We start from the raw sequence: 72089 nt of genomic DNA on the forward strand, positions 1-72089 counted from the left end.
CAGTAAAAAAAAATAATAATAATAAAATAAATAAAAAATAATAATAATAATAATAATAATTTACAGTTAGAAAGGTAAACTGGACAAAAAAAGGATAGTAATCCACAACCTAAAATTTAATAGTTTGCATTCTCCTGTTAAATAAAATGCACAACAGTACAACTTGTGAAGAAATACAGCACCCCTCTGTTATATAGACTTCTATCGATGTTCATTATGATTATAAAATCAAACTTCAGGTGCTAACATCTCTCCAGTTTTCAGCTCTTCCAGGAGTCGAGACACCCCTCTATGGTACAAAACTGCAGCACAGCTTCGTGCAGTTTCCTGAGATACTGCACCTGCAATATATTCATTCTAATTGCTCCAGTCTCACGCATGCAGATGATGAAGGAAGCTGAATGGCAGTTTGCCTTTTTATGCAAAGGAAATATAATTGTTTTATAATATACTGTAACTTTTAAACTTTCAAGTTAAGTATTCATTTAATTATTTAGGGAGAGTCTGCAGTTATACGTTCCTGCTGTAATAGATGTAGTCTGTCACTGAGCCATTCCGAGAAGCATGAGGGAAGATCTCTGACTTGGGAGTTCTTCATTTCTTCACATCTCTCCCTTTCTCTTATTACAAATGCAATATTGTATATAGTCTCCCCTCATTCACTTTACACACAGATATTTTTAGAAATGAATTATTTGATCCAAATATGTTGCAGAGAAAATGCAGGAAGAGGAAGGGAAGTAACGATTCCTGTGTTTCCTCCACAGGCAATTGAATTCCACACAACTATTACAAGCCTTGTAAATCATGTCTTTTTCTAGTTAGGAGATTTTATTTCAGATCCTATTAGCAGAATGGCAGGAAAAAAAATGATTCTGCAGTAAGATCAAAGGTATTCTGAGCTTCTGATGAGAGAGCTACCTACCTCTGCAACAAATGGGTCCAGTAAGACGATGCATCAGTAAAAGCTACCAAAATCTTCCTTGGCTGAAAGCATTGAAACTTGTGTGTTATAAAACTGAAGAAATAATTAGAATTCTTAGCTCTGGAGGTGTGTGCGTACTTGAAGCAGCAGTTGTAATTTGTTATATATTACACAGATTCATTAAATTAGTCTGAAGTAACTACATTGGAAGTCATGAACTATGCCTAAAATTTTCAAAAGACATTAAGTATTTCAAGGTTTCAATTTCATTTTTCACTTCCTAGATCATAATTATGCTTCACAGAATGAAGTAATGTAACGTCTCTCATAGTCTTAGTCTTAGTCCTCCTTTGTATAGTCCTTGCACAAGTTTTCTATAGAATGACACCAAGGCGAAGAGTCAACAGAAGCTGCTAAGCTCAAACTAGCATAAAGTATATTTCAGCAAAACTGAACAGTGCTTATGTGTGTCCAGGGAGGCACAGCCATTAAGCACCTTAATAGCATGAGTGATACAGATCCCTTTTAAAAGAGCAATAGCGGTAGACCAGAAGTGAGAGCCTTGGACTTATTACATCCCTGATAGCATGGGAGGTGGGGTTAAATTGCTGTTTCTGACTGACACATATCTGGAGCCTGAGCCCAACTCCCAGTTCGCTGTGGGGTGGGAATCTCCCCTTTGTAGAAATAATATGATATGCAGAGGTCTGGAGCCAGAGAGACTGGTTTTAGTCATAGCTATTAGGAAACGTATCTAAGATGGGAGTTTATGTGCATATCTGATAGGTTTCACTGCTCCAGAGTATGGATCTGAACCTATGCTTTTCTAATTCTCTCTCCCAATTATCATGCATTTTATGTTTTGACCATGCCAGTAACGTTAGATCCATTGCAAGGAGGGTCTCATTTTGAATCCTTCAAGGCTTTAGAAACAGGCCACAGCAGTCCTTGAGGTAGATATTGATATTTTGGTGAGACTGAACTGCAAAATCTTGAGCATATGCATAAGTTAGCATGCTAAACTAATAGTCAGGGGGTAAATGACAGCTGAGGAGTAATTATGCCAATGGTACCTGAATTCTGGGACAAGGTGATATCTACATTGTGCAGCGGATTATGGAAAAAAAGCTCCAAGCTGACTTTCAGAGTACATCCACAGAGTTCAGCACAGCACCATGCAGAGACACTCGCATGGGTCTCAAAGGCAGTCTAGCTTTTTTGGTATGGCAGAACATGCATTATTAAATTCAATCCCTGTTTCTCAGCAGAGCTAATTAGTTCAGGTGCAGCTCGACACTGCTATAATTATACTCCATCTGCTTCCAGAGCTAGCTAGTTTGGGTGCTGAGAGCTTGGAAATTTCTCTACAGTACCCCCTCTTGGGGAGAGCATGATACTATTATGTCTTTAGGCGTGAAGAGACGGATTGACGCTTCGGTCCCTTTGATGCTGTGAGCCTTTGCAGTCTAAATCCTGCTGAGTTAAATCCTCTCAAGGGACAGATATTTAAAGACATTTAAATAGCTCAAGCCACAGGTATGGTCCCAGTGTGATTTCTTTTTGAAGAATGCCTCGTAAGCAGTAAATGTTTTTTGGGAGGTAAACTGCTCTATGAGGCAACACTGTAGTTAGCACTCTTTGTTGGACACCCAGCTAGGGTGGTCTGTGGCAGACAGCAGACAACAGTCCCAGCTCCTGCTGAAGCTTTGATGTGCTCAAGTTGGCTTTGCTGGCCCGCAATCCAGCGTGCAAGTTCTGTGATTCATTTGGCTGCACACAAAGAGTCAACTCTGTCTTTTTCTCAAAAAACAAATAGTGAAGATGCAGATGAGCATTAATTTACCACACTGCATTTGCTCCCTTTCAAAAGAAGCTTTGATCTGAAGACTATCACAGTTGCAGTGAGTGGAGTACCTTTCCTTTGTGTCAGTTCATATTGAGTCAGGCCCAGAATCTGTGGCATGGAGCAATTAGTATGAAATAGATTAGGCAACAACTTCCTTTATTCAATCATACAAGTTATTTCAAGATGAACTGATTACCCACATTTGTTTTGTACAGGCAGCTGAACCATCAATACCAGCAACACTGGCATTAATCAGCACTGAATGATTTCCTTGCTCTCAAAGGTATTTTGCTTCATATCACTTTAAAAAGGCTGTCATGGACTGTCTGCAGCTCAGAATCACCTCCAGTCCAATACAGCCTTTTCACAGCACATTTTTCCAGACACCAGAGTCATCCATATGCATTTGCCCTACAAGCTTTCCAGCAGCATTCTGAAATGAGAGCATTTTCAGTGACCACACAAAACCCGTGGCATATTCTCATCCTGTCTGCTGTGTGTAACTGCACATCACTTCAGCAGCACATAATATGCATCCATGCCTATAGAGATAGCATACGTGAAAGCCCAAATATCCACCCTGTTTCCCCACCAGGCTGCAGCAGTCTGTCCAGCCACAGTGGGTTTCTATATACAGCTTATGGGGGTGAAAGGGATACAGTGCAATAGCCAAAGCTTATTTCAGTACTCTTAGAGACAAGGTACTCTGTTTTGCACAAGTGGGAATCACACCTGCACACAACAGATTTGGTGCATTATGACAGATGATAACCAGATAATACCTAGAGTGTCTGCTAAGCCCAGACTGAGCCCAGTTTGTGCCCCAGCTCACCAGCAGTCCCTGCTGTTACTCTCCTACCCTATCTGCACTGCCTTGCAGCCCTAGCTTGCATGTCCCAGGGAGCCCGCACTTTGCTATGTATGCAGCACAAGCGGCAGCAGCCTGCTGTGAGAAAAATCAGACAGAGAGGCAGTAATTAACGATTGAGAGGTGGTGAAGAGCAGGTATAAGTGAGCATTTTTTGTCCATTTCAGTGAAGGCTAGCAGTTTAACTCAAAGCATCTCCTGCAGTGGTTTAGGCTGTTAGTGCCTGACTTTGTACTGAAAAGAAGAGGGAGGACTCACAGGCAGTCACAGCAGAGAGGCATTTTGAGAAGCTATCTCCACTCAGTTACCTGATCTAGGCTGAGAAGTATGCGCGAGTGACTCAAGGCTGTGCACTGTACATTCGAGCAGGTAAGTTAAAACCACTGGCAATTAAAAATAACCTCCCTGGGTTTGCAGTAGGATGGCAGAGGAGACATCACACAATTACTGAGGCTGAGCTGAGAGGCAGCAGTTACCAGCTGAAAGGCAGGCCATTGACAGTGGGTTAATCTGGAGACAATAACAGGGGGTCAGGGAGCTCTTAGGGCTGAAGCCCAAAGTTCAGCTATGGGATAAAAAAAGGTTTTTAGACATGAACATAGCCCATTCAGGAAGCCATGCTGTGTGTCAGAGACTGTGGGTCCCAAGAGTGACTGAAGGGCCCAAGGCAAATATATCTGATAAAAAATAAATTTTCCAGAACTCACCTTCTTTTCTTTTCTCTGCCTTTTTCTCTCCGTTCTTCTTCTTTTATTTTTTTTTTTTAATTATCATTTTGTAACCTCTTGTCTGTGCAAAGACACAGATTGAATATCCAGTGTTTTTTATAGCTCTAAATTTCAATTTTTCCTTTAATTCTTCTTCTCCAGTTCTCATTAATATATTACAGATGACATTTTTAATATTAATTGTCATCTGTTTTACTTCCTAGTTTATTTTTTCTGGAAAACAAATACTTTCCTGACCTACTCCAGTCTTGTTTTAATGCTTAGCCAAATATCTTCAGGCAAAGAGGAAAAACAAACAGCTGAACATCTGCTGAAAAGGTTGCAAGGTTGAATAAGCTCTAATAGCTTCTAATGAGCATCTAGATATATATTGCATAAGGAGCAATGAGTGGATCCTGATCCTTAAGTCTTATTCATAAGAATATCCTGAACATTCACTTAATTTAATTATAGGTAAGGACTAAATTCACATACAGGTTATATTTTCAGCTACTTCTCAATTACATCCTACAGTAGCATGTTTCTCTCTTCAGACAAGCCGAGTTAACTGAGCTTAAGACACAGACTGCGTTTATGCACTGTTGGTGCAATCCATATTAAGTATAGAAGACTGGAACTAGTTCCTGACCATAGCTGTAGTTTTCCACCTTTTTGGTACACCACTCAGCTACCACAGAGATCCAAAGGAGCAAACTGAGAAGGCATGCTAACAAAGCCTTCTAGAGGTCTTGTTCTGCATTTTTCCTGTGACTGCTAAAAGGGCAGACTCAGAGGTGACTCAAGGGGAATATCTGATACAGGCAGAGGCGCAGGAACAAGCATCACTACCGTTCTTTAGCCCATTGGCCAAAACAGTAGCACAGAAATTGCTGCAGAATAGCCCTTTCTCTTTGCTTGGACTCTAATTTCTCTTATTTAAGTTGCCCCCAGCTCAACTGCATACATCTACCTGCCATTCTCAGTGCTTCTGTAAGTAAATGCAACACCAGAAAAGTCAATAGAGTTCCATTCACTTGCAATAGAAGTAAATTCAGCCATAAATCAATAATGAAAAACGAAATGTTCCCTACATGCCTGTTCTCATAGCTGTCCTTCATCTGAAGAGTTCAACCCCACTTAGAGAATCAATGCATCAATAGAAGTAAACTATTTTCAATACAAGTGAAAATGTGAGCATGGTATGATTATTAATTTCTGAAGTTAGCCACCATCTTTGAACAGTTTCCATCACATCTCTGAAGGAAACTGAAAAACCAGGATAATGTCATATTAAAACACTTTCCTTCATCCCTCTACCTGTGCAGAAGTATCTTGGCATGTTCATAGGGCAAGAAAAGATATGCTGTTGACTGAAAGTGATGATGCTTCACTGCTTCTTACTTCTCAGATAGTTCTAAGCTCATTCTGCCACCTTGTGTGATCAACATATATTACAGCACAATCTCATCTTCAGGTGCTTATTTCCTGTTCCATTCCAACGTATCTCACCTCTTACATGGTGCTGTTCAGCGCCTGGAGTCCATTAAACTGTGTGGGCACAACAACTCATTTCTTGTATTTTAATACGGACTGTCAAAATAAACAAAATTTATCATTTCATTCATACTTTCCCTCCCAAAAAGCCACTTAGTTTTAATAATTAGACCAGTAAAGAAATCTTACCTATTAAATGAATGCACATTTCTATTAGCTTAACTGTTATACTGTGATTTTCTTGAATGTATAACTTATTTGAAATGATTTGCTAAATAAACCTGGGAATAATTTTAGCTTGAATTATCCATTTATACAATCTGTTGAAAAAAAGCAGTTTTTCTAAATGTGAGCTGGGTAACTAGCCTTCTTTGCCTGTTTCCCCTTTATAGAAAAAGCATCCTTATGCTTTCTCTGACTGGAAAGCTGAGATTGTTACAAAATATATGGGATTTAATGTAAAACTCCTGCAGAAAGGAAATGCAAAGGAAGATTTTTAGGAAGTTTCTCCACAGTTTTCTCAGTGATACTCATTTCTGCTGCTGTGTTCAGTCATGGCAATATAAAGTGAAAATAAATAAAAATCCTTTAACAAAAACCCTGGTAAAATCCTCTTGGATAAAAATGCTTGATGTTTCCATTAGCTGAGTGAACTGGACTATGTTGTTCTGGAAACAGGATAAGCACTCCTGAAGTTCATTTACTAAAATCTTCAGAAGCTTTAGGTCAGACTATCATCAGAGGCTCAGCAAGGGATTCATATATCCAGAAATGAGTGCTGGTACAATGCAAAAATCAATAACGCGACATGAAGTTGTTACCTCTGAATGTCATGTCCATTCGGAGTACCAGCAAATGCCCCCACACCCTGTAGGTACTCAAAACACATAAATGAGACACCAGCTGTGTGCAGAAAGACTCCCAATATAGAGGCACATCTCACCCTGCTCACAGAGAGGAGCTCAGCACAGCCTTTAAATGCCTGTAAGCTTGTGTGCACTGATCCGCTGGTAAGTGAAGGTGACAGAATGTAGGATGCAGAGAAAACAATTATCAAAAGCTTCTTCTAAATCTTGCAGATGCAGACGCTGACATCCATTACTGCTTTATGTTCTACAGATACGCAGCTACATTTCTTATCTAAAAAGTGAACAATGTCTCAGACTTAATTAACCAGAACTGTAGTGCCCATAAGATCTATGCTAAAAACACAACACACACAGTCAGAGCAAAACTGATTTCTGTATCCTTGTTTTAATGCCTTTCACACAGGGAAATAATTATAACTAAAAGCTCATGTTTTCTCTTTATCTTCATGGGACACAACTCATCTTACACTATCTCATCATCACCTTCAATTGTGGTTGTGGTCAGAAAATTGTTTATGTTAACGCTACATCATTTGACTCAACGTATGCTCTGCAAGTAATCAAACCACAGGGCTGATCCCCAGTCCTTCCGTGAGAAGAAATACTTGAGGCAGAAAGATTCACACTGACTTTAAGTAGAACCAGGCAGAACATTCTACTACATACAAATTGAAAAAAAAACAAAAATGCAGTTGGTGAATCTGAGAATAGGTTACTAAATGTGAAATGTGGTAAATAATTCCATCACTCTTTTCTTTCCTGACTGACTCTATAAAAATACTCTGCCATTTCTTACAGAAGTTCATCTATATTAAAAAAAAATAAAAAAATAAAAAATCTTTAAAAGCAAAACTGAAATGTTTGCCTCTATGTTTCATGTTGACTCAGAAAGAAAAAAAAAAATCATATTAAAGTATTTCTTCCAATAACCTTCTGATTGAAAAAAAAAAAAAAACCTTCGAAACACTATACACAGAGTTCTAATTTCAAAGGACCTGGGTTCAAGTTGCCAAAGCACAAAGCAGACCTAAAGTGTGCATAATTATCCTGATGTAACAATGCAAAATGCAAAGGGACACAGAAAGTTTGAATCCCTCTACAGGCTCTTGCAAAGCCTTTGGCAAATCATTTCATTTCCTTATATCTCAATTTCCCTATCTATTAAGTCAGGGTAATAATACCTACCTTCCCTGAAGAGGTGACAGTAATTAAGTCAATGTTTTGCATAGCACTTTCAAGATGCAAATCTCTACATTAAAGTTCTAAGTACTATTATTATTATCATCATTATCACTGATTATCATTAAGCTAAAGCTACTGTTTAATTCTGTGTGTTCTTTTCTCATTCTGAGAAATATATTCAAATGCCATTGTAAGCTAATTATACCATCTACTCTTAAGTATAGGAGCACAAAAGCATACCTTCTGCTGTCTTTGCAGTCTGTTCCCTCTTTCAAATACTCTTTGTGTAAAGGAAACTATATTCTTAACTAATGCCTTAAGGAAGTTCACACAGTATTGCCAAATTAGCTCACTGCAATTAGTATCTCAAGTTTCTCTGCAATCCCAGGAAATCAGCAGTAGCCGTGAACACAGCTAATAATGATGACTTTGTAAAACAAAACTGCAGGCTAATATCGAAAGGGTCGTCAAAGAGCAAAAGGCTGCTTTCCAAATGACCTTTAAATCCTCTGCGACTCCTGTGTAGGATAAGAGGTAACATGAGTGACAAAAAGGCTCTCCCAGAACACCACATTTTGCCAGGTCAAAGAAACATTTGTAATGAATAAATAAATAGATAATTCATCCCACAGCTGCTTCGGCATCTTTTCTGATATGAACACAGGTATGAAGGCGATCTGTGAAACTGGATAGATTTCAGGGGCCTGTAAAACAGAAGTGAGCTCTGAGAGCCAGAGCTGCTCATTATGCAGAGCAGAAAGGATCAGAAACTTGCCCACGGGGCTTCAGAAGCAATGTGTATCCATGAACCATAAGGCATTAAATTGATGATGTCAAAACCAGTGTTTCCTGAAATCAGTCTGACTCGGTTTCTTCTGGTTTTGCTCGCAAGAATGCGCATCCGTGTGATACAGCTCTGCCATCCTGTCTGCCTGCTGATGCAGTCAGCTGCAAAGCTTGATGTGTGTGAGCTTCCAGCTGTCTGGGCACAAAATGGCCAACACTATGTACTTCAAAGCCTACCTGCAACAAAAATAGACACACTAACATGGAAACATAAGGGAGAGTTGGTACATCTCATCTCAGAATGAAGCCACTGGGAAAACCAGCATTTTGATTGAGATTGTTTGTTAGTTATGGCAATGAGTTAGCCTAACTATATGATTTTTTAATGAATGTTGAAATTTGATAGCTGTCAGCCTTGAAAAAAACACTTCAAGATTAAACATTTTGTAACATACCATTTTGCATTCATATAATCCTTCAGTCTAATTGTACCAATGTGAGATTATTTCTAAGGTTAAATAATTAAAAGTGCATGGATATCCTGAAAGTCAACTCAAATGTTATTTTTTATAGGGAAGGAAGCTGAAATCCAAGGGCTAAATCTGCATCGGATCTTATGCAGTGGGGTGGGACACATAATGGCAAATGGTTTTAGTTCTGACACAGTACTGGTTGAGCAACGATTTGAAGAGCTCTGAGCCACCAACACTGCTTTGCGATGGATAATTACTGTACTGCAGACAAGGCTTTTTGCTGTAGTTCTGCTCCGACCCATACCAAATGGTAATTAGATGCTGCTGCGAGGCTCATCAGGATCCATGAAGCCAGGTAACCCAAGCTGGTAATCTAGACACAACCTAAGTGACTGCTGCCCACAACACAGGGAATGTAGGAAAGGTTTTTCCATCCCCAAAACACCTTTCTTTCAATTAATGTGGCCCTCTATTTTTCCCAGTGGGAGGATATTCAGTTGCTCAGTCATCATGAGCAAAAGAGGTTAACAGCATTTTTACCAAGAAGGAGCAGGGATAAATTACTTCCCTAGTGTAAAGAAGTGGCTGAGAAATGAATGAGAAGGACTAAATGACATTAATACTTGATATAATTGAAGAAAAAGTATAAAATATATGCTCATGTACTCATTTATCCTTTTTTTTTTCTTTTTTTTTTTTTCATTCCGTAGGTCTTTTAGGAAAAGCTACCCTGAGGTAGAGTGAATCTGCTTTGCTGGCACAGATGACTTGATGTAATAGAAAGAAAAAGGAAAAAAAAAAAAAAAAAAAAAAAAAAAAAAGCCAGAAAAAGAAAATAATGGACTGCAAGAAGGGAATTCTTCATATAAATAGCACCTGCATGGACATCCACTGCTATTAGTCACTATACCTCAAGCGGACAAGGTTTATTTTAAGTCAGTGTGGTTCTGTATTGAATTTCTACGTAAGGCATTTATTCTTCTTACTATATCATAGCTTTCCCAGATTGGCCTATTTCTCTCTATGTAAGAAATCCAAAGAATTACTTAGAAATGTAATTTTTGTCAGATGTTTTTAAGCTGCCTCTGTCACTATGCCCAGTATTTTAAAATTATGTTTAAGCATTACAACACAATATAAAAGATAACAAAAGGGGGTTGGATTAGAGTGTGCAATAACATCTCAGGTAGTATCATTTCTTAAAACTGAGAAGGCTGAATTTTGCCACCTGGAAATTTGTGCATTTGTGGACAGTAATTCAGTGAATCTACTGACAACCTACAACATAAAACTTACTTTAGGTTATCACATGCCTTATTATATAACAATATAAAACTATTTATCAGTGCCCTTAAAAAGAATGCAGGTACAATTTCAGCTTTCAGACAAAACAGAACTGTAATTTCTTACTTTATTCCTTCACTGTTTTTCTTTTAAGTAACATATGAATAGGCTCAAAAATGGCCAGAATACCAAGTCTAACTTCTGCCAAATCAGCAAAACCCCCGGACATTTATATCTCCTTCATTCTGCTCCTCACAGCTTCAGACTGATAGTTCTGGAAATTAAATTGACTCATTTATTCATCATTGTAGTAAGGCTTAAACCTCAGCAGCATGATTGCCATCATGTCAGTGCTGCCACTGACCTAAGTCTTCAATTTCATAGATTGCCCAAGCAACACTCGATAATAAGTGGCAAAACATCATTGCTTCCTTTGGTACTCATTATAAAAACACTAATTGGGGTGAAAGGTAAACCACTTCATATGCTAAGTCATGGCTCTTCTCTGAGGGTGGACAAGGATTATTGCAAGAATAAGTGTGTCATGGTGATTTGTTGCCACAAAATTTCCTGAAAGTTTGAATAGGGGATGGCCAAACAAGGGAAAGCATTGACTTGATTTAAATTATCCAGGTTTGGTCTAGAAGGTGACCACCACAATGAGAACATAACACAGCAGAGAAAAGAGAAGTGCTTTGAAAGAATGACAGTATAATCCAGGCAAACCAACTATTCCCACTGTTCTGATTTGAATAGTTTTAATTTATTTGTTTTAGGGAATCCATGCACTGCACACCAAATCTAGTCAAAGCTCAATTCTTTTCTATTTCTAGCATTCCTATCTTGCAAGCAGACTTTTCATAACAAAAAAGGAAAAAAAAAAAATAAAAAAAATCCAATTTTCTGTTTGACTCCAGTGGTAGGCAAGCATTAAACTCACAGCCAGACAGCTGTTTTACTCTGCCGCAAGTGTAGTCACACAGTCTCTTTAAGCTCTGTTTCATCAGTTGTGTAGAAGATTTTTTATCCATTTCAAAGAACATATTAAACTCTCATTAGCAGTAAAGAGAATTAGGCATGCACAGTAAGGAGAGAAATAAAAAGAGATCCCGCACTATCTAAACAGAGAAACAGAATTCCCCTGACAAACATGTATTCACAAAGAAATATCACCACAGGTAACAAAAAAGCTCCCTTCACTAAGTCAGATATAATTTCCCAAGTTACCCTCAAAGTGGGCACCAAATTGGAGACATTTGAGAAAGAAAGGAGTATTCTGCTTAGGCAGGATTTATCTTGAAATTTTGGGCTTTCATGTTTATGGAACAATAGTGTCTGAAAAACAAAAATTTAAATTAAATACCAAGCCTCATAAGGAGGTATCCTGGGGGCCAGTTACTGGCAGGGCTGGAGAGAGTTCTGCTGCCAAATGGAAAATGTGAGCTGGCAAGTGGACCTGAAATCTTAGATTTTGAACTTGGCAGATCTGAAAAGTCTTGGCATTTGGTTACGGAATTTGGAATGCAAAGCTTGCAAACAAGTTTTTTTCCCTGAAGACTATAAAAAAGCACCTTTAATATGTATAAAGTAAACTTTCGTCTGCTCTTCTTCTAAACAGGACTGGTGTGTAGTGCACAGTATGAAGTAGCCTTTAGAAATGTGTTGAATTTGCTAAGAAACCCTATCTTCATTTGTCTTGCTTTATGTGGGCCCCTTGTGACTTTCTGACCCTCCAGTAAATTATAGCATCATTCAAGAAGGTCAAACAGTCAGGGAAATGAAAAATGGATTAAAAAAAGAGCTGGGGCAGAGGGAGAATTATCATTGTAAGCTTTAATAGCTATTTCACATGCAGCACACTTTAATGGCAGCAAACTTGTAAAAGTTCAGCCTCTGCTTTTACTGGTATAAGGGGATACTGTTAATTCTCCATCTGATCTTTAATGGTAGTAATCAGAACAGTAACTGAAGTTTTTCTGCAAAGTTTTATGAACTAATTCAATTATTTTAAATTACTTATATTTTTAAAATATTATAAAAACACCTCCATAGTTTATCCTTACACTCCTAACAGCATGTAAGATGTGTGATGTTGCTTCCGTCTCCCTTCTCAGCTTAGTAAAAATCCTCTCTGCATATTTTGGTTCTCTTTTGCTTTTCTGTTTGTTTGTTTGTTTGTTTGGGGATAAAGTATTGGCAAAACAAAGTTTTTAAAGTACACATAGGAGTGGGTGTTTAATAACAATATACTCTCCTAGTTAATACATTCTCATCTCTACCTGCCTTTATATGTCACAACTCTCCTGTAATTTGCTAACAGACAGAAAGCATCTAATCTTGTTCAGTTATGGAGAAGTGAGAGTCAGAAAACACCGAAAAGAACCCCAATACATAAGGTACAAAGGAATGTGAAAAATTTTTCTGCACTTAAGCCAGTCTCCCTTGGACTCTACATGTGAGCTGCAGGCTGACCACCTTGTGCAGAAAGTCTCTCACCCATGAGTTACAGTGTTCCACCACTCAAGCTTTAGAGAATCACATGCCAAACACTGAGACAGCTTAGTTGGTATTAATTATCTTTTAGGATGAATTAGTCTGTCTCAGTTTAGGTATTTGACATTCTCCCTGTTTGTTTTTTTCATTCTTTTATTGCATGAATTAACACAGAACTGGGATGTATTCAAAATCATAAGAGATCCGTTTCCATTAGTTTGGACAGTTATTTCACCTAAGCATTTATTCATACCTTTGCATAGATTTGTTTTCTCTGTATTTTTTTTCCCCTAGAAATTATATAAGTAACACAGTGTTTCAGCCTCTCTTTTTATTCTTCATCTATGTAAGGCATTTAACATTCATTCTTCTACTCAACTAATTTAGCTACGTTTTTTAAAACTAATTTGGATTTCCTAGATAAAATATGTGAGTCTTCCAGTCCATACATTTTGTGGTTGGTGCCAATTAAAAGTGAAAACCTGATACATGCATATATTTTCTGTAAGACAAAAATGAAATCTTATGTCACAGTATGTCACAGTCCAGATTTGGCAAATCAGAGATATTTTGTTCTGATTCCTGGTCAAAGAGTGCTGCCAAAATCAAACTTGAGAGTGGTGGATCAGATGACTCCTGTGAGGCTGCCTCTGCAGTGCAGAGGATGAGCACATCAAATTTTCTCCTGGGGTGTCCCAAGGATTCACATCCACTTCACCCTTTCTCTTGAGGATTTTTCTTTCAGGAGAGATGTCTCCTGCTAGTGCAGAACTAGTGTACCAGAACTCAGCCTGCTCACCTTCAGCACCTGGGCATCTCTGAGATGATAAAAAGATGTCTCCAAGGAGGTTCCTTCACTCACTGGCTCATAGGCACTAATTTTAATATGTGACTGGCTGCAGTTTGATTTGTCAGCAAAGACTATCAAGAAAATAGTAGTTTCCTAAAAAAAAGAACATATTTCTGAAAATTTTTGTATAGAAACCTGCTCCAGAGTCCCAATGGATCTGGCAGACATTCAGCCAGTGTTTCAATAATCATAGGATCATAGAATCATAGAATGGCCTGGGTTGAAAAGGGCCATAATGATCATGCAGTTTCAGCCCCCCTGCTACTCCACCAGAATCATTAGTCCTTTTGGTCTGTTAAAGTTCAGAGTGTATTTCCTCAAGAAATAAAATACAATAAAAAAATAAAAACACTCCTTAATTTCCATTTATTTATCAAGTGATAATTTGCCATCACAAAAGAAGTATCATTTCCAGACTCATGAAGAACAAGAATGCCTGGATTCTCTGTTTAAATACCAGTTTCCATTGACTGTTAATTAACCATGCCCACTAAAGATCTACACCCTCATGAGCTACCCTGAAAGACAATGTCATGAAAAGGGAGAATGCAAAGCAAGAAAGATCAGTGTTAACTTGCCCAGTTAGCTGGACAGGTAGGAGTTACACTAACTCATTGGAAAAAAAAGCCTTGTTACTAAACAACAATGTGGGGAAAAAAAAAAAAAAAAAAAAAAAAAAAAGAAAAGAAAGAAAGAAAAAAAAAAAGAAAAAAAAAGAAAAAGTTATCACGAGATGATAATCAGGTATTATCACATTTTACTCTTCAAAGTATCTAGTGTTAAATACACCCTCAAGCCAGTATTTAGAAATGGAAGATCTCAATAAAAAATGTAGCGTCTCTCTGCTTCACAATGTACAGAGTGTACAACATGATAGTCGATGGCAGCAGAACTTTGATGCTGTGTGTGCTCTGCAGAGCAAACATGTTTGTACTCAAAGGCAGTTGTACACAACCAACATTCACTCCAAACTTGCATGCACAAGTTCAGACACAGAAGCCATGAAAAACTGTAAATCACACTTTACAGATTCACACGGCAGAAACAGTTTAGTGGATCTGGCTATTGTTTAAGGCTCTCTGAAAACAGATGGAAACATGATGTCTTCTCACAAGTTACATTCTCACATTACTGCCACAGATGGTGCACTCACCTCTTTGAAGAACAGATCTTTTTTCTTACAAAAGTAATAGCAGAATACAAAATATTTCACATTATCACTGACATAACTGATGTCAATTACCACTAAGACATTCCAAAACTTACAGTTTTTTGCAGTCCATTCCAAGAATATACTTTGCTTCTTCAGTTAAGCGTCCTCCATTCAAAACCAGCAACAGCCCACAGGGACCAAGGCATAGGCAAATTAATTTTGTGCCCTAAGTGCACAAAACACTTTGAAATATCAAATCAGCAATTTACCTAAATTTTCTTTCTTGTAAATTCCATATACCCATTATACAGTGGCATTTTTAGAATCATTCCATAATATAGCTCACTTAAAAGGAAGGCAAAAACTTTTTATTTCAGATGGTTTGGTAACATACTGCACTGTTACATGTGGAAATGTTTTGTAGTGTTTTTCTTTTTTCTCCACTAAGTAACTAAAGGATTATATTTCAGCCTATTGAGTGCTCATTTCCCAAATGGATGTAATTAATAAATCAAGGACCAGTGGGAGAAAACTTGCTTCTCAAAACAGGATTCTGCATTACAGTATTCACACTGCCATATATTGTTTGTGCTGTTATTTTTGTATCTCTTCACCTTTTAAGCAATGACTTTGCTGTTATTTTCAGCTCATAAATATCAGAAGAAAAATCATCTCCATTCACACACAAAAAAATCTGAAAACAATCAAGAAGAAGACAACCTTTTTACTTATCATTTACACTCACTATCTACTATATTGCTAGGGAAATACATGCTAATACTAGTTCCAAAAGAAAATTAACTGCCTTATATTTATAATAAATAAAAAAAAATAAATGAAAGTCAATGCAATCAGTTAGTTGTACTGGTTGAAGCAGAAGTCCAGTGCTGGTAAAGACTCTTGGGCCCCAGGTGAAATGCAGGCTACTTGTTATTGTCCACGTTTTCCATACCCCATTGCTTGTAAAGCAGGAGTTTGACTACAGTTTTAGAAGGTAGAACTTTGCTTTGATCTCCTTGGGCCCTCCAAAAACTCCAGGTAGTGCTTGAATGGCACTCATATCTGAGTACTACCACAAAGAGGAATAATTGGTTTACCTCAGATAGTAAGCTGGGTGCAAGTTCCAACAGTCAGGAAACCTGGGCAATTACATTATTTTTCAGTTTTATGGAAGCTTAGGAATTATATGATAAATAAATTTTGAAGGATTCTACTTATTCTGGCCTTGAAGCTTATTAAATGTTCATTATTGATAACAGTTGTGTCATAATCCACAAGAAAGAAAAGCACTTTTTGCTTTGAATTACATGGGTGTTTCACCTTTGTTACATTCTATTGTAGAGAGAATAAATTAAAGAGTTAATCTTGAATTCTACAAACTCTTACTGTCTGTTAGATGTGTTAGATATTTAATTACATAATTTTTAGCTAATTCCAAGAAAGACTTTTTATGGTGCCTTTTCTGACTATTGAAGGGGGTTATTTTGATTGGATTTCCCTGTAGAAATGGTCCTTTGTTGATTTTTGTAGCCAATGCCAACCTTCATCAGGCCTTTGTCAAACTCCCACTGAAGTTGAAGACTGAGTAACATCAGTAGGATTGAGAGCATGTAAGTGTAAAGGATGAAATTTAACTTTTGACTGAAAAAATGTAACTCCAATGTGCACATGCCTGTGAAGACAGAAGTTCCTCCAAACTGAGAACCAAAGATGTTTGTCAGATACTAGAATAATATAATTAAAATGACACAGTAAGCAAACATGTATTTCTTAAATAATAATAATAGTAATAATAATAATAATAATAATAATAATAATAATAATAATAATAATAATAATAATAATAATAAAGGTTGTACTGTTGCTAGATAAATAATTCAATAGATACTTTGAATTCCTATGGCTTAAAGGATGTTTTGTACTTCAGATCAAAGATCAATGGAAAAAGTCTTATTGTATTGTAGTCAAGATTAAAAGCATATGCACTTCTACAGGTCCTCCTATCCCTCACTCCCATTTGCACAGAAATTTTAATGGGCTTTGCATAGAAAATTTGGCTGGAAAGTCTGAAAACTTCCTAAATTCCTACCTGTTCTGGTGTGCAGGTCTAAGATGACAGAAGGAATAGATAAATCTTTTGGGGCAGAAAGATATTAGGACTGACTAAATGGCAGTCCTGATAAATACTCATTACAGAATGATGCACTTTAAACCAACAGAGTTTAGGGATGCATACAAGAAGCTGAAAAAGAAAGGGTTTCTATTAGCATTTTTCTCCATGTTTTAACTGATCATAAGAAAGAAGGACTTGTCTAGATCTTAAAAATTTTATCACATGGAATTAGAGAAAACATTCCTCATTCTTAGAGCTTCAGAAATCTGATGCTGACTAGTTTTTAAAAGTATAATTGCCATTCTGGATGAAAAAAAAAAAAAAAAAGACAGATTTGGGGATATTGGGTAAGATAGCAAGCCGTTTACATTGTTCATTTTCAATATACCTTGATATGGATAGAAAATTTATCCCTTACATTTTCAGAATAGGTCGCTTTGTAAAATATAGAACATTGTGAAAATAATAATAATAATAATGAAATTTTACCAAGCCAGGAGAAAAACCATATCCATGGACCTATTTTATGACAAGGCATCTAATCAAAGAATCCCAGAGGTATATTTCAGTACATCCCAAGTGAGGGCTCTTTACTTATTCCACTGCCAAAGGAGACCATAATTTGAGCAGTACCAAGAGGACATGACAAGGCTTTGCAGTATGTGAAAACAGTGTTTTATAACACTCCTTTCATACTCCTCACATACATTCCCAGCTACTCATTATGTTAACAAATGCAGTCAATCATGATACAGGAGTTAATGTAGAATAAGATGGAGTACTTTTCTTCAAATGTATCACCATCCTCATAGAGGAATACTGAGAAGTGCTGCTTAAATGAAGGTGGTATCCAAAACTTCACACTGCTTGTCAGAAGAGTTTTATCAGAGCATACATCAACATACAAGCACTGATGTGTTCAGGCAAAAGTGTTCTGCTGAAGAGAAACCTTCTAGTTTATCTTACCTGAGAAGAGTTTACCACTTGAAAAAAAAAACAAAAAAACAAAAAAACAAAAAACCACATTTCTGTAATTTTTAGTATCATTATTATGGTGCAGGACCGTATCACATAGTCACTGACAGCTGATTCCAAATCTTCCAGTGAAGTAAAATTTACTTAGAACATGCCATATGTCTGGCTTCTTTTAAACATTTCAGGCTCAAAACACATTTTGACAAACTCAAGGCAGAGGTTCAACTCATTCTGGTACAGTGGTGGGCTGAATTTGCAGAAGACAGAAATAACCTAGACACATTCCAGGGACTCCAGAGGCCTCAGTGCTTGAGATAAACAGCTCAGTTTGGGGGAATAAACAGAGGACAGAGGGATGGGAGGAAAAGAGAAAACAAGACAGCAAGAAAGATGGAGAAAGAAAACTCACAGGAAAAAGGGATGGAGAGAGAAAGCTAGAAGCTGAGAAGACTAGTGAGAAATGAGCTGGGGAGGGGGAGGGGGGGAGGGAAGGAGGGAAAGTAAGCAAGATAGAAAGAAAGGAAATGAGAAAGTAAGGGAGAAAGAAAGCAAGCAAGCAAGCATGCAAGCAAGCAAGCAAACAAGAAAATCCTCATGGGTGAACTTTACAACTTTCTACACACTTCTAGGAAGAGATATTTGCTGTATTAAATATGTTACGGTCATTTATCACATTTTTCTGCATGTCATCCTACAGTGCCTGAAGTATGAAAGTTCGTTTATCCATATTTTATAAGCCAAAAAGGAAGTACAAGAAATAAGTGACCTCAAGTTACACTGATAATTTGGACAAAGTCTAAGAACTGACTCTCTCCAGTCCCAGTTGGATGCTTTAGCCACAAGATGCTATTTCTGCTGCTGGTAGCAAGACTATCAACTACATCTAACACCCATTGACTAAATCTACATTAGCAAATAAAATGAGAGATAGACTGCTCTTTGGCCTCAAGGCTGGCTGACACAGCATGTTTCCAACCTGCACAGCCAAATTCTCTTACCCAAAACAGGGATTTCATGTTCAAGCTGTTTGCTGAGAGCGTTAACTCCCAATCTACATACACTCCAGCTCTGCTTGGGAGTGTATTACTTAGCACCAGCCAAAATTCTGACAAAACCTGTGCTAACAATGTAACAGCATGCATGATTGCAAACCAGAGTCCAAAGTTATTCCCCGATCCTCTCAGCTCCACCAGTACAGATGTAGTTTTGTTTTTCAAATATCTGTTGTTTGAAAGCTTTGTCTTCTGAGAACATAGCATCTGAAAGCACCTTGCCAAAAATGCTGAGATTGCAAGCATTTCTTCTGTTCTCCAAATATTCATATACCTGTGGCTTTTCAGTATTATCTTGATACACACCAAAGCTTTATCCATCAGCAAAAATGGGAAAGGAGGATGCATTTTAAAGTTTCATGTTTAAGTGCAACTTTAGGAATAAGATAGTATGCTACAGCTCAGTTCTCTTCTATCTGCAGCTGAAACATTTGGAGAAACAAAAATCAATGTCCTGTTGTTTGGTGATTTCTTTTTGCATGTTTCTGTTGTTGTTGTTGTTTTGCTGGAGGGAGAATATTCATTTGCTCTCTTGTTTGAAATGCATTATTTAGTTATTATTCACTTACTAGCCCAAGACAATGATGCTGTATGGCATTAGTGTTCTGAATTGTTATCGACAACCAATACAAAATGAAAATATATAATTGATGAAAACATCAGAGTCCTATGGGGACTTACAGTCTGAGAGGTTAAAAAGGAAATGTTGATCTCTTGAAGCAAATTGATCTACATGCAGCCAAGCTGAGCTGAGTCTCTAAGCAAGCTGGGAGAGACAAGACAGAACAGCTTGTTTGTTTTTCATCTGCGGTAAAAAATACAACTGCTGTAATTTGAAAAGAGCAAGTGTCACATTTGTGTAAAGTCTTCTGTTTGTTCTTCAGTTCATTGCTAGCAATACAGTGCTCTGTTTTGCAAATAAACTGTCTCATCTCCGTTCCTCACTCTCAGGACTACTGGGGCTACAGCAAGCCTGAAAGCTGTATTCTGGTCCTGCTGGGAGGAAAGTGCTGTGTTTTGCTGCTGGGTATGCCCTATTACCACGTGGTAAGCAGTGTTAATAAACCTCACAGAGAGAGCTGCACGCCTTTCAGTTCACCTAGAAGAATGCCTTGCTACAAATAGGGTTTCTTCAGGGAAGATTCTGGGGGAAAAATTGGAAGATATCTTCTCTTTCAAGGAGATTGACAGCTGGTACCAGGTACTGCCCATTTCCTTGGGGAGATCCACATTCAGAATGTGACCAACCTTTCCACCAAAAGTCTACAGATTGGCTCAGGAGGAAAACACTCAGAACACTCAAAGCTAGACTGAGCCATCCATCCTTTTTCTACTGTCCCCAGAAGGAATAACTTCCCCCTTAAGTTTGCTGAGACTGTGATACTAGCTGACTTAGGAAGGACAAAGAGGATGTTCTGCTTACTTCTTACCCACAGCAGAGAACCACACATGAATCTTAGAATCATTAAGGTTGGAAAAGACCTATAAGATATCCTAGTCAAACCACAAGACCATCACCACTATGCACAATAGCCATGAACATCAACACTGCATCTACATGTTTCTCAAACATCTCCAGGGATGCTGACTCCACCACCCCCCTGGGCAGCATGTTGCAATACATTACCATGCTTTCTGAGAAGATTTTTTTCCTAATATTCAACCTGAACCTCTCTGGTACAATTTAAGGCCATTACCTCTCATTCTGTCGCTAGTAACTTTGAGGAAGACACCAATCCTGACCTTTTTAGAATGTTCTTTCAGGTTGTTGTATAGATATACTCCTTTTCTCCAGACTAAACAATCCCTACTCTCAGCTGCTCCCTATATGACGTGCACCAGACCCAATACCAACTTTATTACCCTTCTTTGGATATGCTCCTAGGTTTCTATATCTTTCTTGTAGTATGAGAACCAAACAGAATACTAGAGGTGTGCCCCCCCCCCAGTGCTGAGTACAGGGGGAAAGTCACCTCCTTAATCCTGCTGACTGCACTATTTGATACGAACCAGGATGCCACTCTTCTTGGCAACCTGAGTACACTGCTGGCTCATGTTCAGTCAGTTGTTAACTAAAATTCCCAGGCTTTTTTCTTCCACAGAGCTCTCCAGCTACTCTGCTCCAAGCCTGCAATTTTGCATGGAGTTGCAGTGCTCAAAGTGCAGGACACTGCAATTGATCATACTGAAGCTCATACAATTGTACTCAGCTTACCAATCCTGTCTATCCAGATTTCTCTGTAGGGCCTTCCTACCGTCAGCCAGATCAGCACTTCCTCCCAGCTTGGTGTCATCTGAAAACTTACTGAGGGTATACTCAATCCCCTCATCCAAATCAAGGAAGATATAAAACAAATTTGGCCCCAGTACTGACCTCTGGGGAACACCATTTATAACCAACCACCATCTGGATTTAGCTCCATTCATCATCACTCACTAGGCCTGACCATCTAGTCAGTTTACCCAGTAAAGACTACGCCTGTCCAAGCTACAGGATGCCAGCTTCCCTAGAAGAATGCTGTGGGACACGGTGTCAAAGCTGAAGTCCAGGTAGACTACATCAATAGCCTTTCCCTCATCTACCAGGTGGATTACCCAGTCATAGGAGGACATCAGGACAGTCAAGCACGACCTGCCTTTCATGATTTCAATATGGGTAGGCCCACTGGTTGTCCCACACTTACTACATAATTGCACTCAAGGTGATCTGTTCCACAAATTCCCTGGCACCAAGTTTGGTCTGACAGGCTTGTAGTTCCCTGGATCTTCCTTTATATTCTTCTTGTAGATGGACATCACAATGGCAAGTCTCCAGTTACCTGGTGCTCAGTTGACCAGGACTGCCAATAAATGATGAAAAGTGGCTTGGCAAGCATTTCTGTCAGCTCCCTCAGTACTCTCAGGTAGATATTCCCTGGTCCCAAGGACTTGTGAAGGTCTAGGTGGTATAGCAGGTCTCTTGCTTTCCTCCTGAATTATGGGAATTTATTCTGCTCCCCATCTCTGCCTTCCTGCTTAGGGTACCAAGTACCCCAAGGATAACTGGCCTGATTATTAAAAACAGATGTAAAGAAGGCACTGAGAAGCTCAGGCTTTTCCTCTTCCTAAGTGATAATGTCCCCTGCTGCATCCAATAAAGGTAAGAGATTCTCCTTGGCCCTCCTCTTGCTGTTAGTATATTTGTAGAAATATTTTTTATTATTTTAACCTTTATCTTCAGTGGTGGTCAGATTAAGTTTTTGGTGGACTTTTTCTTTCTAACTTTCTCCTTGCATATCCTAGCAACATCCTTGTACTCTTCTCAAGTTGCCTGTCCCTTCTCCCAAATATTATAAACTCTCTTTCTCCCAGAGTTTCAGCAAAACTTCCCTGTTCAACCACACCAGTCTTATTCCCCAAGTGTTCATCTCATGGCACAGGGCAATAGTCTGTTCCTGCACCATTAAGATTTCCTCTTGAGGAAAATCCAGAATTCCCCAGAATGTCAGCTCTGTTGGCTATCCTTCTGATCCTTACCCATAAGGACATGAAATTATCATTCCCAGTGATAAGCTCTGCAACAACATTGAAATGCTAACATGGAAAGCCACCCCACAATCCCTTCTTTCTTACATATTCATTCTAAAGAGCTCATAGCCCTTCATGTGGCACTTCATTCATGAGAGTGAACATGTTCTGCTTTTTCTTATCAACCAGAAGTAACTGGACACAGGAAAAGGAAGGATGAAAAGTATCATGTGAAAGGAATAGTTTATGCAGCATTCAAGGCAAGGAATCAGCACGTGTCAGAAGGCTGTCACAGCTAATTCTCTGGACCGTAGTGATGGTTTTCCCTGTGTTTGACCTTCACTAATGCCAGAGTCAGAAGGTACAGTCTGGACACATCCAGACACTGAAGGAGAACAAGCTCCTCAAATGGTGATTCCTCGTCTCTCTTTCTAGGAAGAAAGTAGATAAAACATAAATGCAAAAATATAATTTCAATATTTTTCTCTGTGCCTTTTTAGCACAGAGGCCACAATTACCATCTGTCACAGAATTTACAAAACAAAGTATTTTTGCACAGATAAATGTGCTTTTTTGTTTTTTTTCCCTTTAATGTAAGAAAGGCTGTGGCAGCTAAGGCAAAATATCCTAAAATGTTCTCTGATATGACCATTAAAAACATGTATACAATATATGAGAATAAACAGGAGGCAGTGATTTCCCATAGCCTCTGCAGTCTGAGCCAGCAGAATTTCTTGAACTCAAGGTCATTTCTTTGTGTTCCATAATCCAGAATGGATTTTTCATCCAGAAATTTATCTACTACATAATTTAAATCCTTCTAACATCCTCAGTCCCCTTGGAAAAGAGTCCTGCAGTTTAATTGTATGTTTGGAAAAAAAAGTAATTCCTGTGCTAGACTTAAGTCCACTATCAATAATTTGAGATGATGGTCTTCAGCACTTACATGGTGCTAAACCATCAGTAATTGTTACCTATTCACAACTGTATTGACTGCTTTCACATCCCTCTTCAGTCATCTCTCATTCAGACTGAAGAATGCCAGCCTGTCTAACCTCTCAGTGTACAGAAACATATCTTTGATCATTTCCATTGCCCGTCCTTGGTTTTGCTATAGGTTTCTTGAGATGGCTTGATCTGAACTGAATACAATATCAGAAAGGCACTCAATGTGAATTTTTGCAGAAGCATAATCATGAGATACACTGATGCTTCATACAGATGGACTACCAGCATCCCAAGATCTCTGTAATCAATTTGTGCTACCAGAACAACTGTCAGCTAACAGAGCAACATCATCTCCATTTGGCCAAGCAAAAATGAAAGCCTGGGAATGAAATGCACCAGTCAATAATCTACCTTAAATTTCACCAGCCACATATTTGCTTAAACAGAAGTAGTTACATGTCTAAGCATATTTGTAAACTTACCCTTGAGGGAAAAATTTGCCCCAGGTCACAGAGGTAGCCTGTGGCAGATGAGGGAATTGAAAGCATGTCTTCCAAATCTCACATTAGCTCCATAATCTCTTTCTCTCACCCTGTGTCTCACTATTGCTGTTTAACATGCTTCATGCACTACAGTTATCCATCAGTTATAGAAATGTTCCTGGGTGGAATATAACAATATTTTCACTTTTTTTTTTTTTTTTTTTTTTTTTTTTTAAATGAAAGGTTATGTAATGAAGAGTTCTTCAACATTCCTAAACTGAGATTTGGTTTTTGGTAATATATAAGCTACAAGTTGCCTGCATTGTCTGCATATTAATTTCAGTGCATTCCTCACTCCCATGGAAAAAGGAGAAAAAAAGACATCATGTATATTAACTTTAACAGTGGCTACTCTTGCCAACTGAAAGCACTTATATTTCCCTTTCTTATGACTGCCACTGCTGCAGAATTTTAAAACAAAACTGAAATACAATTAAAGAGCATAGAGCATAAAGGCTACAGAGTTACTGCTTTAAAGTTTAGCAGTGTATTTAAAAGCTGTAAGGTTTGAAAATGGGGTATTAAATTATACCACAGGCATCTATCTGAGCAGAGTTCAGCTTACACAAAGTCTCCTTTCCATTGACAACAACGATCCAGAGTCAGGTTTTTTCAATCAGGTTAGGAATTCACTGTTCAATTTATCAGGTTTGCTTTTGGCCTGAAAGAGGGCATATAAATTAAAAGCATACCCCAATAAGATACCAGCTTTGATGTCTAATAGGGGTTCTGCGAATTCATTATTTTAATATTCTAGATTTATAATCAGAAGGCTAGCAACTTTGCTCCAGTCTACATATTACATTTTTCATGGTCCCTTTTCCAGCTCATTCTGACAAATGTTTTCCTTGGGTTACATTCATTAATACTGGGGATCTTTGCAAGCCCTAGGGCACTGAGATCAGGGATGATTTGAAACATCAACTTTCCTAGATATTAAAAATATAGTTCAAAAGAAGTTGAAGGGACGTTGCATCACTTGAAATATTTATCTTTAATTATGTATCAGCAAAAATCTGCTGAAAAACAGCTTTGAAGGGTGGTACAGCATTCAGCATTTATCAATGCACAAATGATTTTATTTTAAATATATTTGAAAAAAAAAAAAAAAAAAAGAAGAAGAACTAATTTAGAATAAACTGCACTGAATGTTCAAGAGTTAAGTTTTTTGAAGGAAGTTGATGTTGCCATTTACAGGTGGCAACTGTGTTGTTATTGTCTATCAAGTATCCCCGAGCAATGAAACTCCATGAAGTTTTGTCTTGGAAAAAGCAAGAGATTAAAAACAAAACCAAAAATGAACAGAAAAAAAACCCAGCAGATTTGCTCTAATCCTAAAATAGTCGTCTTCATTTTGTTTAGTCAGCCTACATATTTAGGGAATATTAACCAGCTTTGTCCAGTTGTTTTTCCCTTCCCTTAATATAAAATAGTCACAGACCTAGCTCAACTCAGTAGTTAAGCTGAGTTTGCATTTGCTTTGCATTGCTGGAGTAATACAGATCAGTGGAACAATGCCTACAATTCAAAACACTATCATTAGATACCAGAGGCTCTGACAGTAACCACTAAGGTATCAAAATTCCACATCAGCAATTTGATGTTAAATCCATCAAACTCGCAAATGTACCTAGGCCAGCAGTTGCAGGATAGCGATGTTTTCAGTTTCTGTGTAGAATTTAGGAAGGATCTTATTCAGTAGAGGCAGAGTTGCAGGATCAAACTTCAATTCAATCTGGAGTACTAGTTTCACACATATATATATATATATATACACATATATATATATACTTTACTTTTCCTCTTAGAGAAATTTTTCTTCTGTTATTTTAGTATTTATAGGTACCAAATATTGGGTGTGAGTGCAGCGTAGTAGTGGGTGGTGTGTTTCAGCAGGGGCAACAGTGACGTGAAAGACAAGCCACATTTCAGACAGCCATGCAGTTTTTTATGAGCACAGAATGCAGGTTCTTGTTCACTGCTGGCAAGAATCTTGGTGACTATGTTGAGAAACAGTGTTTTGTAGCTGAGAGTTTGCTCTATCAAAAACTGTTATTGAGTTATTTGTCTCTATTTTAGTTCCTATGGAAATAAGTAGGAGGCATTACTTTCGGGGTAACCCAAAAGTATGTTTTTAATACAACTACCTCTTTTAGGAGGGATTGCAATATCACATCTTTCTTCCTTGAATTACTAAAAGCAGTAACAGTAAAAGCATGAAGCTAAGAGCCCTGCCTGTTACCCAGAACTCCATTGTGGTTCAGTGTACAAACAAATCCTACTCAAGAAGTGTGAATACACTATCTGATTCTAGTTAATTAACAGCAATTGGTTATGAATTTTTAGCAAAAATAAAAAATAAAATAAAAAATGCAGCTAAGTAGAATATATTTAATATTTCAAGTAGATAGAGGAAAGAATGCCATAGAAAAGCACCACGTTATTTTCTCTACATAGCTTGTAATTTTTGGAAACTACACTCTGAAGGCTGGCAGCATGGGCTGATCAGGAAAGAGGGACGATGATAAAGATATAAAATGTACTTTAAAAAAAAAATAGATTAGACAAATGGGCAAAACCATGCTCAGGGTAAAAAAGGCATACTCAAGACACCCAATAACAAAATATTAAAAAAATATTTTCATCAGTGTTAACAGTGGTTGAAATGGAGAACCTGATTAAGCAGTGAAAGTTTTCAAGTGCATTAGACATTAAAAAACAAACAACAAATAAAAATAGAAAAGGATAATATTGCACCCAGGGCCATGTCATGTTGCCAAAATACTAAAGAAATTCATTGTGAAATTGCTGAATAACCAACATCTGTAATCTCCCTTCTGTTACTGAAAGCTCTGTTACTTTCCAGCAGAGTTAGGAAAGATGAATATCAAACCAAACTTTGTAAGGGGCTGCAGAGACAATTCTGGAAATTACAGACTAATGAATTTGATTCACACACCACAAAATTCATTTACCTGCTAATTATCATAAAATATACTAGAAACTAGAACAGGGGGGCACATGAATAAATGTAAGATACCAAGGCAGAATCAATATCATTTTTATAATCTTGTGAGACAAAGATTTAAAGGATGTGGTGAGAAAACATTGTTACCAATAGACATAATGTAGCATGTATTCAAAAATAAAACACACATGCTTTAAATTAGATCCTTCAGCAGTGGTTCTGAAGTGCTGGCACAATTAAGGTGGCACATGATAGAAAGAAAGACTTTTCAGGGATTAATAAGGGTTTAGAAACAAGAAACAATAGGTTATAACAAATGATTCATTCTAAAAAGGTATGGAATTTTCCGGCAGAGGTACTTCAAAATCACTGCTGGGACCAATGTTGTTCAATATACTAGTGAATGATCTGGAAACATAAAAGAATAGTGAAGTTGGACCAAGTATGAAATTGGCCTCATTAGCTTTCCATGGTAAATTAGAGAAAAGAAAACTTAGACGGGAAGTATAAGCCCTCGAAGCAGATGGCAAGCAGCTTGTATGTGATGAAAACAGAGAAGTTGAGGAATAAAAACGAAAAAGAACATTGAACATGGCTGGAAATATTCTTAAGGGGTCATCTAGTCCATCTCCTACCTCAGAGCTGGGTCACTGTAAGATCTTACATTGTCTTTGACAGATGTTGTGTGAAAATCTTTAATGATGTAGCTTCTACAGCAGTAGAAAAATACTCTATTTGAGAGATTCAGACTCCTTACTGTTAGAAACTTTTATATCTAAGCCTTACCTTTCTTACTGAAGTTCATGCCTATTGCCCACACAATGAATTTATGGTCATAATCCATTGAAGAAGGCTTTCACATCTTCAGTGCCTATTGTTAAAATCCCACTCATTCCTTTCTTATTATCTCACTTCTAGGAAAATAACTCTTACCCATTCAACATCATTAGCCTGTGTCCGTTTGTTTATTTGAAAGAAGCTCTTCTATTATTTACCTTTGTCATGAAACAAGATACTCTAGAAGTATCATAGTTCTCCAGTATGTTCTTACCAAGGCTGAGTAAAGAAAAATCTGTCACATGACTTGTAACCTCCTTTTTGCTTGTACTGCTTACAATTAAGTTTGTCCTTGTGTAACAAAAGACATTGTTGACTCATGCTCGGGTTGTTATCATTATACTCACAGACTCTTTCCTGAAGGACTATATCTTAATTATTTGTTCCCCCTTCCATATTTGTGTAGGTGATTATCTTCACCAAACTGAATATCCCTCCTGATATTCAACTTTTTATTAGGAATCATTTAATTGATATCATTTTAAATTCAAACTCGGTCCTCCAGAGGATTCACATCTCCTCCTGGCTTCAGTCAACACCAAATTCAGGATATTAGGAAAGGTTCAAGTAAAACCTGACCTGAAAGACCCCTAAAATATCTGGCAAGCACTATATGTTTCGACTTAGACAGTAATCACAGAGTTACTCTCTGGATTTATCTATCAAGCAATTTCACTTCCCCTCTTTTAACTTTTCATGAAGACCAGGTTTATCTGAAGGAGATATGTGTTTCCTGCTAAACTCCATGTGGATTGTTATCACAAAAGAACACTATTATTTTATTTTTTTTTCATACTGCTAAGTCCTTTTGGTTGCTAAGCGTCTCCTTTTTATCTTCAAGGTAAGTATAGCACAGCTTGTTTCATAAGCTGTTCCAGAATTTTCATGGAATTTAAATAAAGTCCTGTCATATAAGCCATTTTCTAGTTTTTCATTACTTCCTCGCTGTGATAACCAGTGTTATGCTTATCTTCCATATCTCAAGAATAACTACTAGCATTTTCAAACTCTTTAAATATCCCACAATTATGTTTTTCACCCCCACCACATCTGAGTACACTTAGTTTTTCTAATAACTCTCTAACTTGTTCTTTCCTATTGTGTTCTTGACTCTTACTTCCTTTAGTACCTGGCATTAATTATGCTATATGTTCCCTCAAAGAGGCCTTTTCCTCAAAGACTAACACTGAAAGGACATTACATCCCATTCAGCTTTATCATCCTCTTTTCACAGTAATTGTACTGCATGGGAAAGAAAGAAACATTTTTACTAGGTATTTCTCTTACCAACTATCTGCAGTTAGAATGCTTTCTTTTTACTTCTGATGTTTTTTGCCAGATGACTTCTCTTGCCAGCCTTGACCTTTTTGAATTTTTCCACATATTCTCAATGTGCTCTGTTACACTTTTCCTTCAATATTCAACAGATAATATTCACAGATTTTGTGTGTATATTCACACATTAGTGCTTAACAATGATCTCACCATTTAGCAAAGATGATTTTGAATATGCTTGCTGTTACTCTTTGTCATTGCTGATTTTTCTGCCTGTGTCATTATTACCACCTCTCTGAATATGCTTCCTCGCATTTAAGTGAACTTTTCATAAAGATCTGTATTATTGCTATTCTCCTTCCTTCTCTTTGCAAGTAAATATTACTGTTTTTGTAATGACTCTCATCCAAGTGGAAGTCCACCTTCAGATCAAAACAGTTCTCAGGTAGCTGCTCATCATGTCTTCTGTTGTTTCCCCAGTTTCTGAATCAGTATTTTGTACTGAGTGAAATAACTGGTGGGACATAAATCATCAAAATTTGGATGTAATAGATTGAAATTATAGTAGGGAATCAAATCTGCTGATAGATGGGTAAATTTAACAGGGTAGCAAGCATGATTTCTATGTAAATCATAATCAAGAAATCCATAAGAGCTATCTGAAAGAGTCTAAAAAAACATATAGAACAGTGTTGTCCAAAGAACAGTAGTGGTTTTTGTTGTTTTCTGGTTGGTTGGTTTCTTGATTAGCTGTTTATATATATATATATATTTGCATGGTTCACCAACTTCAACTCTTGAAGAAAACTGTCACAGGAAATAGATCATTCTCTCAAGGATGTTATGGCTTAATAGCATTAACAGCAAAAATAAATGGTCAGTTCTCACATTTCAGAAAGCTTATAAGTGAGGATCTTCAAACTAAAACTTGAAATAGGTAAATAAGTTTTCTGATGCTTCAGAATTACTCACAACACTTCACTCACAAACTGCCAATGAGGAGCTGCAGGAGATATCACATTACTAAATGAAAGGACAATGGCATGTCAAATGAAATCTGTCAATAAAGAAAAAAACAGGAGAAGGAAATAACCACACCACATAGACATTACAATGTGTTTTAAATCTGCCAATATTCCTTACATAGAGAGGTTGCAGCCATCCCCAGAAAACCGTAATCCTCATGCTCAGCACCAGATTAAAAGGAAAATGGAACTTGGGAAGCTAATAGGCAAAAAAAAATAAGGAAAACAAGAAGCATGGTTTCATGATTCTGTTATATGGTGCATCATACGTTTTGTCTCATAGAAATAAAAAAAAAAAAAAGATAACAGCAATTATTCACAATTTCTAATAAACCAGTAGCTAGGTACACTGTACTTAATTATTAGGAATAAAATTTTAAAGCATTTGAAAACTAAGATCTGCTCATCTATTCCTTAAATATATTACGAAATAAATTCCGCAGTTCATAAAAGAAATCTCTCTCAAATACTATTACATGCAACTAAAACAGCCTTTGGCTCAAAAAATCTTTAAGGGGTCAAGAGTCACCTGGAGGGAATTTATACACAGTTTTCCTCATAGTCTTTCCCAAAAGCATCAACCATTAGCCACTCTTGCAAACAGAGCAGAAGAATAGGTAGATTTCAGCCTGATGCAGTGAAGATGCATTTAAGTAATTGGAAATATATGCTACTAGACTGTTCCTAAACTCAGAAGTGTTTATTGGCAGTATAACACATTTTGCTTTACAGACAAAATATGAGAGTCTGCTTACTTTTTTTTTTTCCATTATCAGTGCACTACAACTGAGTTTTTTATAAAAATTAAGACCTTGCTCCAGAAAAGGAAAAAAAAAAGAAGGATACTCAAACAGAAGATGAATATGAAATCATTCATTTGGGTACAAAGGAACAGGTGAAAACATAAAAGAGTGCCTTAGACAAGATTTGGGTAAATGTCCCAAAAAGAGTGAAAAAAAGGGAGAGGTCAAGGCCATTGCATACACAGTTAATCTAGGGCAGACCCAAAAAAATAAGGTCGCAGGATAAGAGAGGCAAGAACAGATGATGGAGCCTATGAGATGGAGACTGGAGGAGGACAAGGAAGGTGAGAGGATGCATGTGATGGAGTGAGAGTCATGGCTGAGTGGCAAGGGAACCATTATAGCTAGTACAGTATGCACATAATAAGATAAATCTATTGCTGGCTTACTAGGTTTATACAAATTTTACAGAAACATGTGGCTCCCAGTGGATGAAAAAGTGCTACATTGCCATCTAGAGAAGAAAAACGGAAAATATAGGAACAGATTAGGTGAACACCGTTGCTTTGGAATGGATATATACATATATATATATTTTATATATATATACAATTAATTAAAACAGAGAAGCATTCAGAACTTATTCAACCAGGAAATCCTCAGGAGTGGTAAGGATGCTTTTTGTCAAACCCTCACATAAAGGGAAATCCCCTGTCAGTGCAACGCAGGACCACAGTTTGTGCACCATGTGGCCTGCAGATGAGACTCAATCTATGAAGGTTACAGAGGAAACTAGCTATAGAAAGATTTGACAGCACCAAAACACAGGTCTTGTCTGGTGTCCTAGTTCTAAAAAGTCAAGATGTTTTAAAGAACGGCCAAAGAAACTTCACAAAGAAAAGCTGTCCACTGACACTTGTTTTTGTTTTGTTTATTTTATTTTTAAACTAGTCCACAAAAAACAATATTTGATTCTTTCAAAACAGAATAAAAGTTTATTAATTTCTAAATGTATTTTCATGCTCCTGACATAATCACACATCTTTTCTCTGCAGCAATATAAGTGAATCATGCATGAAAACAAAGACAAGTGTACTTTCCTCACTAAAACTGTCATAGGATAAGATCTTAAAGAAATGGGTAAGGAAGACATTTCAGAGTGTATATCACAGATCCAACAGTTTAACTAATTAAATGAATTACCAAATTGTAAATTTAAAAGGATGTATCAAACCAAACTAGAATGTTGTGCTGAATACTCCAACAGCCAAATTGTACCCCAAATTGCACTGCTACAGGCTGCTACATTATAATAGTGGTAGAAACACAGCTGTTGTAATGATACGTTTTCCTCATCTTACCTGTTCACGGATCTCAGATCAGCAAAGCACATGCTTACCATTAAGGTTAACAGTAATGCAGCGGCATGGATGCAGCGCTGCTCCTTGCACCCACCCCACCACTCTCAGCTTTTCACCCACTGCAGGCATTGAAGCCACCTTACCCCCAAGACCAACACAAATATTTATCCCACATAGTCTCACAGTTACCAGCCACCTCACAAAGAGCCAGCATGCCTACAGAACATAAATAAAAGTACAGTGGGGCAGAAACTGGTTTCCCCCATGTGATTAAATAAAAAATACCTCCAAATTTTTTTAAATGACTGTATCCACAAGATTCCAGGCAGTAGTTCAACTTGCAATCTGACAGGGCACCCAGTAGCTTCTAACAGTTATGATGTCTTCCCTGCACAGCCTCCAAAAATGTGGTAAGTCACAACTGCCAGAAATGTTTGCTTAGGACTGAGCAAGAGCAAAATTGAATTACCTCGTGTTATTAGAGAAATTTGTCCCAGAGGAAGGTGTTGAAACTGCTGAAGCAAGAAAGTGAGAGAACGTTTTATGGCTCACTGCATTATGAATGGTCTATGAATGCACAGACAAAGTAGTCTCCAAAGCTACTAGACTCCAGCTACAGGCTCCATGTTTGATTAAAAGATTATAAATGGTCAGACACATATTTCTGCTCTGTTCTCTAGCAGTTTATGACTCCTCTCCATTTTATGGTACTCAGTGGCAAAACTTCCCTAGTCCAGGCAAGTCCAAGACTCCAATTGTTTACCTTAGCTGATTCAAGCTGACATATTTGAAAATGATTATATCCATTTGTTCTGCTAGATATTTTGTCTCTCCTGCTTATACTTCTGAATTTCTCATTTCTCCTATTCTTAGTCTTATAACTAAACGCTTTATTCACCATACAATGCTTTTACATGCATTTTCTGTCATTCATTACGCATTGTCTCCATTGTCTCCAAGTACCTCTAGGGTGTAAGAAGAACTGAGAATAGAAAAAGTTACTCTATATATTACCTCATATGTCTGCCTTAGACTTCAGCTATTGAACTTCTCATTTTAGTGGAGCAGACTTTTCCCAACAGAAATTATTCAATCATGAAAGTTTAATAGTAGGTGTGCGCCCACAGTGTATCAAAGTGTAAAATCAAGAATGTTGGCAGACACGGAAAATATAATCAAGACACATCTTAGTATCTCAGTAAATCTGAGGAGAAAATGATCTGTGGTGTGAAAATAAGATAATCCTTGCCTTATTTTTATATCTTTCTGCCTCCGTTTTTCATCCTTCATCTTTGTGCTCCAAGTTTTATTTTTGCTCATGCTTTCATACATAGCCCTTTTTTAGGCTCTATCCTCATAGAAGTGTGCCTCAATTTTGAGAGATAAATTATGCTTCAGTCAATATATTTCTTAATAATTAGAAGTTCTCTCTTACACTTCCTCACTTCTGGACATCCAGGAAGAAGAACATCAATTATATGGATAAGACAGTGAAAGTCTTTCTGACTGAAAACTCAGTTTTCTTGTCAAGATCTCCAGGGATTTCCACTCCTTTTTAGTCCATTCCAATTACTCCTAAGCATCATTCCCTACAGTTGCTTGAGTTACTAAATATTCAGGTGCCTTTTTAACTCTCTCTACTGGATTTTGCTACCGGTTCAAGCAGATACAAAGCAAGGCTTTCTGCACCAAAGTCAGTGCCTCCGCATACCTGTCTTTGAAAATGAAGCCCAGAGGGAGATTCTGCTATCCTGATTTTATACCTCCAGAAGATTTCCCTACAGTAGTAGAGGAATAGCCAGCAGGTATCCTCCATAGGCACCTCCTAATGGAACAACTTAAAGGAAACTTAGCTTGTTGAGATTCAATATTTAATGGTCTGAAATACAAAGAACACGCAAAAATTTTACAAAACCTAAAGGAATTGCTGTGCTGCCATGAGAGCAACAGGTAAAAGCCAACTGAGACAAACTATGAAAGCACATTCTCTGATTGCAATTTTTTCTGTGACAAGTGCTGATAAAAATACTTCTTCAGATCAATTTTTCATTAACAGTCATCTCCTGGTCTGTGAGGGACACCTGCAGATCTCCTTCCTCAGCTGCCTCTTACAATCTGACGATAACATCAGAGAGTGAATGTTTTGAAAAGGATTTGGAAAGCACTGGAAGTCTAATTAAACCAACTTACTCTCCTAAACTATGATTAAAATACTAGCTTTCATCACCCTTAAGGGCAATTTTGGAGCAAAGACATCAAGCAGTAATCTGCACAGACACATTACAGTAAGAAAAAAGCGACACGTGGTATCTAATAAATATAATCAAAAGTCTAGTGATGGTGGGAGAATGCACATAACAGACATAGTGACTTGCTGACATTTTCCCAACTATGACTGTTTGGAACCACTAAGGTTTTTGGGGAACAGACAAAAATGTGGCATCTGGGAGGATTTCCTCTTGATCTCTTGCTTAAACTCTGGTATTGGAAAACTGAATGAGTAAAAAAGTTTACCTCCTTCAAAATGCAAATGCGCTTTTCTGCCTAAGAGAATGCCTAGTTGTTGTGAAGATTACTTCTTGCTTACCTGCAAGTTTTAAGCTTCTGGAGGCTAATTAGAGAGTATCTTGTAAGCATGGCTGTCACAGAAAAGCACATCCACTACCACTGTCTTATTATCTCAGCCAGAGCTCATCCTTTCTGGAAAACATAAAACCCTCCATCTATCTCCATATCACTAAATCTATATGAATGTTTTCTAAAACCTTAGTAGACCTCATTACAATCATATTATCAGTCTGAACATTCTTTACATAGAGCTCTGAATCCTATCATCTCTCTGCAATAATTCTTTCACTGCCTTCTGCAGAATTTGTTTAGACCTTTTCCTTTTTTTCCAAAAATTGCAGGGAATATGGCTCACTGGAAACTTAGATTGCCAGGTTAAGCATTACCTTGTATTTTTATGGTTTGCATTCATGAAATGGGAATGAGATTTATGTCCCTGACCTTGAAATATTCTGAACCAATTATTTACTTAATATTTATGTTAAATTATCTATGATTGCAGCTCTGACTATGAAAGCGACCAGAAAAAAATTCTGCAGGTGGCCTGTAAAGCTAATTTTGAAGTTAGCTGTACTAAGCTCATGCAGTGGTCTTACAGAATATTAATATAGTGCTATAAACTACAGTACCCTCAGGGTGTTCACCTGCCACAGAATTTAATTTACTTCATATCTCATCTAATAGACTGAATCTCATCTATTAGGTAAATATAATGTGAATACATTTCCTTGTTTCTCTAAGGAGTTTATTGGTAAAACCTGGTGAGGCATTCCCACAGAATCTTCCACTGCTGTAATTAGCCTCAAATTGAGCTAATGTGCCTTTTTCTGTATAAAGCAATACAAAATACAGAGTCTAGGTACAAAATAGCACTGTGCTCAGAGTCAAAGCAGCAGCTGCATTGCTCATGCAACACATTTGTGTTTATTCTTTGTAGTACAAAAAGGAAAAGCTGCAGCATCCTCTGGGGATCTCAGTCAGAGTCTTGTGTCAGATGGGAAAAGCCCTTCCCAGGAACAGCACTGTGCTTTGCCTCTGCAACCCTAAGTGGCACATTCTTCTGTCTAAATAGATAGACCTCAGCTTTTTAGGATTAGGTGAACGTTTAAGTTAGCTGAAAACAAATCTGTCATTGTCTGCAGCCAGGACCTTGGCACAGCTTCAACACTACGAGTGGCAAAGAGTCTGAACATGCTTTCTTTCTCCCTGTGCATTTCTCTCAGTGTCTAACGTCCAGTTGTGGTAACATAGGGCAGGTGGAATTTGTTCCCAGTGCACCCAAAGCATACTGAATTACAGCTGCTCAAAGGCAGCACCCAGCAAAGGAATTTTCTAGGGAGAGATGCCAGGGCTATATGGAGAGGGGAGAAGCACACTTTCCAGTTAACTCTACATCTACTAAAAGTGTCCTGTTAAGAGGAAGTCCATAGCATCTTTTGCATCCTTTTTGTTCTATACCTAACATTTACATAAATCTTTAATCTATCCTCCTCTACCTGTATCCACAACAGTTAGAGCTGTTAAAAAGTTAAAGACACTCCTACAGTCTAGCTCCTTTTTACTGCTCTCCTTTGGGATGAACAGATTAGTAGACTGAATTACTTTTTCAAAAATCACTGGAGAATAGACCTTTACAGATATCCCAGAACAAGTCAATTTATCCTTGGCCTGTACTTCTGTACATCAAGTGTAGTCAACACAATTCCCAGGGGTAGCTCCTCTAGCAATGCTAGTGAGGTAGGGAATTTAGGCACCTGACATGGTAATTGTTTACATTCTGTGTATACCATTTATGATACAACTTAGTCATTATGTCAGACAAAGGAAAAAGATAGGCAGGATGCATAAAAGTAGAAAAATACATCACAAAAATGGCTATAGAAAGAGAGAATGAGAAAAAGATAGAACCCATGGGAAACTTAAAAAATAAAAAGTAGATGCTATAGTTCACTGAATCAAATATGACATTATAGTGGAGGGGAAATTGAATTCATCTGTACTCGATAAGGGTGGCTTCATTATTCACTTGTGTCTTTGCTTAGTTGTGACACTCATGACTGATGAGCCCATCCCCATCTTATGAAGATAAATTCAATATCCATGGTATCATTCTAATATATTCTCTACACATAGAGAATGCATTTAATGGATGGTGTTGAGACAGTACTTTTATCTTCTCTAGCTCATAAAAGGAAAGAGCAAAATTTACTAGTGTTTACATTTTGAGGGACTTTGTGTAGACCTCTTTTCACAACTGATATTTCGATGTTCAGAGTGTCAGTATAGGAGAGAATAACATTGAGGCCCTTGTTGTCCAAGATGTGAATCCAGAAAAAAAAAAAAAAAAAAATTAAAAAAAAAATTAAAAAAAAATAAAAAAGAAAGAAAAAAGAAAGAAAAAAGAAAGAAAAAAGAAAAAAGAAAACCCAGATCTGAAAATCGTATCCTAATCTTGATTAGAAAGTTGTCTGTGAATGAGCACACCACCACCATAATATAATCAGTAAGGATAAATATTAATGAAATGTGCTGATACTCGTCTAGCATTACTCCTAGCTGTAACTTTCCTCCTCTGCCTCCATTCTTGCACAGTTTTCTGAATCAGTTAAACATTTCTCCTTGATGAGGTCTCAGAGTCACCTCCTTCAGAAGTATAATATGTTCATGCATACCAATAGGAGTCTAACTGAAAAATAAGGGAAAACTTGGAAGCTGCTCAACAGAAGCAAATCAAGTAAAGATATGATTAATAAGTATGTAGGAGGAGATCAAAGGTAACTGTCATCAATTTAATTTACTATGCACCTGAAATTTGTCACAACTCTATTCAATGTGTTCACATGAGAACATTTACCTTTCACGAGATATTTTTTCCTGATATATCCAGAGGAAGGAGAGAGAGCACAAGCCAGCAAAGCTTCCTAAAGTACCATTTGCATTTCTGTTACTACTGAAATAAACACACATCTACCACTACACACCAGTTCAAAGCAAGGGTACAGCAGCCACAGTGAATTTCCATTGAGAAACTTCCATCCAGACCAGGACAGAGGTCCATTAATTCATTATTTGCACCCTCACTACAAGAAAAGTGAGAGATTTTACAGACAGATAAAATAAACTTTCGGGGGGGGGAGGGGGAAATAGAACATTTGCACATTGAGAATTTTTAATTTCATTATTTGGCACCTGATATATGTCCACCATCCACCAATTTATGTAACTTCTTGAGTGCAGCCTTCACAGTGTTACTGGGCAACGCCAAGATTGCTCATCTTGGCAGTGTCTTCATCATAGCCGCTTTGAGAGTTTTGTAATGCAACCATTAAAAGATGCTTCAGGCCAAAACCTGGCACGTAAAAGTATGAGGAAGCCAAAGCGAGAATAGTTACTTTAATTTCTAGAAAATTATTACATCTTGTCTCTGTTCTGGAGTGGTGAGTATGATAACTTGCTTTGATTATCATATACATAAATTATTAATAGAATTTTCTTCTTGTTTTGTCTTAAACTGTAATTATATGAAACAGATGTTTTCTGTCATCATCTACATAACAGAGGATTATTCTGTTATGCATATGACAACACCCCTCCATCAGATGATCAGTGACAAATAAGTGCTGTGCAAATTAATACCGGTTGTATATCCAAATGAAATATGCAAATTTAAAACTAGGTCTAAGGTGCACAAAAGGCAATAAGGAAAGAAGTCATAACAAACAAAAAAAGCAAATTACAAAACAAAACTAGCATGTGTTTGTGTTTGTTTGGTTTTTTTTTCTAATTCACAGGGTTGAGAAAAACATACTCAGAGCCTTCTCATTTGTGTTTTATGTACGAAGAGTTCTTTTTATGATCCTCCGAACTACCTTTTATTGCTGTGTGTCCTGATTCGCTGACATAAATACTCAAAATATTCTCAGATTCCAGGAGGAATGTAGAAAAGGCATTTTTATAAATAATCCTTGAATAATATTGTACTAGAAACTGTATACATACGTGTATATGTTTGTAAGTCAAGCTTAGATTTACTCAAAAACAGAACTTAAAGAGCAAGGTCTTCTCTTACTTCAGTGAAGACAGACTAATTTACAACAGTTAAAGAACTACCCCAGTAATCAACTGTGACATTTCTTCTTGGTTTTAATAAAGCCTTGCATTCTTATATTTTCTTCTATTTTCAATATAGAATTTAATTGATATAAGGTATGAAATATTATCAGGCAAACTCACTTTGAATGGAAATATCATTTTCCAAGTGATCAAACTGCCCATCTAGTTCTTTCTCCATAAAGTCTCTATTCAGACGTTTAATACGGATGTTATACTTTTTATACTTTTTTATATTTTCAAGATACCATGGAATTCTGAAACCTTGTACATAAAAAAAAAAAAAGGTTTAACAGTGCATTATAATAAATAGTAAGAAATAAAATGAAGAGTTTTTTTCTTTCCCCCTGTATACTGAGTTAAAGACATTCCCTATTGTATAGAATGATTTTTTGCCACAGTTAAGATAAAAGAAATATTTGAATTAAAACCCAAGTACATTCTGAACATAAAATATTTTTAATGTACAGATAAACCAAGAAAAAATTGTTGTCTTACAGTGGCATTTTGATTGGATTCTTTTGTATCTTCTCAGAAATAAATAAATAAATAAATAAATAAATAAATAAATAAAATGTTCGCTCAACAGTGTGGGAAGCATCACTTTTGTCTCCCTGTACACTGCAACTTAACCTCAATATCACTCTGCACACGTCCATTCCCCAAGTGCTCCATTGGTAACACAATTGCAGTAATTACAACATGAGCATGTTCTATGAAATGGATACTAGTTCATTAATTAGAAGATGAATGTAATTGATTATTTCAATAGCAACGCTAAACACAGGGGTAATCCCACAGAGAAATCTGTAGGGGTAGATCTGTGCAAGACGTGCCCTTGACTTTGTTTCTTCTCTCAGGGGGTCTCTTTAAAGGAGCACGACCTAACAAGACAGTAATTACAGGCTACTATTAGTGATAGTTAAGTCATCCACAACCTGTTCCCCTGTCCAGAACTGTTGTGTTTTTCAGGGAATACATTTGCCATTTACAACTGTCAGACAGACATTTAGATGGACAATTGGCATGTGGAGACCCTTGGCCATTCTCTTATGAGGATGTTCTGTTCAGATAATGTTCAGATTCAATCTCACCTTCTTCGTTGATATGTGACAGAGGCTCAGTAACTGTGTGCTATCATTTCTCCCCTGGTTTGACAACAGAAATCTTTTGAACAAGGGAAGACTGAGCAGCAAGAGTGAAATATCCCTGTTCATGTCATCCTTGTTATCTTTTTGACTGGACACACAGCTTAACAAGAAGACATTTTGTGGATGGAAATCCCCTACAGAGCTTGCTAACACAGGTCTACAAGTCAAGCCCTCACATTCTGGCATTCAGATTCTAAGCACATATTCTCAAATGTCTTTCTGTGTTCACTGACAAACTTCTAATTATGATCATCAAAGGTCCAATTACAGCAATGACTTAAATCAGTCCATCCACATTTCTTAAAAATACAATATTTTTAGTGGAGCCATCAAGCTGGTGTTGCCAAACCTGAGTAACCACATTCTTTCCCTCTCACCTTGTCACAGGATGATTTAAGGGTTATTGCATCTGGCTTGATTCAAACACTGTACTCAGTCCAGCTCGTGGTTGACGACATATGGGTGTACTAAAGGAGAGGGGAAATCAAGAAGCTTTTCCATACCTCATTGCATTCCTAGTAACCATTTACCCTTGGCAGTCATCAGTTCTTGGCAGCCCTCCGTGTTCCCTGAGCACAGAAACAGGTCCAGTGTTGTACTGGCTGCAGAGTCACCAGCACCCCTACAGAGGGCAAGGGCAATGACAGTCACTTGCCACTATTCACCTGGTAAAAAACACCCAGCTCTCACATGGGATATAGTATGTGCCACATCTTTTCAAATTATGATGTTCCCTTTCATGACTTTTGAATAGCAAGTGAGTCAGAGTTCATCCAGAAACTCCACGAGACAATGGGGGTTTGAAGTTACTTGGTAAGCTCTGGGCTGATGTAAATCAGTACGAGAGCACTGATCTTCATAAAGATATGCTGATGGACACGTACCGAGGATACTCTGTAACCTTGCCTGAAATGATTAAATCAATCCAGATTGTCTGATATAGACACTGCAGACAATAACAATATTAGTCTCAATAAAATGATACTGGGGGTAGAAGTCCTTTTCAGCTTCTTTATTTGATTAAAGCGATTCTGGCTTGATGTCTCCTACATATTATCCCATGATGTAACAGAATAAGGAGATTGAAACAGAAAGCTGCTTCTAAGTAAGGGAATACCTCACTAGGGCCTTTGTTGTTTAGCAGTTTAACAATCCATTCCATTCACTGATCATGCATGCCTGAGAAACCTGAATGTGCCTGCCTGGATGTGGCTGTATTCCATGGCCCATCGTGTTTGACAGCAATCATATTTGTAATGGATAAGAATCCAAAATGATAAAAGTAATCATCTAAGTCAAATTCTTCTCTTCCTCAAATACACACATTAACTCCAGGATGTTTGAAAGTGTGAAAGTATCTTCATGGCTTTTTTAATTGCAACAAGAGGAAAAATACTCGACTGCTCACTGCTAAACTCTAAAAGCCACTGTTGAGCTTCTTTCTTCTTTTTTTTCTTTTTCTAATAAATCATATTATTATTCATTTTTTTCTTTTTTCACAAAAAATAGTTATGATAGCTGTGGGAAAAGAAAAAACAACACAAATTTCCCAGTATTATATATAATCCAACTGAAATGGATTAAATATTTATTAAATAAACAGACAACAAAGATGAGTATTAAGAATTGAAAATTAAACATTATGAATTAAATCCCTGCTGCAAGTGAAGCCAGAAAGAAGACAGCCAGGTCACATACACCTAAGGGAAACAGTTATTTTATCTACTGAACAAATGAATGCAGATGTTTAAGGATATGGTCTTTATTAAGCTGTTCCTTCAGTACACAATGAAATCTAACTGAAAAAGCAGGTGAGGCCAAAGAGATAATTCTTCTCCTTTTAAGAAAGCCTTCAGTTATACACACTGCAAACATAAAGAGCAACTTGCAGTTATTATTTCTTTCTTTAACTAGTACATCTAAATTTCTAGTTTTCCAAACAGTCTTGCAAATCCACCCAGCAAAGCTGACTATAAGATTTGTCATATGCTATGGGTAATAGATGTAATCCTGTAATTTCCAATGCAATAATGAGAGGTTTAATTTTCATTTTCTTCCCTCTGTGAAATGGCATCTGGCTTTGAATTCTCATTTGTGCCTGCATGAGTACACAAACCTAATCTGCATCACTGTGAAGTCAATACCTGCTCCTACTTCTCTTTCATTGTTAAAAAGCAAAGCTTGACCTGTAATTCAAAGACATGAAAAAAAGTTTATCCCATCAGGGTTCTCTCTTTAATTTTCTCTGATATGGAAGGAGCTGTTAAGTTTTGCATGGGTTTGTAAAATGTTGCCTTTTTTTCTCCTTCAAAACTTCCCATGAAAGGTTAACGGTCATATTAAGTTCTATAAGCCTACACATTTGCAAACTCACTCCAACACCAGGCATTTTTTCCTGAGGAACAGAGAATCCCTACTGAATCTGAGACCAATTCACAAGGGACTTAGCACAGAGAGAAGTCAGAGTAGTTCTCCCCACAGCCAAGGACTGCTAAGACATGAGATCTGGATGCTTTCCACCACCAAGTGAGAGGAGGGGGAGGAAAGGCAAAGGGCCAGGAGAACAATCTTTGTTCTCCTTACGTAGGGAAGATAGTATGGAGGGTTACTATACTCTTGTCTCACTATGCAGCCCTTTTGTTCCAGCTATCCGGGAGGAGAGCTTTCTTTTTTCCTCCTCTTCTTTCTTAGTGAGAATGCAGAGGTAGGTTGGGAAGCACTGAGAGCAGAGAGCAACAGATTATTGTTCAAGTATTTCTGTCCAGAACAAACTGGAAACCTCAGAAGTTAAGCATAAAGCACATTTACTCATCTCTTGTTTTATTGTGCTGAGAAATGGTTGTTAGCATTCCATAACAAGGTAAAGCACAACAGCTTATCTTTAGTGCTTGGAGACTCGGAGTTTATCAGCTAAGTGGAGCACTTCATATGCTCATGCATGAACACAGCTGCAAGACTGTGCATTGGGCTGGTGGAAGGAGAAGACCAAAACAAATATTTTTCACCAGAAATTGTGGTATAATGTGAGAAAGAGTATTTTCAAATTATTATTTTCCAATCAGATGTCATATTTCCATGTAACATTTGAATGTGTTCTGTGGGGAAAAAAATAGTCAAGACCTTAAAAACATGAAGGCGAAGAAAAATAGAGTTCAGTCAGAGGCTGGAGCTTTTCGCAGGAAAAACATCTCAGCTGCCCTAGAAGATGCTTCGCTTTTGTTCAGTTCAACATTCAATACCACACTTGCAAGTTGTCACAAAGCTTCATAAAGACTATACTTTAGAAGCCAAACACCCTCATTCTCCCAAAGCAACCTGCTTCCTCTACTCTCCACCATGTTGGAAGTGAACCATGTTGCAATGCAGGCAATATTGATAGCAGTGAGGAGAACAAGGTATGAATTATTTGGGATTCAAAGGATGAGAACTCTATAGTATCCCAATAAACTGTTGTAGAAATAGATTTTAAAATGCAAAACTACTGTATTTAACATCAGGTTGTCCCAGGTTGTGATCTCTTGATTTATTCAAACAAACTAAGAAATTCAAAGTCATGTTGGAACAACCTGAAATAAATATTTCCACGTTTTTAAGGGAAAACTTAGAATTTTCCAAGAGACACATTTTAATGAGCTGTATTATTTTAATAATGTTCTTCAATCTGTACCTTTTATTTTATTATAAATCAGGACTATTCATAACACACAATTGGCAAAACACATTCTGGGCCATACAACTGACAACTTAGACTAAAAAAATAGTTCTCTGTGAGTTCAACATGGCCTAAAAAGGCACTTCACATAAGGTTCCTTTGGCGTTCTACTCTTCCATCATGATGCAGGACAATGTGGAGTTGACCTTTCAGTTCAATCTCTACTGTGTGCCCTTCCTTATAGAAAATCTCCAGTGTCTGAAATCAATGAATTACACAGAATGGATTTCCAAGGAAATTTTTGTTTGTATCTGAGGGGGGGAAGAAAGCCCTCAATGTATGCATGTATGCCGATTGCAATAATAAAAATTAAAACTTCATTTCTAACTCTCTGTTTCCTAGATATGCAAGCTTTGTCTGAGTAGATTTCATTACTCCAAGGTAGAGTAGACATATTTATGCCATTTTCTGGATAAAATTTCTTTTGATTTGCTAAAACCACAGAAGCCACAAAGAACATTTTTTAATTCTTGTTTTTCTTTTCAAAGAATAAATGGCTCTTTCAATCCTGTAGCTCTTCCCGAGGTAGTTTTGATATGCTTGTTTAAAATCAAGTAGAAGTAAAGCAAAACACTGTTCTCCTGACCAGTAATAGATACTTATTTATTCTGGAATAACTCCATGAATTATTAAAACCATGATACTATAATAATTTTAAAACGACACAGACCCACTATTGTAATTATGTTTATCTTTATGTAATATCTTGTTATCAATACGACCTCCTGCCCTGCTATGAAATTGCAACTGTGTCTGCTCCCTGAAAATGTAACAAGCACTACTAAGGAAGACGTGCACTGACAAAGTTATTCATTCACACTCCAGTTCCCACCTCCCATGTTGCTTTCCATTATTTCTGTAACACTTTGTTTGCTATTAGGATTACTCTGTTTATTTGTTCAGATTGGGAAGTCTCTTCTTGATGGGCTGCTGTGCTCAGTAAACAGCTTCCAACAACAAGCAAGGATTTAGATAATCACTGTGTAATCAGTAGGCACCAGCACATTGGATCTCATCTCCTCAGATCCAGGTGGCTGTCTGACAAATCACAACACTTATCAAACTAAAAGTTTGATGATCAGCTGCAACGGAATCATCCTGCCCACTTTGTAAGGAGCAGAGGCAAATTCAGCCATTAATAGCATAGGACTTGCTGGTTTTACACAGGTTCTTGCATAGAACCAAGCATGGAAGTCCTAAAACAGGGCTAGAAGTAACTAGATCAGAGTACAGAGCAGTCCTAGCTGGCTGTTTCCCCTCTTGCTTTGTGCCTAAAAAGGAATGCTAGACTAATCAAGCTATAACCCAATGCCATTCACCCCCAGTTAAACACCTTTCCAGCAGCTGCAACTAGAACCGTTTGCATTTGGCAGGTACTTACTTACTCGATACAAATACATCTGTGTGTAAAATAGAAGGTCCTAATTAAATTTTAACAAGAGGCCATAACTGCTTCAAAAGTAGGCAAAATAGTCATATTAGGAAGATAACTCAGAAATCTAAAATAATCTCCTTTTATGGTATTCAATCAGCTTCCAATTTTTTTTATAGACTCATTTTCCACCACGTAATATATGATTTTAAGCACTCATATTTTTGAACCCCTAAAATAAGACCAAGAATTTGCTTTTGAGTTTAGGCAAATACCAATCAACTTTATTAAAAGACAAGAACGTTAATGTGAGTCTGGACATCATGCAATAACTCTGCCACCACTTTTTTACTGACTTCTGAAGCCCAGAGACACTCAAAGAGCAGAAATGATAACAAAAATTGACCTCTAAGAGAATCTGTGAGCAAAACACCCCCTTTACTCAGCTACAAGGTGTTGTGCACACTGGTCAGCAAGCAGATCAGAACAGAATGGAAGATGTAGGCTCCTTATATGTGATTTGCCAGCTTCTCTAATGTGAAAATACTCTTAGTATTGAATCACTGGAAAGAAGGTAAAGACTAGGTAGAACAAAAACATGTTAGATGAGATAAAGAAAAGCCTGATTATTGAAAAAGAAAAAAAATGGGTACTTAAAGTGATCACTCTAGAGTATAGAAAGTGATTTTTAAACTACTTATCTGATTAATGGGAGCTGATCTTTCAAGCAGAAACAAATTCACATAAATATTCTGTAAATTAAATATTCTCTTGTCACTGAAGCTGCTTTCAATTGTTGTAATTGTTTTTTTTTTTCCCTGGAAAGGAGACAGCATATTACGTTGATTTCAGCCTCCAGAATGCATTCGGTAATTATGTAGTTCTAATTGTCAGACACTTTTATTTCCATTAATTTCAAAACCAGTCACTGACATAAGTTAGAAAGAAAATCCAATCTCAAATCAGAAAAAGAACCCGATGCCAAATACAGTCATGTTCAGCAAGGTACTAAAACATAAGCTGAGGTATACACTTCAGCCCATTCACACTCGGTAGAGCATGTAACCTGTATTTAATCTTACCTCTGATGGAACTTAAACAAGCGCACCATAGTATGAGGACCTACACCTTTATTCCTGTGGTTTTTAAGGTGTGCATTGTGCCTTTCAGATACAGGCAAGAAGAAAGAGTCAAGGACCTCAGCTTATTAACATTTCAAGAATTTATTGCTCAGCTGCTGTTTGTTTTCTCTGACAACCAAATGCTATGCAGGGCACATTTGCCAGCTGCAGTCTGATTAGGCATCACCTTTTCCATAACACTGCTGGGCCAGTCAAGCTGTAGCATACAGAGAGTTTAACCTTTTGTAGATCTCATAATAAACAAATCCAAGTTTCAGGAGAAAATCCGCGATAGAGAGAGCCTGACTACAGCTTGTAAATCAAAACACTCAGATAAGACGTGAGAGCCAGACCTCTCAAAGCTGATCATGCTGACAGTTGAGCTTTAAATTCTTGCTTTATAAATCACTTCCTCACCAACCAGCTGCAAAATCAGGATTTGAAAGCCAAAAGGGGGGAGGAAAAAAAAATAGGTGAAGTTTTATTTTGGATTTATTGGTATGATTTGTAAATCTGTTGTAGGACTTACAGATCTGATTTAAGATTTGTTAATCCCGTTAAGGATATGGAAATTTTTTTTCTCTGACTTACCACATACTGAAATACTTTAGTAAAAAACAAACTAAAAATCACTGCTTAAGTGGACGGTGCATAAATCAGGAGTTTGCAGTTAAGATTTGCTGGCAGGCTCTATAAATTGTACAGCGCGTTTGTAACTCAGTTTCTTACAAGAGCAGATTTATAAATCCAACTTGCAGATTGTCAGACAACTATTAGTGGATCAATTCTAATCTGAGAAACAACAGATGCGCCAGGCTCTGCTCTCAAATACCCTGTCCCACCACTGTGCTGCCTGCAGTTCCTACTGCCATACCCTTGAATGGTGCGAGCAGAGGAGGGAAGCACTCTACCTTGCTCATGCATCACCCTGTAGCCAGACAAGTGAGTAGTATAGAAAGGGTTTGGGGAAGAAAAAACACAAGGGTGATGTGGGTTGTGGTGATCCCTGTTGGGCAGCTGGAGTAAAAACTCCTTCTTGCAATTCTAGCTGGTCCCCAGACAGAACAAATTGTCATCCTAGATAATTCCCAGATTGCCAGGCCTTGGGCACAGTAAAAATTTAACTTCATATTGAAGGCAGTCAAAAAGAGCCCAGCAGGAGCAAGCCAGTGCAAATTAAGGGATTTTTTTTTTCTTCATTCCCAGAGATGTCTGCCTGCCTATCTCAGATTACAATGAAGAACTTCTGGAAGTAAACCCTGGCCCCATCAGAATTGGTGGCAAATATCCCATTGATTTCACAGGATAGGATTTCACCCTATAAAAAGGGTGCTGGCCACATTCACAGGAATGCCTGTGCTGCCCTGGCCACAGCAACCAGCTGTAAAGCCCTGTCTGTCTCTCTCAGGAGCTGCAGCAGTTACATCACCCAGTGAGTGGAGCAGAGATCCTGAACTGGGGACTGCATAGCATCCCATTGTTCCTAGACACTGCCTGTAGCCATGGGTGCTCCCCCCTACCTTTTCTCATGAAGCAAGTACAAATAGCAGCATCCCTCCTGTACACCAGGAGTTAATGTACATCCTCACAGGCAGATTTATGATAGCCATCGAGGTTTATCAAGAAACTGAGTTTTGTAAAGGTGAAATAATAGCACTATTTAATAGCACTATTATTCTTTTTTCTGCTAGAATTATTGAGTTTTGCATAGTGAAAACCGTATATGATAAAAAAGTGCAAGTCCTAGATTTTATGCAGGAGATAGCTACGCGTACTAATGCCCTATGCATTTTTCTGAATGTCAAGGTTCTTTACAGCATTTGAAAGAAGAGGAAAGAATGGTCTAGGATGTTTTATATTCCACTGTATTTGAAATTTGGTTCTAAACTTTGATCAGCAACTTCCTTTTCTCTTTTACTGCAATGATCTTTTGAACTGTTTATTCCTTGGGTTTCTTAAGAAATAAAATAACAAGGATTCTAGCAAACATAAATTATATAATTTCTTCTTTCATCATTGCTGATATTTTAGTACCAACAATCTGATCACTGTAAAACTCAGTAAATACTTATACATACATATGAGTTAAATTTTCAGGGTGCTTATGTTAAACATGCAGGATAAACTGCATATTCAGCTGAATCTAAATACTATTACAAGAGTAACTGAAGCAAACAGTGCAATTAGAAATTGGAAAAAATTGCTTCCATAGCTTTGCACACAATGCTCAATTCGACATCCAAAATTTAATCATAACTGGTGGAGGGGCTGAGGAAAAATGGTTAATATTCTATAACGTGATATATCAACCCCTTACAGACTATCCATTTAACATGCATGGAAATCAATTATCCTGAAAACAGATTTCCTTTCTTTTTCATTATTTGTTCTAGAAGATATAGCCTCATTGTCCTCTTATGAACATGTGTCTGACTGAGATACAGAGACTTGCAAATGTTTGACCTTTTTCCTTGTATGTATCTAAAATAAAATAAAGGCAAACATGTTTGCAAGGAGAAAAAGTCTGTAGGAGGCCACTGGGAGTGAGTCCTCACATCACTGCCAAGGAATTGTATCAGTAGTTGGAGAAATGCTATAAATAATTGCTTTAACAAAGAGACACTACAATTAAGTAGGAATAGTATCTTTTCACATCATTATCTGCCAGTGATAAATGAAACAGATTTCTCCTGAGGCAGCTCAGCTGATCTACTGCCATGTTGGAGCTTACTGCTATTTCCCCTGGTTCCCTGTCTGGTCTTTTAGGGGAAACACAAGAACAGTTCAGCTAGTTCTATAAAATGCAAATTTGGTTTAAACTCAGTGAAACTGTTGCTAGATTGGAAAAGGCACTTCACAATGTGTCCAGCAGTCCCTATCTTCTGATCATCAGTATGTGCAGATTTTATGGAGCACGTGTCACATCTACTTTCTTGGGTTTTCTCTGAACAGGGAGGCACAGAAAGGATGGCAGTGCTCCCTGAAGCAGAATGAGTATGTGAGATATAAATGGACATGGGAAATATGGAACTACCTGAGACTCCAGGCAATGTAGTGGTAGGGCTAGGGAGCAGAACATAAGCAAAGCACTGAAACTTCCTTGGGGGCATAAGGGAGCAATTGCAAAGATCACTTCATAAAATCAAGGTAATAAAGCGATTTTCTACATCTGCAGTACAAAGAAAGTATTGGAAAATCATAACATCTGTAGCATGAGGAGTTAGAAGTGCCTTATTGTGTCTACAGTTGTGTAACTTCATGGAGTGATGAATTTCAGCTGTACAGAAGACCAAAAATCTATCAGTGTATTTTATTGTTTAAAGTTGAAAATTAAAGAATTTAATTTTAAATTTAAAGTGAATTTCTTCTACAAGTTTAAGTATCAAGAGTGCTGTCTGATCTACTCAGACAAAGAGGTTAAGGAACAGTAGAAAGGACTAAGAAGGAAAGAAAAGAGAAACTTCCTAATCCAACAGTTGACAGCAGAGAAGCAGACCACAAACCTATGGGCTTCTTTTTATTTTACTGTAACAATATTAGACATAGCAATGAAAACAACCATGTAATCAGTTGAATAATTTCTACATATGTTCTATCTAAGATTTTGCATTTTATCAGTCCATTCATTCCTCATTTCAGAATAATAAACTACATTTTTTGTCAAAACCTCTGCTCATTCAGGAACAGTATCTACAAAAAAAAAAAAAAATCCTTTTGGCTTGAATATGTTTATACATTCATTCTTCTTTAAATTCAATAAAATCAAAATAAAAAGGAGAAATACTGAGGAAAACACTATAAAACTCATTTTTACATGCTTTCATCAGCAGTGGTAACAGTAAATACTTTTATTGAAGATTTCCAAGGTTATGAAAAGAAGTATAAAGTCTAGTAAAATTTTGATCAGAAATTCCTCTTTTAATTGAAAAATTTTGAAGCTGATAAATGTAGTTTGTCATTTACCCTGTTGCATTTTTTCCAAAGTTTAGATCAATAGAAATTATCAGCTGCTGCAATTCCAAAGAAGGAAAGAACTAGAATTGGCTTCAACATTTGTCTCTGGTGAAGTTCTGAACCTGTTAGTGGAATTGCAATAAGCTCATTTCATGTGTGCTGTTTGCCATTTAGAGAGCAAACTCATCATGTTAATCACCTGATCTATTTGTTTACAATCCTCTTCCTCTGTAACTGCCTGGAGAAATAAACAAGTTCTCCTGAAAGAGTTTCAGCTTCAAGTACAGACTGTAATTAAAGACTTGACCTTCTTCTGAAAAGCACTGGTCTTTACAAGCTGAAACTACTTGAAGGATTCACCTTTTCACATAAAAAGCCTTCCTGGGCTTTTGTAGTAAGAATGCCTCACAAGCTGTTCAACAGTAGTCTGAGGCGGAGCTAGGTTTACAGCAAAAGCTCATTGCCAGCCTGTGAGCTGATATCCACCTTTTTGATCAGGGCAGCACTTACTCTGCAGCAAAGAAACCCAAAGGGAGTAGCTTGCTACTGTGCAGAGCACTAGATCCCAAGGAAAAGGCTTATTGTACTTCCAGTAATTACACAGGTGCCAAATGCTCCCCTGGATTGCTTCAACTTTATCCTCACCTGTTTTGGGCCAGGAGGTATAGAATACATGTGCATATTTCAAAAGGAAAGATGTGATGCAGGACAAGGATTTGACACACTGGATATAGCCAGGGAAATATGAGCTGCTCTGGTAGGTGCTGATGCCCTCAACCACAATTAATGGAGAAGCAGTCTGCAATGTCCTCGGGTGGTTCACAATCCAAGTTTTACTTTGCATTGTCTCTAGACACATCCAAGAGCCCTTCTTCTCAGACCTGTCTCTGTTCTGTCTCAGATACTGGGAGGACACCAAGATCAAGTTGTGATACCATGTGAGGTCTGAACTGTGAACACTTTTTCATCAGTCTTGATAAAATGCCCACCAAATTAAGAGTTGATTTTTTCAGTTCTCAGCAGAAAAGGACAGATCATTTTGGAGTTTGATGTGGCAGTAAGACATCCAAATGTACCTTCATAGCATCACCACTGGTCTGGAATACCCACTCCTACTTTCCACATAAGGTCTGATTTGTCAGAAGTGTCTCCCTTACTCACAGTCTTGTTACCACCTCTTCTTGCAAGTACTTGAATCTCATCCAGGCCACCCATTTGGAGGCTAAGCTCTCATCTCCTCTCTCTGTGGCTTATTGACTGTATGAAGCATCTTTTGAATTGTATTCTTCAGAAAAAGACTGAAGAGGAAAATTGAGATAGAGATCAGAAATACAGCCAGTTGTTGCCTAGGCTCACAAGTTTTTTTGACAAAAGCACAGAGTTTGCTGTGTTGCGTTTGCACCTTGGGGATGAACTCAGGTCAGGTGGGCAAAAGAAGAATGAAGTTACAAGAGACTTCTCATGGTGAGAAAGTGTTGGGATTGTCAGTGCATTCTTAACCCTGGGTTAACATTGCTTAACCCTCAGCCTTGTTCCTCAAGGCTCAGTTCTTCAGGGTTCATTGTACTGGATTTGTTCGCTTCTGCTTAGGATTTAATGTTGGGCTTCTCTACAGTGATATTTACTAGCCAAGGAGGATCACTGACTTTTCTTCTGCTTAAGATGTTTCTAATATTCTACATAATTGGTGTACCATTCGCTACACAAGGCCTGACAGAGCATTGCAACCATTAAACCATTGGGCAAGGGACATTCTAAGTAGAAACTGTCTGTTTTCCTTGCTCTTCCCAAGAAGCCAGAGAAGAAACACCTGATGAAGCATGACCAAATTTCAAAGGCTTTGTGAGTTACCTTATCAACTGAACCGATCAAAGATGTAGATGCTTCCACCATGTGAAGGTCATAACAATTAAATTACTCTCGGTGAAAAGACTGAGTCTTGACATACTTAAGATTTAGCACTTAACTCTTAGAATTGTTTGTTGTGTTCAGGTGAGTTAAAAGCACAAAGCTAACTGTGGCAGAATTATTTCTCAGGTCTTCACAATTTCACTGAGACTACTTGAGCTCCAATAAGTGATATGGCTTTCCCTTTAAACATAAAAGTTGAAAAGATTTTACAAGTTTCACTTTATTAAAATTGGGGAGAAAAAAGCTTTAACCATTAGAGAAATTAAAATGATAAATGGATCAATCTTTTCTAGCAAACAGTGGTAATTAGGTCATACCTCATTTCTTTATTAGAGAAATACTTTGGTGTTTAATCATCATTACATAATCATTTGTCTTCTCCAATCTCTATAGACATTACAAACTTGGACAGTGTACTTTCGAATAGTTCCACACAAGAGGAACCTCACAATCAGCTGTCTGGATCAACCAAAGGATTCTGCCTTTATAAAGTATTTTTGTTGTACAGTCTGTGTGCACTTGATAACAAGAGTAGAGAAATGCAGATAGAACTTCCAGAGGGATGCTAAGGGGAAAGTTACAGAAATAAAACCTTTCTAAATGAAGTCTGAAATCTCTAGTAAGACACAAGGTGAGGCACAGCATATGGCATAATATCATTTTGGAGAACATCCAGTCATCCCATTGTGTGAGGACAGGTGCACTGTCCACCAGATGTACAATGTGTTTGCTTTAGCACAGATGAGTATTCAAATGTTCCTCTATTGAAACAAGCCTCTGAAATCCAAAAAGAATGGGAAAGATAACAAAGTGAATTCTAAGAGGGATAAACAATATCACATTCTCTCAGACTATCATTTCACACCATGACAGAGATTTCCTTAAGCCCCTTTTTCTCTTAAAGGAACTATAAACATTCCTATTGGCTAGTAAGAAGAAAATTCGCAGCCACATATGAAGCCAGCAACGAGGAATTTTTCTTTTCAAAGTCTTCACGAACCATTTTATATCATACTGAACACTGCAAGGAGATGGTGACTGTCAAAGTTTCCTCAGCAAGACCAGATCAGCTCACACTTCAGCACATGACAGCTGAAATTTCTGTATCAGCTAGAAACCCACCTCTTCAGGAGTGCTGGACCATGCTACTTTTCATAATGGCAAAAGAAAAGCAAGTAAAAAATGTTGTTTCCAAAAATCTAAAGATATCTTTGTTAGAATAGAAGTAGCTTCATGCTGGAGAAGCAGAAGAATGACTTCTCCTTGGACACTGTAGTGTCTGTAAAACAAGTTTTCTTCCAAAACACGGAGAGAAATACCCAAGGCTCACTCAAAGGTTTAGCAACAACACAAAACAAAGTTTTATGAGTGAAAACGTTTAATCTGAGCTTTTTCCTAACCTCTAAGAGTCCCCACTGAGAAATAGGCAAAGGAAACTCAAGGCAAGTGTTTTCAGCAGAATGTAAGTGCAACCTCTTCTCTTTTCTATTTAACACACTTTTTCTGACAAAGCTGATGCAAAATATGCAGTTCAGCTCTAAGCCTCCTCCTTCTCACACACATAAAACTACAAATCTATCTTAGCTACCCTCCCTGAAACTCTGTAAATCCCCAGTGTCCCCAGCATCAGCACTGTAGAGCAAGCTCTACCTCAGAAAAAAATGCAGCAAAATTCATTTAGCTGGGCAAAGTTCTGAGCAATCTTTATAATTTCTATCTCTCTGCAGCTTTTTTCTTTTTTTTTTTTTTAAATTTTTCTTTTTTTCTTTTTTTTTAATTTTTTTCTTGTTCTTTTTTTTTTTTTTTTTTTTTTTTTTTTTTTTTTTTTTTTTTTTTTTTATCTCTTCAGATACCCTTAACCTGGTATCTGAAAAAGGGGCATAGGGAAAATTCTGTCATGGTGTGAAATTATAGTCTCAGAGAACCAAAGAATATGGTGAATGTGAGAATAGGACCTCATCACGCTAAGGTAAGACAGGGAGCATTGTGTGGCTGCCGAAAGCAGTGGTTCTCCTTCATCTTTCCTGCACACACAGTCCTACTTCCTCAATTTAAGCAACCCTGGTGGTGCTCTATGACTTCCTTTTGTTCTTGTTTCTCACATGTGTGCTATGTGTGCTTTGACAATGTAACAGGCAGAACCAAGGAACAAAATTGGATGGAGTGGCGAATGGAAGAGCAGAGTATCTATCGCCTTTTGCAGCTTCAGTCTGCAAAAGACAAACAGTTGCCTTGTCAAATATCATCCTCGGATGACACATCCTTTCAACTTTATTAGTCCACAGGTCCCATTTCACAAAGTGTCAGATGACTATTCAGCAGTCAAAGAAAACTATGAACTAAAATGAAGGTCTCACAATTTCTGTAGAAAAGAAACACCAGAAAAGACTGGCAATAGTAAATACAGAGTTGTCAACAGTTGCTGAAAATGATAATATAATATAAAGGAATGAAACTTCAAAAGTCCTCCTTCTACGGGATGATTTTTCACAAAGTCACTGGTTTACTGTTCCCTTCACTGCTGGCTGCATAAACACAAGCCTTTTGAACTCATCCTGTTCACTGAACAATCAAGTTAAGGGGAGAAGGCAAACAGCCTTCACAACAGTGCACTGACATCATTTATCACACACGATCATATCATTATCCATGGGAAGTATTACTCCATGTCTATGTTATTTGGATAAGGAGGATGTGTCTTGTAATACCTTATCTGACAGAAAATGTCCATACCAGCAGAAGCTATTTCTCATGAATGAAAATAAAACTTAAACACAGGACTCAATGGAGAATAAGATACTTGTATGAACCAATATATCTCACCTTAAATTAAATGTTGAAAACTAGTCTTGTCTTAAAACTGTCTATTTTTCTCCATCAGGGTGGACTGAAATTCTACTTAGTAACTCAAGTTTAGTGGTTTATTCCACAGACATCTTGATAACATGAGGTGCAATGGTTGTCCAGGCTTGTGACATTACTGTTTCAAACATGATGTGACTCAATCAGTCTCAACTCCCATGAGAAGAGTTTTTTCTTTATTTCTTATCTGACTGCATGTCAGCCAACTGCTGGGTTAGACCACAACAAATATATTTACAACTAGGGTCCTCAGACAGCCTCATAAACTTTAAAACCAGCAAATGGCATTTTACAAAATATAATCGCTGAATTTTGAATGCCCAGTACTGTGTAAATAAAGCTTTCTTATGAGAACTTATTCACCTATGGCTACTTTCGTCAGTGCTATTACCACAACAATAATATTCCATAACATAAACAAAGCAGGCCTACCCAGTCTAGACATTGGCCCCCATTAGCCCAGATTTTTAAATACAGTATAAGTAGAACCACTGGAAGAAATACGAAGGAAAGTAAATTTGTTTTTGTATTTAATAGAGTGATTTTCACTGTAGTAGTTCTCTGATGCCTGTTCATTTTATAATTGCTTTAATTTATATCAGGAGATAGAAAATGTTGTTCCTGAAGGAGGCCTACACCAGAGCCTTCCAGCTTCACAATGCAGTGACATGTGATTCATTTAAGGGGCATCACTGGAGCACAGTCACACTTCTAAGCTTTGAGAAAGCATGTTCCATTGACCGTACCTAAGAGTATGTTAGTAAATTAAATACTGCTTATAAAAAGCAAAGTTGTGATAAAATGCCTATTTCTTCCACACTGTTCAGCAACATTAAATAGTAGAATCAATTGTTTTGTATGCTGAAGAGCCTATAATGTCTTCTAAAGAAGAATACATCAGAAAACTATTTAAAGTTCCTATTAAACATTTGTTGATATGAACTGCTGGCTTGGGTCATTATACACTTAAGTTGAGTTATTGCCATTGTTATTTAATGAAATATAGAGCTTTTTGACCTTTTTACTGTAGAATACATTTTAAAGAATTTGCTCTCCAGACTGATTTATAAAATAGTTGTGTTTGCACTACAGTACCAGGCTGTTAGTTGTTTCAGAGTGATTTAGATGAACTGTCCTAAGAGTCTGTGTGCATTTTGAAAGACAAATAACAGAGTCTTGCTTGAACCTGCTTCCAATAATGTTAGAAATTTATTGAGTGGCAATGAAAGACCTAGCAACATTACAGCCCTCTTCTTTCTCATAATCTAAGAAAATTCAATTCCAAAGGAAGACTGTTTAAGAATGCATACTTTTCTAATTCCTGTTAATTATTTGTTCAGACTTGGGGGGGGGGGGGGGGGGAAGAGAGAGAGAGTAAAAAATTTTTAAAAATGTTCCTATTTGGCCTGATTTCTTCATTCCAACAATATTAGACTTATAATCTCAGGGTTTTTTATTCTTTTAAAACCAGCCACGCTAACAGTTCTAAATTTGAACAAAGAACATGAACAATAGAGAGATCAGATGACAGTAAAAATGAACTGCTTCTCTCCAAGAAGCTTTTTTCAAACAAGGTGTACTGCTGAGGGAAAGCTATAAACATTCAATTTCATCATTGTCTTCACTGGAGTCAGGATTTAACTCCACACATTTTCCACAGCTTTTCCCTCTTAAATGCATCTAATGGCAGTTCAAGATATGATGAAAGTGTCTAGGATTAAGCTATTCTATTTAAATTCTTTTAATTCCCCACGCCTAGTCTCTGAATAACTGCTGCAGTTTCAGATCAATTCCATGGTGAGTAGTAAAGAGTCTGAAATCAGCAGATGAAGGAGTATCTGACTGGAAAAGCATCATTCCTAGCAGTCTCAGACAACTACATGTAAGTAATACAGGCCAATGTTAAATATTTTCTCATCTTTCAATTTGCTAGACTAAAAAAGGCAAATTTTCTTTGTTTACTCTTCACACCCCATCCATCTTCTTAGCCTTTCTCTGCACCTTTTCTGGTGTCAGTTATCTTTCAAAAACAGAGACTGATTTACAATAATAGTGAAGGTATTTCTCATCCAGTCACCTCTGCTCCCTTCCATTAATGACTCCTTAGCTGACATTTCCTAGAATTGAATTTTCTTTCTTCAGAATTGCATCATTTTGGTTATTTGTATCATTCTTTAATCAAGCAAAAAAAAGTTCTTTAATCTTGTCTGCTATACTGGTGAGATCCTATATCACAGCAGAAAATCTTTATGAGATCCTTGTACTTATTTTAAACCCTTTCCCATTTCTATTATTGCAGTTCTCAAGGTCATCCAGTTTTTGCCAGTGTCATATTATGATCTTGTTCCACGTTAACAATGCTTCCCTGACTCATTCACAGACAAAAGGATTGTAAGAGTTGCATTCAGACTCCTTCTCCAGAAGAATGATCTCCCTCAAGTAACTTCCCTCTAGCCTGTATCACAAACATGGCTTTCTCCCTTTCTAATCAGTTATTTTCTTTTATTATTATTATTATTATTATTTTGAATTTCTGTATTGATAGGAATTTGACACATTTTATCTGGTCTCTTGTGATCTTTGATGTCTTTAATTACTGTCACTTTTAAAACACGCTCTGAACATAAAATTCATTTTATTTGATTTTTGTCTTAATGCCCTCATTATGTCTGGTGAGCTTTTTCTAATGTTTTGCAAAATTCACTTCAGCTAGGACTTCTGGAAATCCATGCTTTGCATCTGTGTTTTCTGAACTCCAGCATCTCCTTCTTTGCACACTGATGCTATTTTAAGATTGATTTTTGGTCATCCAGAGCACATAATGCCTGAGAAGACATTACAAGGATTGTCTGAAGGCTGTGCTGCCATTCTGCAAGACCAGGACAGGCTGGAGAGCTAGGCAGCTAGAAACCAGATGAGATTTAACAAATGCAAGTGTACAGTCTTGCACCTAGGGAGGAATAATTGCATGAACCAGTACAGGCTGGGGGATTACCTGCTCAAGAGGAGCTCTGCAGAGAGGGACCTGGGTGTCCTGGTGGATGACAGGTTGGCCATGAGCCAGCAGTGTACTGATGGGGTGCATTTAAAAAAGCATGGCCAGTAGGTTGAAATTCTTCCCCTCTACTCTGCCCTGGTAAGGCCTCATCTGGAGTACTGTGTCCAGTTCTGGGCTCCCCAGTACAAAAAAAAATACAGAGATCTTTTGGAAAGAGTCCAGTGGAGGGCCATAAAAATGGTGAAGGGCCTGGAGCATCTCCCCTATGAAGAAAGGCTAAGTGAACCGGGTCTGTTTAACCTAGAGAAGACTGAGAGAGGACCTGATCCAGGTATATAAATATCTGAGACGTGAGGGGCAAAGTGGTGAGGCCAGACTCTTCAGCAGTGTGTGGAGACAGGACCAGGGGAAACGGCAAGAAACTGAATCATAGGAGGTTCCACATGAATGTGTACAAGAACTTCTTTATGGTGAGGGTGATGGAGCACTGGAACAGGCTGCCCAGGGTGGTTGTGGAGTCTCCTGCTCTGGAGATATTCAAGACCCATCTGGATGCCTACCCGTGTGACCTGGTGTAGGGAATCTGCTTTGGCAGGGGGCTGGACTCGATGATCTCTGGAGGTCCCTTTCAACCCCTACGATTCTGTGATTCTGTGGATAAACACTGAGTGAACATAGTTTATTTCATTCTTATCCAGTCATTTAAACCTTTCCAGTCATGGCCACTGTTCTACACCATGTGATAAGCTACTTCATTCTGTACAGTTCTAACACCCATATTATTTGGCCCATACTCCCTGTATAGATGTTCTTGTTATTATTTTATAGCCAGCATGAACCCAAAGCCTAAGTACTAACTGTTCCTTTTCATTTTATTTTCTCACTACTTATTACCAATTCTTCCATATAATGAACTTATAATAAATTATTGTAATAACAATATTCTTGCATAAAGATTAACCATGTTTCTCAGAGTCAAATTCTTCTGTCATTTTATACTTTCAAAAACGTTCCTATCATTTTTTGCAGATAAGAATCTAAGTACACCCAGCTGATCAGCTGAAGTTCAACTACGAAGAAAGGTACAAGGACTAATCCAAAACTAATGCCTCCTATTCTATGATGTTGGTCCACAGTGGGTGTTGTGGCAGTAGAGGTTGAATCTTCCCATCAATATTCCATTACATTTTGTTGCCATTTGACAAATGGTAGCAGAGGGGCAGTGTGACAAATTTGTTGTCTGACATGGAAGTACCGATGAAGCAAAAGTATGGCACTGAATTACTCCATGCAGAAAAAAAATTGCACCCACTGACATTCATTGATGTTCACTGAATGTTTATGGAGATCAAACAGTGGATGTGAGCACAGTGAGGTGATGGGTTGTGTATTTCAGCAGTGACAATGGCAAAAGTGGGTCATCTCCGCTGGTACAGATTTTGACAAGCACAATGAAAATGCATAGCTGATGGTTGTGACTATGTAGCAAAAGAGCTTCATAGTTGAGAATTTGCTCTATTGCATAGCATCATTGTGCTCTTTGTGTCTATTGTAGTTTCCATGGGAATAAATAAGAGTTATTAGTTTTAGAGAACCTAGCATTTTTCTGTGAATGCCATGATGCAACTGAACTCTAAATCACACATTTTTTATTCTTGATTTGATATTTGTTACTTTGTCATTCTTTGAGCTCCTTCCAGGGACATGATTTTCTTATTTTATTACTGTTGCCTGATTTTCTTATTTTATTACTGTCTCGATCCATTCCAGCCTGCACCTTGATACACTACTTGATCAAAAATGGTGAACAGGCACTTAATTCTGCCCTAACACTGTGTGGAGACAGTTGAGCACAGTATGGAGAGCTTAAGCCAATTTTTTTGAAGAACCTGAAATCTGAGCATGATTGTGTTTGAAAACTACCCAGAAAGAGAATAATTTAGGACACTGAATATAATTTCAAAAATTTGTCTCTTATTATAGTGCCTAGAGTGGAGCTGGTTTATTTCGAAAATCTATTTTTTATGGTGACTGCTGAACACTGTAAAACTTGAAAATCCTCGTATAATCACCAGCATTTGTCTGTAGTGACAAAAATAAAGCTCTCTAATATGCTCATTTCTCTATGGTTTTGTATCTTTCCAGCAAACAAACTCTTCATTAAAGTCCCACATTATTTAGTGTTGCAGATTCTGAGACATTCCCATCCTGCTCATGCAACTAACAGACATAGTAAGTGGGTACGTCTGTAGTTTTAACAAAAACTTCTGAATTCCCGTGAATGTTTCTGAAGTGTAAATAGCAAAATCATTTGCAAGAGTCAACAAATCACAACCAGCTTTACATTCATAAAAATATATATAAGAACGAAAAAGCTGCACACTGACTTATTAATTAGCTCAGTCTATCAATATTTGTTGCCAGTGACATCTCCACCAATGGACACACTTAAATCAAACAGCCTATCAACTATCAAACACTTCTGCAGAACCCCTAGTGTTAGCAGCCAATGTATTCAGATTTCACTAGACCAGAGGCAGAGTGAAAATGACATAGAGGTTCTTCACCAAGAATGAGTTTCACAAGAGTGCTGAGATGGTCTAAAACATTCCTACAACTAAAAATATGGTTTTCTTTCTCATTTTCTCCACTCCCAGCTGTGTGTATTTAGCACTTCCTTTTTGCTTGCTCTAGCAATTTGATGACTCAGTTCATCTCATTCAGCAAGCAAAAATGCAAGATAATTTTCTGCCCATCAAGTAAGCCAAAATGTCTCATCAAGAGGTCAGAATAACTTCAGATCAAACTTCAGCAGAGGAAAACAGACAAGAACACAAAGTGCAATGGGAAACAGGGTGCAGTATCTACCAGTACTGACAGATTAGCACTACCATCTTTTGAAGCCCACATTTCATGCCATCCATAACTCAACATTAAAAATTAGATTAATAAAAGAATCGTCTACAGATCCGATCCATTTCATTCTAAAGACACCACACTGCTAAGCTCACATACATCAAGAATATGATTGTCTGACCTCAGTCAAAATCTTTTGTCTAATCAATAACAGAATTACTCTTAATTCTTATATCTCTCACTTTCAGACATGATCGTCAGATATAGGCACTAACAATAACTTTATTTTAGCTGAAAGCTATATTGTACAATGCCTGTGAAGAATCTGATACATACCATCACAAATGATCCTTAGCTGCTAAGATCATTAAAAGTATTTGAAATGGCTGCCTAGTATAGTTGTAACTATGTATAGAGTTCATCAGTGATAAAGATTCAGGAAGACACTGAGCAATAGAGATATTTGTATGTTAACATCCTCTTTGAAACATGCTCCCATCACAAAAAAAAAAAAAAAAAAAGAAATCTTACTTTAGTGAGTAGCTTGAAGAAACAGGATTACCAGAACACAGCCTTTAATCCTTACTGCAACATCTGATACACAAAACAGAGAAGCTGGTCCCCGTTTTATCTGTTTGTCCACAGCTTACCAACTGCTGTGTTTAATGCTCTGTTTATTAAGAAGCCAGAGGGGAAAGCTGTCAGTGGGATTTGTGTGAGGTGGTGCTTGCTGGGTTGAACAAAGATGTCTGGCAGGAGTAGGTGGCTGCCCCAGGCACGTTTAGCTGGGAAAGCCTAGACCCCAGGGAACTGGAAACAGAGAGCCCAAGGAGCAGCAGACGGGCACACAGTGGGGACAAACCAGAGGCCAGGCTTTTCATACAGATTTTGCTGTGACAAGAGAAGGCACGAGTGAGAGCAGAGCTGGAGGAAAGGACCTGTCCTTCAAGGAGCAATGCTTAAAAGGAAAAAAAATATTTTGAAAGCTTTTCACTTTTGTTTTGTTGAAACATCTGTTTCGAAGGTGATGTGTTCGAAGCTATATTGCAGTAAACTGAAGCTTTTACATACTAGTCCCCTTTTGTGCTCAGCAGAGGAAACAGATTCAAGCAGCCCCACCTCCGTTCTTTACTTTGCTGCATTCTGCCATACAGAGACCAGCAGGATGTGTCCATCACTAATCACACATAACATGCCTGGGTTGAATCCTTCCATTCACATTTCAGTCTTTGCAATGTCATACCTTGATGGTGTGTGGTCAGCACAGGAACTATCAGGACCAACTTTGCCTTCATAACCTGGAAGCAGCTCTAGCTTTTCTCTTTCTGCAGGCAAAATGCAGGAACTTCTGCACCAGATCATCAGATATGTCACTCCAATCTGGGAAAAAGACATAGAATTTACTTCTTCTTGTGGGGTTTTTATCAATAAAGAATGCTAAAATATTGATTCATTTCAAAGAAGATTGCGGCAGGAACATTCTAAAACTAATTAAAAATAATGTCAGAAGAGTAAAAACTTTTCCACTAAGAAGTTTTCTGTTCACTTGAGAGCAAAATATGACACGCTGATGAGGAAAGTAGTATTGATCTTGAAGAAAGACAAATGTCCCATTCAGCAAAAATCTACTGTAGCTATATGCTTTTTACAATTAAATTTATTCATTGAACTACTCTGAAATCCTTTATAGCTAGTAATTAAAAATCTAAAATCTTATTTTCATTCTGTAATAAATATAACCAACAATCAAGATAGATGAGACAAAACTAGAAATGTTTGTTAGATGATTTAAGTTCAAGAAGTTGCTTCATCGATATATTGCACTCTAAAAAGAGCATGCATCATTACAAAAGAAAGCTCCATAATTAATATGTTTTCATACAAACTACCTTATTTCCCCTGAGACCACAAACCAAACTCCCTTAAAATTCGATTAGTTCCAGCTCTTAGCCAAGTACTACTTTAGAGAGGAGCAGTGCATTTATTAGCTGAATTTAGAATTATATCAACTTTATGTTTAATTGCTGACCAAAGTGCCATATTTACTTGCTATCATATACGTTTCAGTGGCAGAACTGACCACTAACCATTTCTGGACAAGACCAGAAAAATTAATTATATTCTTCATTAAAAAAATCATTTAGCGTTCATAACATCTGCATTGGTGTCATGGATAATAAATGTGATTGGGCTTGTATACATTTCACTGTATTAACCAGTACAATAGCTAGATAGAACTGATGTTGTACACTGAGACTCAGAAATATCTAACTAAGAGGTAGGGGATTTCCAGAAAAATGTATGAGGTCTGGAGAGAAGAACTTTGTTCTCTCAAGGACAAATTCACCTTCTTAAAGTGTTAACACAACGGAAAAATACAGGAACTGAAGAATCTTAACAGAAAAGGTTTAATCACAGGTCATGCTCTATTAAGGGTTAGCAATACAGCTGTTCCACTAGTGTTAAAATATAGGTCTTGAGCTCTGACTGTGTTTATTAAGGAAAAAGACCAAAATTACTTGCAGCAGAATATGGTTCACCTCTTAAGGCATTATGGCTGACTGAACCTGAGGGAATTGTGTATTATCACTGTAGGAGGCTGCTTTTTGACCCACACAATAAGAACATAAGTGCTTATGCTCATCAGTTACATTGTGAACAAGGAAAAAAATGTGAGGGCTACTCCAAAAGTAATGCCGCCTCTTTTACTATATTGGCCCACTACCTCAGAGGCAGATGCTCATGACATGGCAGCAAAGGCTGAATTTTTCCATCAATATTGTTACGCTTTGTTACCATGGGACAGACACAAGCAGAGGGGCAGTGTGACAAAATGGCATTGGACATGAAAGTGTGGATGAAGCAAAGGTGTGGTACTGAATTCTCCCTTGAGGAAAAAATTGCACCCCTTGACATTCACTGATGCTTGCTGAACATTTATGGAGATCAAACAGTGAATGCGTGCACAGTGAGGCAGTGGGTGGTGCATTTCAGCAGTGGTGACAGCAACATGAAAGACAAGCCACATTCTGAATGGCCATATACAACTGTCACACCATGAAATGAAGAATGTCTTGATCAACTCATCCGTGCAAATCAATGGATTACAACCAAAGAACTTAAGGAGATGAATATCTGCTTCAGTGCATTGGAAATGGTAGTGGCAACATTGGAATATTGCAAAGTTTGTGCCAGGTGAGTCCCATAAATGCTCACACAAGAACAGAAAGAACACTGTATACAAGTTCTTAAGGACCTGTCAAGCCAATATAGGGCAGAATGTGACAGTTTCCTTGACTTGTATTATTTCAAGTAAAGAGATGTGATGTCACCACTATGAGCTGGAGTCAAAATGGTAGTGCATGGAGACACGAATTTTCCATTGAAGAAAAAGTTCACAGTGCAGCCATAAGTGGGTAAAGTGATGTGCACTGCCTTTTGGGATAGGAAAAGAGATATCTTTCTGGATTTTCTGGACCCAAATGAACCATAATCTCTGACCACCACAATGCAATGTTGACTAAGACAAAGATTTGAACTTTCAGAGTTAGGACAGATAGAAGACAACCTTGCTCTTGCAACACAATATTATCACACCTATTTTTACTAGTTTTCTCCTAGTTACCAATACCGATACCAGTTTCTCCTAGTTTTCTTAGATTCCTCTGTTAGGACAAAATGAGTCCTAAAAGTTATTTAGATGACTGTTTTTCTGCCTGTTAACAACAGATGAAGAACAAATAGCAAAAAAAACCTGTGGCTTGCCTGTGTTATAGATAACATTAAAAGAACTCCCATCCTATTATTATTTTTTCATTATTCCAAAGGTTTTGAAAAGGACTATGCTGTTTGCATATTCACATTCTCCAGCTTTAAAATACAGTGCTTAAAAATTACAGTCACTGCCAGAATGCAATGTAGATAAAGTACAAACAGCTCGTGGAAATAGGGATATGTTGTCATAGTGGTTGGCCAAGTCAACAAGTATGGAAAGTATATTGTCAGCGCACATTAATTACAGAATCACAGAATGAATTAGTGAGAAGAGGAAAATACAATAGCAGACATACTTAATGCTTCATTAAACTCAGCTTCTCACACTAGTTTATTTACACATTATATCTCCAGGAAAGTCACTTGCATCACAAAGGAGCAAAGTGGATAGGGACTTCAAGTCAGCTGATATAAGGATAGATTATTGAAGGAGACATTATTGAAAGAGGTTTGGATTTAGAAGAGTATACACAAAGAAGCAATATAATTGAGAGTTTGAAGAAAAGGATGAAATATGAAAATACTTTTACGGGATATATAACAATATTTGTAAAGCTTCTTATCCTTTTTAAATATCAAGCATTTCTATCCACAGGCAGGAGTTCCTATGTTGTTTGAAACTGTAGTGCAGCCATTTCTGATGCAAAACTCTCAAACTGCCTTACAAGATATGACATTTTGATATGGTAGTTCACTAATTGAAATTCCAGGGATAACATAAGATATAGTAAACTGTAAAAGCAGAATTTCACTCTTGCAACCATTTATCAAACCAGAGGATCTTTTATTCTGGTTCATCTTAGAGAATCAGACACAAATTGTAACCATCAGTGTAAAAGCTGAGCAATATTTGTACATCCATTACTTGAATGCTACAGTCATAGAATGAAAGTAATGCATCATTAATACTGTGTCATGCAGCACATGGCCTCAAATCATTATTACCAAATCTTAGCTTTGTCCTATAAACAGTACAAGGAAGGTGCTGGCTTGATCTTCAGATGAATACAGAGACTGAGGTCCCAGTTCAGAGCTTGTTGCAGTCACCACATACTTTTCCTCGTCTGGAAGAAGGAAAGTCAGGAACATAAGCTTCTCAACCTGAGCATCAAAGAGAGGAAGAGGCAAAAAGAGCCTGGAAACTCAAGATACTGTCTCACCTCTTCTTCTCATGTGAGAATGTTTCCTCTGTTCCTTTTTCTCCTTTCTTTCCCTTGCAGGTCTTGGAGAAGAGTGCAAGACACAATACTAGAATTACAGCAGCATACATACATGCGCGCACACACAAATAAATACTCAAGGGGCAGAAGGAGTTAATAATTAAAAGGAAGTCCAAAACATAATAAATACACTTCAGAATAAGTATTTAGATTTGGATTTAGTCTCAAGTTATGAGGTACCAACTCACAATTTTTGAACCTTTGGTACCAGCAACACAGCTCTTTGTGCTGTAATTGTAGCACTCTTAATTAGATTGGGAGATTGCTCCAAGATTCTTGAGACACCTTTGATAACAAATATAGAAACCCTCAGGGCAGTCATATGCATTTATGGAAACAGTGATTTAAATAACAGCTATAAACAGAACAAGAGAGTCTGTTGACATCACCAAGAAGAATTATTTTTGACAGCACCATATACAAAATTATTTTTAAAGAGAGTTGTCTGCCTACTACATGAAAACACATGGATATGCTTTAAAATAAAAATTGTGAAGAAAAATCTTCATTCACTCATTAGCTATGACATACTTTCTGAGCAGGAGGTTTTAAGGAAGTTTTGATAAACCAAGAGTAATTCTGCACATCCTTGTTGCACCAGTAGGAATTTTTTTAATGCAACCCTAGCAATGTAGGTTTTGATTCATACAGAAAGCTATCACTTCTTATGGGGAGATTTTAAGTACATTCCTGCTTGTTCTTGACATTTTCCACTTCTTTTCTTTTTCTGTTTTGTTGTTGTTGTTATTTTGTTTTGCTTTTCGATAGCCAGACCTGATTTAGTTTTAACAGGCATGCAGCAAAGATTGTGCTGCCTTGCCAAATTTTCTCCTACCAAATTATTGGATTACAAAAGGCAGCCCCTATTTCAGTAGACCTTGGTTGTTTTGCTTGACCTCCAGCAGGTGTCCAATTAAGTCAGAACAATTTATGTGATATTCCTTTTCCAGTGATAGTTCTAGAATTAAACTGATGAGATCTCTCGAGAAGAATCATCAGTGTTGCACCTTTCGTCTTTAATTACACTGGTTGAAGATGAATGAACGTACCAGGAGGATCCCAGCTGGGAAGAAGCACACTTATTAGATAACTGATAATTTAATATACACTCTGAATTCTGATTATTTCCTTTAAATATCTTAAGAGCTCTCAACATATCTTATGACAAAAAAAAAGTCTTAGTAATTATTCAGCTGGACACTGACTGTATTATTTTCCTTAAAAAAAAACATTGCACAGATGCAGCCAAAGAGCTTTGACAGGCATTAGAGAACAAAGACTTTTCAACAAGGTGAGTGAAGAGGTTCTGGTTAATGTATTCAATCTGTGCTTTCCAACATATGCATATAGATAATATAAAAGAACATGTACAGGAAAAGATCTATAGAGGAAACTCACTGAGTCCCACCAGAAAGACCCTAACCACCACCACCACTACTACCACCCCCACCCCCCCAACTCCCGCTACAGCACTATAGCTCTAGTTTCTACATATCTGCTTTACATCTAAGAATGTTTTGTTGGAAATTCTAAAGGAATTCACATTCAGGGGGAGTCACAAAAAATGGCCTTTCTAGATATAGCCTGTAAGGTAAACACTTAATGTTATGTCTCAGTAACTAGAGGTCTACATGTGAGTTTCTTGCCTGGATTTTTTACAGACTGAGATTATAGTCAAGATAAATAGTAATGGATATAATTTCTTGCATCTTCAGAAAGAGACTTGAAAGAATATAGATAATACTTCAGAAGTACTATCTTCAGGAATCAACACAGATACTGTTATATTATTTCAGCATCACACTCAAAATATGTAAATCTTGTCTAAAACTAGTGGATGTTAAGTAGTAGTAGTAGATATTCTTCAGATGTCTTAAGCAAGATAGGATTATGTTGACCTGTTTTATGTTAGCAAACTCACCAACCTATGAAGGGTGCTTTTTTTCCATTTCTCTGGGGCTTCCTCTGGAAGGGAGAAGCTAAATATCACAGCCTGAGGCCTGTTCTCCTTCCTCCTAGACTGCAGTGCAGCCAAACTGAACTACTGAAGAAATCATGTCCTCTGCATCAGGAACTAATTTTCAGCTTTTCTGTTCATATACTTATTTCATAGGTAGATGTCACTCAGAACAGAGATTCTTTAATACATTTGTAAGGGAAGCCTGACTAATCCTTCAGCTGGCCATGCTTTTGTCCTCTAATTTCATGTTCTTATTGATTTACTTTTTCCCCGTTGTCCAGAAATGAACTGAGTGAGTCACAAAAACAGGGAGACTGCTCAATGACTGTGTACATTGAATTGCCATGTCACAAGTGAAGAACTCAAGTTCAGCCCTTGAAAACTGAAAAGAAAGTTGTGGGTGACAACACTAAGGTCTCACAAGTTTTTTAATTGGTTGCATAATTATATAGGCACTGAATTCACCCATAATGTTATTTTACTTCTGTAGTTCCCAGATTATCAACCTTTGTACAAACTGAGAACAGCAGTATATTAGTAAAGAAAATAGACTAGTATTTCAGAAAGCAAGAACTTTCTACATCTGTAAATCAGAGAGCATCGTAAAATTTCAGATAAATTTTGTGTTGCTTGCTTCGGTTAAGTTGTAAAGATCTTATAGACTTTCTGCTTCAAACTGTATATTGTTTATTGATCGATGTAATTAGTGACAATAATAATTGTTACTTTGAGAAGGATAAAATAAAACCCTGTACAAAAGCACAGCAAGTTTTACAGAAGCAGGCACACAGAGCCACATGTACCTTTTTTCCTTTTTTGATTCTTCTATACAAAAATAATCCATCTTGCTATTTTATCTTCACCGTGTTATCAATTAGAAATGTTTTACAGCTCAAGTACAAGATCAGTCAACCGAGGGACTTGGTAAATATGTTATTTATGCAGTTATTTGTTAAAATGAGCTTCATTGCATTACAGAATGTTAAGACAAATTGTTGTGCCCTTTAGATTCATTATAGATGACAAAATACTAAATAAATCTTAAATAGGTATTCACCTTTCATCACGCAGGAACATAAATGGTTAGATCTTATCAACAGGAGAGTCTTTTTAATCTTCTTCCTTTATTAAGCACAAGGGGAAAAAAAGAAAAAGAAAAAAAAAAGATTGTTTATTTTTTATTCCTTTGTCTTTAAAAAGCCTTGTAGTCATGGGGGAAAGTGGGGCTGCTAAAGCAGATCCCATTTCATATAAGGCACAAATCAGTCTCTGCTGAAGGAAAGCCTAACTAGCTTTACCAACTCTGGCCTGCCAGGTACTATCTCACAGAGAGACATTCGTAAAGTGTCAAAGGCAAACCAGTTTTTTACAACAGTACTTTATTGTTCATGAGGAAGGAGCGCATTAGCTTATCATCTGGTCTCGTTACTTTTTGCTTCATTGTGTAGCTACAGACAAAAAAAAAAAAAAAAAAAAAAAAAAAAGATAGGACATAAATGTCATCTTCTATGTCATTAACACAAAATCTATTAGAATTTTATTAGAAAATAACTACTAAGACAGTACAGCTACATTTCCTCCCTTACACTGTGCTAAATTGCTTGTGAAAATGATATATTATGATTCTTACACAGCAGCCATTTCGAAACATGGAAGACAAGCCCACATACTGTGTACATTAAAATGATAATGTTAAATAGGAAATGAAGCAATGAACATCTCCCTAAATCTCCAAGCAGGTTGTACAGATACCAATAAATAAATTGTTTCCACCTAGAACTAAGAAAATTAGTCTAATATGTTCCTTATGTTCCTTGTAGATATAACCACATCCATTCTTCACTCTTTTTTTTTCTTTTTTTTTTATTTTATTTTATTTTTTTTTTTAAGAGACATGTTTTTAGAGAATAATCACCAAAAAAGAACATGCTGCTGTATTTCTCTGCTTGGGGCAATCAGGTCCTTCATTATTAAAAGTCAGAAAAGCCTTCAGAGATAAAATACATTTCTGAGTCAAGAATTTAGAGGCTATGAAATGTTATTAAGGTTTCTGCAAAAAAGGAAAGGTCTTGGTTCACTTGGGTTTTCAAAATGTTCTTACTGGAAAGGAAAATTCAGGAGGGATTGAATTTATCCCTGTGTAGCTGGCCAAAGCAAGGTTAAATAAAGAGGTAAGTTATGCATGGACTTCAGCCTATCTCCTTAGGGTCAGCTGTACCCTGAATGCAGCACACATACAATCTGCAGAGAAAGGAGACAAAAAGCCAAAAAATGTGCATAGGACAGTAGCAGGCTGAAGCCCTTCTAGGGAGCTCTTTGCCCACATGTAAACTTGGTAACACTAAATTTTCTGAATGAAAGAACACCTCTAATCCTTATAAGATGAAAACAAAAATAAGTTTAGCTTTTCAGGATGATTGTCACAAGCCTGAAGCTTCAACTGTGCAGATATCCATTGAGGAAAATGGGCAAGAGGACAGGAGCATTTCCAGGCATGGCTAGCAGGTTTCCCTCTTGTACCTTGAAATTCCTACATTCTCCCAGCAGGACCCAGTTATCCTCCATAAAGAGCCCATTTGTAATTCCCCAGCTCCCATGGCTGCTGATGGTGATGATAGTCCATGAAGCTTTTCAACCTGTGTGAAGGTGCACAGGGAGAAATTAAAGCTCTTCAGGCTGGAACTGCTACTGCAGACTATAATCAAACCATCCAACTCTGGCAGCTTCTTTCCAGCCTTCAGAGACCCAAGCATGTGCATCGGAATGCAGATTTCAGAAATGAAAATGTCTGCAGGTGGGAGCTGTGCCGGCACATTTTCAACCCAGACTTGGTTGGAACTAAATTTCTTCTAGTTTCAGTCCCAATTTGGGCCAGTTTGTGATTAGGTTCAGCACTCCTTTAAGCATTGAATATTGCAAGATACTGCATTTAAAAACAGGAACTGAACACGGCAAAGGCAAAAATTCAGAGTCCTTGTCCAGACAAAGGGATAATTTCTGCTCCTCCATCAGCACAGACGTTCTTCCCATTGCAGTGCAGCATCACAGGAACAGTCCTTGTACTCCTTACGTCTGACTTGAGAGGATGGAAAGAAACTTCAGTACTGTGCAGGTGTTGCTAGGTACAGAAGCTGAGCAGAAGAGAAAGGAAAAAAGTAAACCTACTGTATACTCACATTCTAGGTCCAAAGAAGCTCATTCACATTTACACAGTGATATACCTCACAATGGCTGCAAGGATGCAAAAGACGAAGAAAGAGTTCTGCTTTAAAAACAGTGCATTAATCTCTGTGACAGGAGAAACAAGACTGAAACAAAGTATCACCAAGAGAGCAAAAAAAGCACCAGAATTTACAAGGACACACTTGCATACAGTAATTAGCAAAGCCTGGTGTCATGGTGCAGATGAAGACTTCTCCTGTGTGCACTGAGGAAAGGCCAGGGTTAGAGAGAGTTAAAGCATTAGGGGCAGAAAAGGCTCTATATTATGTGAATCGTAGAATCTTGTGTGCTTATATATATGAGAAAAACCCTACCTAAGAAACAGACAGCTCCCATGTTGAATAGCTCCTCAGTCGAGATGTCACTTTACAGTCAGCTTAGTATTCTGAAGTGATACATTTTTGCTGGTTGAATCCAAAAGTAGGTATAACAATTATTTCAAAATGATAGTTCTGTATCTGTCCACATCCCATGAAAAAAATAAAGCTCTGAACCAGTTATTTGCTCAGAATTGGTGCCGGGTCAAGCTATCTGATTTTGAAGGCATGAAAGGGCAGAACATGTGACAAATTATTCATACTTATAAATCATACCTGATTTTCTTTGTCCAGAGCCAAATATAAATAAATAAATACATGGAGCTTTAAAAAGTTCTTGTATTCCTGTCACTGTCAGAAATACTGTTTGTGAGCACCCTTCATCAGAGAGTAACTCTTCAAAGGACATTTCATCTTTGCATGCACACACTTCATATTCTGCTGCCAAAGCAATGTCAGGTTGGGTCATATGCCTTCAAGGCAACTTTAACTTGGGCACCTTTCTTCAAAAGACGTTAAAAATGATTTACATTTTTCCTCCCTAAATCAGCATTTTTGGTATCATTTGTGTAAGTGCCAAGTTCCCCTCATTTTTCACCTCTATCCTGGCCTGTCTCTCTCTTCCCTTGTGTGCTCCTGAATACTGTATGTGTGCCAAGAATCCTGTATTGATGAATGGAAAGATTGTTCTGTTCAGGAAAGGAA

Source organism: Coturnix japonica, chromosome 3 (assembly GCF_001577835.2).
Source record: "Coturnix japonica isolate 7356 chromosome 3, Coturnix japonica 2.1, whole genome shotgun sequence".
Classification (NCBI taxonomy): domain Eukaryota; kingdom Metazoa; phylum Chordata; class Aves; order Galliformes; family Phasianidae; genus Coturnix; species Coturnix japonica.